This window comes from Vulpes lagopus, chromosome 9, assembly GCF_018345385.1.
Source record: "Vulpes lagopus strain Blue_001 chromosome 9, ASM1834538v1, whole genome shotgun sequence".
Taxonomy (NCBI): Eukaryota; Metazoa; Chordata; class Mammalia; order Carnivora; family Canidae; genus Vulpes; species Vulpes lagopus.
Window position 1 is genome coordinate 35667574 of NC_054832.1, and position 72089 is coordinate 35739662.

The window sequence follows — 72089 nt, forward strand, 5'->3', positions numbered from 1 at the left end:
CACTTTTGAAACTGTGAGCTCCCAGCAGCCTTTACGTTCCTTAAGCCATTGTCAACTAGTGACAAGCTCCACTGGATGAACAAACATGATAGGACCTGTATTTTTTTCATTTTTCTTTGTACATATGAGTGCCTCTCATATTAAATGACTCCTGAATTCAGACAAAATTCCTGGTACGTATTCTAAGCAAGCATCTTCATTTTTTGCACCACTAATCTCAGTGGTAACTTCCAAAAGCTCTTCTAATACATAACACCAAATTAAAATCTTTACCTTTGTTTTTACAAAATGTGACTCTATGATACATTAAAATACTTAACAGGTCAAGAGAATGAGAAGACAAGCTAGATACAAGAGAAAATATTTACAAAATACATATCTGATAAAGGACTGTTATCCAAAAATACACAAAGAACTCTTAAAACTTAACAGTCAGAAAACAACCAACCAGATTAAAAAGTGGACCAAAGACTTTAAAAGACACCACATCAAAGAAGATATACAGATGGCAAATAAGCATATAAGATGCTCCACATCATATCTCATCAGGGAAATGCAAATTCAAAAAGCAGTGAGAAAAACAACAACAACCAAGCCGAAGACCAAGATACCACTATGGCCAAAATTAGAATGGCCATAATTGGGAAGCCTGAGTGGCTCCTGAGTCTGCCTTTTGCTCAGGTCTTGATCCCGGGGTACTGGGATTGAGTTCCACATTAGGCTCCCTATGGGGAACCTGCTTCTCCCTCTGCCTCTCTCTCTGCATCTCTCATGCATAAATAAATAAAATCTTAAAAAAAAAAAATAGAATGACCAAAATCCAGAACAATGACTACATGAAATGCTGACAAGGATGTGGAGCAACAGGACCTCTCATTCATTGTTGGTGGGAATGCAAAATAGTATAGTCTCTGTGAAAGACAGTTTGGCAGTTTCTTATAGAACTAAACACACTTTTATTATATGATACAGCAATGGTGTTCCTTGGTATTTCTCCAGAGTAGATGAGTTTTATTCATAATTGGCAAAACCTGGAAACAAATGTAAATAAACTGTGGTACATCCAGATAATGGAATATTATTTAGCACTAAGAAGAAATAAAAAGCTATGAAGGAAAGCCATGAGAAGACTTGGAGGAATCTGTATTATTTTTTTTTTCCCTGAGAGACACAGAGAGAGAGAGAGAGAGGTAGAGACACAGGCAGAGGGAGAAGCAGGCTTCTCAAAGGGAGCCCGATGCGAGACTCTATCCTGGGTCTCCAGGATCACACCCTGAGCCGAAGGCAGATGCTCAACCACTGAACCACTCAGGTGTCCTGACATAGAGGAATCTTAAATGCATATTACTAAGGAAAGAAGCCAATGTGAAAAGGCTACATACCCTATTATTGCAACTCTATGACACTCTGGAAAACAAAACTATGGAAACAATATAAAGATCAGTGGTTGCCATTGGATAAGAAGGAGAGATGAACAGGCAGGGCATAGGTTTCTGTGTGATGCTGTATGGTGTGCATATATGCTATGACATTATTTGTATGTTACTGTAAGTGCACATGTCATCATACGTTTGTCAAAACCCATAGGATGTATAACACCAAGAGTGAACCGTAATGTAAACTTTGGAGTTTGGCTGATAATGATTTGTGAATATATTTTGACAAAAATATACCATTCAATTTTAACAAAGCAATTTTATGAATTTTAACAGATATACTACTCTGGTATGAGATGCTGAAAACAGAGGAGGCTGTGCATGAATTGGAGCTATGCATGAGTATATGGGAAATCTCTGTACTTTCCTCTCCATTGTGCTGTGAATGTAAAACTGCAATTAAAAAAAATTCTACTAACTATATGTAAAAAAAAAAACCTATACATGTATATTTAAAAACACAATTTGGGGCAGGCCGGGTGGCTCAGCGGTTTAGCACCGCCTTCAGCCCAGGGCCTGGTCCTGAAGACCCGGGATCGAGTCCAACATCGGGTCCCCTGCATGGAGCCTGCTTCTCCCTCTGCCTGTGTCTCTGCATCTCTCTCTCTCTCTCTCATAAATAAATAAATAAAATATTTTTAAAAAATAAAAAATAAATCAAAACACAATTTAATTGAGTAAATTTTAAAGATCCAATTGACTTTATTCAACAATTCATGAATTGGGTAGCACCCTATCTAGCATATAGAAAGAAGCTCCAGGGGCTCCTGGGTGGCTCACTCAGTTGAGCATCTGCCTTTGGCTCAGGTCATGGTTCCAGAGTCCTGGGATTGAGCTCCCATATCTCATAGTGTTCTCTGCTCAGCGGGGAGCCTGCTTCTGCCTATAATTCCCTGCTTGTGCTCTCTCTGTCAAATAAATAAAATCTTTATAAAAAATTAAAGAAAAAAAAAGAAAGAAAGAAGCTCCACTGAACTCTACAAAATGAAAGACTTTCCTAGGCAGAGAGGAAGGGATAAAACAAAAGGGGGTTAGAAGCAAAGAGTCTGCTGTTTCAGACAAGGTCACCTTCCTTTTGGGGATAGGGCAGGGGTCTATCAGGTGGATTCCCTCAGTAGTACTGACCAGGAAATTCTAGACTGACTGGTAAGATTACATTCTCGGGAAAAGTTGAATATGCAACTACAGGGATGCCTGGGTGGCTCAGCAGTTGAGCTTCTGCCTTTGGCCCAGGGCCTGATCCTGGAATCCCAGGATCAAGTCCTGCATTGGGCTTCCTGTATGGAGCCTGCTTCTCCCTCTGTTTATGTCTCTGCCTCTCTCTCTCTCTCTGTCTCTCATGATTAAGTAAATAAATTCTTAAAAAAAAAAAAAGAGAGAGAGAGAAAATGCAATTACATTAGGGATTGAGTCTTGGTTTAGTGACCTGGGCTTAGTACAATTGACTCTATTTGGGGCCTGTTGGCTCTTTTTAAAATAAAATTATGTGTGTGTGTGTGTGTGTGTGTGTGTGTGTGTGTATACACAATTGACTGGAGACTTACAGATGTTAAAAATCGTGTCAAGCTAAGATTCAACTTCCCATTAAAATGCCATGAAAGAGTTTGTGAAAAATAGGAGTCAACCATTAACAAGAGGAATTTTCACTTACAGTACGGAAAGCTAAACCTAGAAACTTTATCATGGATCATCTATCCTCTGAAAAAGAAGAACAGGGGTTTCTAGCTGGCTCAGTAGGTAGAGCACGTGACTCTTTTTTTTTTTTAAGATTTTATTTATTTATTCATGAGAGACACAGAGAGAGAAAGGGGGGCAGAGACATAGGCAGAGAGAGAGAAACAGGCTCCATGCAGGGAGCCCGATGTGGGATTTGATCTGGGATTCCAGGATCATGCCCTGGGCTGAAGGCAGGCACTCAACCGCTGAGCCACCCAGGCGTCCCAAGCATGTGACTCTTAATCTCAGGGGTTGTGAGTGCAAACCCCATGTTAAGTGTAAAGCCTACTTAAAATAAAAATTCAAAAAAATGTTTGAAAAAAGAAGAGCAGAGTTGCTAGGTAGAAGTTAAGCCTTCAAACTGTTATTCAGTCAGAATCTACAAGTCCCCAAAGAAGGCACAACAAAAGTACAGAGGGCTAGGGAGGCAGAGGTGGCTGGTCCTAAAATGTGATGGATTGGCCCCAGGAATAAGGAGTTGCAGACAAAGGAACATATGGAATCACAGTAAGAGCCCATAGTATCCATGCTTGTAGTTTTTACATTTATCACAGCTCATTAAAAAACAACCACAGGAAAAACAAAACAAAACAACCACAGATAGCCTCTGATTCTTGACAACATAAGTTTTGCTCATTGCAATCAACTGGACAGTGAGTCAGGATAAGATCTTGCCATGGTGGCTACTCAACAGGTGGTAAATGTAAACATCTCCTGGATTCTAGGTTTTCACCAAAGGGGCATGTCTTTGCACCTTCCTACAACTTAAGACCTAACAGTTCTCAAGAGGATGGTAAAGAGAAGCAGAGGAAATTTCATCTATCAGTTGGCCAACTCAGACTGGAAGGAACTTCCCTCATTGACATGTAATAGGAAAACAATCATCACCACAACATAAAAGTAACCAAAAATTCTACAGTTCAAGGAAACAGAGCACTAACTGAAGATTCCAATGAAGAGCATATATCTAAAGTAACTTACTATAGGAAAAGAATACTCTAGAAAAAGTCTGTGTCCTTAATAGAATGCAAGGAGACATGATGTTTATCATATAGTGACCTACCAATTAAGAATTCAAGGAAACGAAAAATTTCACTGGGGAATTAAACGTCTCATTGGAGACAAGAAAGCATTAAAATAGACTCTGTTGATAATCAAATCAGTAATTTATAGCTTGAGTATGAGTTTTTTTTCAGGGAAACTTCCTCACCTTTCTATGGATAGTGCTTACAGCTCAGATTCAAACACAACTAGCTGTTACTTCACTGTGCTTCACTGTTACTGCATTTGGTGTCGATGTCTGTCCTGATACTATGGGCTCTTTCAGGGAGGGACCATGATCTACACATTTTTATCCCTAGTGAGCAACTTAACCCCTAACCTGTGAGTCCTCATTAAGTGCTTGATGAATGTATGAAATGAGAGCTCAAATTAGTTTGGTTCTGTTAACATTTTTGTTTTTTTTAAATCATTGCACAGAAAACCCCATCTATGACTAAAATATCATGGAACATAGGGCTAGAGTGTGGGATGTGAGGCTAGAGTTAAAAGGTATGGGCTGAAAAAAATTAGTTTCAGGTGTACAATATAGTGATTGAACAATTCTAAAATGTGCTCAGTTCTCATTAAGATAAGTGTACTTTTGGGGCACCTGGCTGGCTCAGTCAGTAGGGCATGTGACTCTTAATCTTGGGGTCATAAGTTTGATTCCCACACTAGGCATAAATATTACTTTAAAAAAATTAATTAAAAAATCAAGGTAAGTGTACTCTTAATCCTCTTAACCTATTTTACCCATCCCCCCATCCATCTCCCTTCTGGGAACCCTCTGTTCTATACAGTTAAGAGTCTGGTTGTTTTTTTTTTTTTTTTAGTTTGTCACTTTTCCCCTCTCTTTGTTTGTTTGTTTCTTATAAAGATTTTATTTATTTATTCATGAGAGATACAGAGAGGGGCAGAGACACAGGCAGAAGGAAAAGCAGGCCCCATGCAGTGAGCCAGACGTGGGACCTGATTCTGGGACTCCAGGATCATGCCTCAGGCCAGCAGAAGGCAGGCACTAAACTCACTGAGCCACTCAGGGATCCCTCTTTTTTTTTCCTTAAAGATTTTATTTATTGAGCAGCCCGGATGGCTCAGGGGTTTAGGGCCGCCATCAGCCCAGGGTGTGATCCTGGAGTCTTGGGATCAAGTCCCGAATGGGGCTCCCTGCCGGGAGCCTGCTTCTCCCTCTGCCTGTGTCTCTGACTCTCTGGTCTCTCATGAATAAATAAAATAAAATCTTAAAAAAAAAGTAAAATTAATTTTAAAAATGTATGTTATCCAAGTAGATATACCTTAAACTAATTTAATACCATATGTTAATTATACTGGAATGAAAATAAAACTTGAACTAAATAAATTAATTAATTTACTCTTGATGTCATCCTCATTCCTTTGCCTATTACTTTAGCTTTGTTTTTCTTAAAAAAAATTATTTTTTCAACCCATACTTTTAACTCTAGCCTCACATCCCACACTCTAGCCCTATGTTCCATGATATTTTAGTCATAGATGGGGTTTTCTGCGCAATGATTTAAAAAAAACAAAAATGTTAACAGAACCAAACTAATTTTGAGCTCTCATTTCATACATTCATCAAGCACTTAATGAGGACTCACAGGTTAGGGGTTATGTTGCTCACTAGGGATAAAAATGTGTAGATCATGGTCCCTCCCTGAAAGAGCTCATAGTATCAGGACAGACATTGACACCAAATGCAGTAACAGTGAAGCACAGTGAAGTAACAGCTAGTTGTGTTTGAATCTGAGCTGTAAGCACTATCCATAGAAAGGTGAGGAAGTTTCCCTGAAAAAAAACTCATACTCAAGCTATAAATTACTGATTTGATTATCAACAGAGTCTATTTTTTTTAATTTATTTTATTTTATTTATTTATGATAGGCACACAGTGAGAGAGAGAGAGAGGCAGAGACATAGGCAGAGGGAGAAGGAGGCTCCATGCACCGGGAGCCCGACGTTGAATTCGATCTGGGTCTCCAGGATCGCGCCCTGGGCCAAAGGCAGGCGCTAAACCGCTGCACCACCCAGGGATCCCCAACAGAGTCTATTTTAATGCTTTCTTGTCTCCAGTGAGATTTTACTTAAAAAAAAAAAAGATTTTTATTTATTCATGAGAGACACAGAGAGGCAGAGACACAGGCAGAGGGAGAAGCAGGCTCCGTGCAGGGAGCCCGATGCGAGACTTGATCCCGGAACTCTGGGATCACGCTCTGAGCCAAAGGCAGAAGCTCAACCACTGAGCCACCCAGGTGTCCCTCCTGTTGTGTTTCTTAAATTCCACGAGTGAAATCATATGGTATTTGTTTTTCTCTGATTTATTTTGCTTAGCATTACACACTCTAGATTCATCTATGTTGCTGTAAATGGGAGGATTTTATTCTCCTTTATGGCTAAGTAACATCCTTTCTTGAATCCACTTCTTTTTCCTCCATTCATTTATCTATGGCTACTTGGGTTGGTTCCATATCTTGGTTATTGTAAATAATGCTGCAATTAACATAGGGGTGCATATATGATTTCAAATTAGTGTTTTTGTATTCTTTGGGTAAATATCCAGTGGTGTGATTACTGGATCGTATGGTAGCTTTATTTTTCATTTTTTTGTATGTAAATAGTAAATTTTTAAAAAAAAGAGTAGTGAGATTATCAGTTTGATTTAGAATTGAGAGGAAATGCTACTTTTACTTACTCCCTTAACTTCATTTCTTTTTCCTCCCCTTTTTTTTTCCTTTCCTTTTCTTTTTTAATGTTTCCCATGCTTTGGACTGCCAATGGCATTTACAGGTATTATAGTGATAGCTGTTACAAGAGATAAACCTAAATCTCAATGGCTTAAAAATTAGAAGTTATCCCTCAATAAAGTCTAAAATGATCAGGGAATAGGTTTTCAGAGATTCAGCTCCTTTCATTTCATGTTCCCACTCTCCTCTAAAGCCTTGAGATCCTCTCGATTCACTTGGCAGAGACAGTTCTTTTCAGGGACTGAACAGAGGTTCAAATCAGAAGATTTTATGGCACAGGCTTACAAGTGGACCATATCACTTTGGTCATATAACATTAGTTAGTGCTTACTCACATGGCCACACAGAACAGCAAGGGAGACCCATGCCATGGAATCCAGCGTGGCTCTGATAGAGCAGAATGGGTTTGGTGAAGAACTAACTAGTTTGTCTCTGCCACAAACTCCAGATTATTCCAACAATAGGTAATTGTGATCTAGAGCACTATGTGGAGCTCTCTCCTTACTTTCTACTTAATGCTTGCAATAATCTGATGGAATTGGGTATTAGTATGTCCAATGTAGCCTAAGGTCACATAGCTCTTATAGACAAACCAAGATTTGTACCCAATTCTGATTCCAAAGCCCGCTGCACTATGCTGCATTTCTCCAATTAAATCATAAAGTTAGAGATTATAACCTGACCAAATTTTTTTTTAACCTGACCAAATTGTAATTAAACTTAAAAGATCATGTAACTGCTGTTTCATCAGTAGAGTACATCTTTTGAGTTTTTTCCAATTTGAATAATGCACCTTTGCAAATTCCCCTGAACTCTTATTTCAATGTATAGCATAGATCTGAAGAGGTCATGACTTGTCCCTTGTAGGTGAGTGGAGCCTATTTATTGTCTCATCCCTTAAGTCTCATTAGTGCTAACAAACTAACACAAGCTTGTGTTTCCAGAGGGAACATCTTTATATCCCACTTTTTTTAAAAAAGATTTTTATTTATTTATTTGAGAGAGAAAGCACAACTGGTAGGGGCATTGGGAGAGGGAGAATCTCAAGCAGGGTGTACCTTGAGCAGAGTCCGACAAGGGGCTCAATCTCACGATCTTAAGATCACGACCTGTGCAGAAACCAAGAGTCAGACACTTAACTGATTGTACCACCCAGGTGCCCTCACTTTTTAAGGACATTTCAAATATATCATTCATTTTATCTTCACAACTCTTTGAACAGTAGAGACATCAGATATGTCCACTTATAAATGAATAATCATAGTTCAATTATTTTGTGCAAGGAATGTTGCTAAGCTATATATATATGATTATAATTACTTGTATATCTCTTATAATTATGTAATAAGATAGGTCCTACATAATTATAATTACTTATATAAGATACCTATATCTTATATATTACATATATAGAAAATTGCATTTAATCCTCAACACCACTTGACAAGTTAAGTGTTTTTATTACCAGTATTTTATTGATGTGGCAATTAAGGCATAGAAGGTTGAGCAAGTTGGCTGAAGCAACAAAGTTGAGCAGGGAAGAAAATAAAACAGGTGAGGCTACATGAAATTCTCTGAGTAGTTTTCCTTAGTTCAAGTTCATAGGGCCTCTTTATTGTTTTGCCATTATCCTTGCCATTATGTTCCTATTCCTCAAAATATCACGTGGGGCCTTCATGACTTTCTCTATTCTTGTTTCCCTGCAACCTTATTACACCTTTATTTCATGAGCTCAAATTCCTTGAGTATGTAAAATCCAGTAATTCCTATTGTTTCACACACACATGCCTTGTTAGTTAAAACAAGAAGCAAACACCTAATTTAACTGTTTCCTAAAGCAAATCCACAATTTATTGGTGCAGAGAGATCCCTAAATGTCCTCTAAAACAAAAAGGCATATATTCTATCTAGACACAATTGAGATTAGAGAAACAACTTCCATTTTAAGTAAGATTTAATATCTTTTTTTATTTTTTATTATTTAATATCTTCTTTTTTTAAAAAGTTTTATTTATTTAAGTAATCACTGTACCCCACATGGGGCTTGAGCTCATTACCTGGAGATCAAGAGTTATATGCTCTTCAGACTGAGCCAGCCAGGCACCCCTAATTTCTGTCAAATTTCTGGTGCCGCGTCTAGCAGAAAACCAAAGACAAATTTTTAAAAGGGAAGGGTGTTGAAATATTATTTTAAGTGAGTCACTCTCTGAAAAAATTTACTTGGAAGTCAAAGTACCATGACTCTAATGTCTCAGAAAAAATAACCCTGATCAATTTGTTCATCCATTAAGTCTAGTATGAATCTGCTCTGATGCAGAAAATTGGGAGAAAATAAAACACCCTGAACTGAACCGGCCACTGGAAAACTCTCTTCTGGGTTTATACTTTACTATCTAAATGCCAGCTGGAACCTCAGGCAAAACTAATTTGTAAAATGGTCTGTGGCAGAAACAGTGTGTCCAACAACATACAGAACAGACAAGGAGCTGGAAGAGTGAGGAAAGATTTTATGTGTCTGCTGGTGATAAATTCAATCCTCTGCACAACTTGAGGCTGAACTGTTTTGTGAGTCTTCTTTGTCAGTTGTGCCTTAAGGCAGGTCCCCTACTAGATGCTCAATAAAGATATGTTGGGGGGGCGGGGAAGAGACCAACCAAGAAACCCACTCTTGACTACAGAGAACAACAAACTGAGAGTTACCATGGGGGAGGTAGATGGGAGACGGGGGAAATAAAAGGATGGGCATTAAAGAGTACACTTATTAGGATGAAAGGATTTTTTATTTTTTTATTTTATTTTTTTTTTTTGAAAGGATTTTTTAAAAGGATATGTTGGAAAAATCAGTAAGACCAAAATGGAGTTTGCCAAGGATAGTCGGCAGAGTTCTGAGCTCTCATTGCTAACCATAAACTCTAGGTGAGATTTGCAACTGGTTTTGCAGGTCATCCCAGCCCATCTTAGCTCCAACATTTAAAGGGAGGAGAGGCAGAGGCATTTTACACTGTGCATGTCTCTTTGAACTTCCTTAAGTTGACTGGGTGGAGGCCCTACCGGTTTAGGTTGGCCCGTTGGTATGGCACCTGCAATATCCGCTCTCCTCTTTCCCCCTCTTCTTGGCTCCGGGTCCCTGCTCCTTGCCCTGCCTGCAGCCCTCTTCCATTGCCCGCTGAGTTAACCGGGGCGCCGGGAACTACCACGTCCCTCACCCCCTGCTCCAGGAGGAAACAGGCAATAATCTGTATGTTTAAATCACTGCAACACGAGGTCTTCAAGCGGACGCTTTATTTGGATAGAAAACATCGAGTCTCCAAGAAACGAGTCGGTACCGTCCGACCTCTGCTCTCTGCCTCTCTTCGTGCCGAGGCCTCCACGATCACCCGAACCCTCGACCCAAGAAGCAAGCCGCTTCCCCGCGGGGGCTGCAGGCTTCTCCGAGCAGCGGCCTCTCCTTCCAGGCCTCACCTCCCGCCAGCCCCGCCCCACCCGCCCCACCTCGCGCCTCCATTGTCCCCCCGCAGCTGTCACTGCGCACAGATCCCGAGTCTCGGATTGGGAACCTTTCCCGTCACTCAACCCATCCGCGGGGCCGGACTCCTCACTTTCTATTCCGAGCCTTAAAAGGTCTAAGGCCGCTCTCGGCGAGCCAGCAGGTAAAGCGGCGGCGGCAGAGGAGGGAGGGGCCGCGCGCTCAGGTTGGCCCCGCCCGGCGACGGGGTGCGGCGGGCTGCGGGGGCGCGGGGGCGGCGCGCCACACCGCCCCTCCCCGGCCGCCTGACCGCGCCCTCCCCCGCCGCCCCCGAGTCTTGATCACAATGCCAGGGCTGCGGAGCCACCCGCGTAACCCAGCCCCGGGCCGGCCCAGGAGGCAGTCACCACCGCGAAGCACGGAGGGCGGGGCGGGCCTGGGCGCGGGGAGGGGTGGGGGATGTGAAAGGTCCCGGATGTTGCTGAACCGGAGCCCCTTCTAGAGGGAGTGACTGGCGCAGGCGCAGAAGGGCCGCACGGAAAGCTAAGGTGGGGGTGGGGGTGGGGGTGGGGAGGAAGCTCCTTGCTGCTTCAGAGGAAGAGCGAGCCTGTGGAGGTTGCGGGGGATTCGAGAAGGGGAGGTGGGAAGGTAGTGGTGGAGAGGAGGGAAAAAAAGGAAGGCGCTTCCCGGCCAGGCTCACTCTCCCAAGAGCAGAGCAGCTGGGAGCTGAGCGGGGCGGGGAGGAGCGCTGGTGGCAGGAGAGGCGGCGCGCTCCCCCGCTCGCCCTCTAGCGCGGGCGGGCAGGACGCGCGCGCTGGGGAGCGGCGGTTGCACTGGGCCCCCAGAGCTGTGGGCACCAATCAACGGTTGCCATAGCAGCGTTTGACGTCATCGTGCGTGTGGTGCCCCTGCTGTCGGGGCTGGTGATTGGAGGAAACCCCGTGTCTGCGGAGCCGCTGTAGCCTGTGAGCAGCCAGATCCACGGACAGAGTCTCAGCCTCGCCGCTGCCGCCCAGAGACTGCTGAGCGCCCGTCCGTCCGCCGCCACCCACTCCGGACACAGGTAAGAGACCGGGCCGCCGCCGCCTCGTCCCACCTCTTCCTTTCCCGACCTGCCTTCGGAAAGCGCGGGGGCCGTCCCAGCTCCGCAGCCCCTCAGCCCCGCTCGCCCGGCGGTAGCGGCGATGGGCTGAGGCGGAGTCTCCTCAGGCGGAGACGGGCGGCGGCTTCTTTTCCGCTGGGTTCGGGCAGGCGGCTCGGGCTGCCTCGGGCTCCTTGCTTCCGGATCGACGCCTTGGCCCCGATAAGCGCCGGCCCCCGGTCCTCGTCCCCGGGGATGGAAAGGGCACCCGCACGCGAGATCCCCAGGGACCCGCCCGGCCGCCGGCTCCCGGCGGTGACCGAGGCCCCGCGGGGCGCGATCCGTCCCCCCGGCGCCCCCAGAGCCCCCTTCCGTGTGGCCGCCCGGCTCGCCGCTTCCGCCCGAGATAATGGCTCGGCGGCTGCGGGCATTGCAGTGGCGCAGGTGAGGCCGCCCCCTCCCCTCGCCGCCCTCCCCTCCCCTCGCCGCCCTCCCCTCCCCTCGCCGCCCTCCCCTCCCCTCGCCGCCCTCCCCTCCCCCTGCCTCTCCCGCCCGCTCCTCGGCGCAGCCTCCGCGCCCCGCGTTGCGGCGGCGGTTCCCAGCCCTCCCCCACCCGGGCGGCGGCGCGACGGCAGGGCAGGGCCTGGGGACCCGGCCGCGAGCCGAGGCCCGCCAGGTACTCGAGGCGAGGCCTCGTTCTGGCCCGATGGGGAGCCGGCTCCGGGGTGGGGCTGGCTTGGGACCTAGGGCCGAATTTCCTGGGTTCCTCGGTGGGGTGGGGGGATGGGGCTGAGTGGCTTTTTGTTTTTTGTTTTTTTTTCTCCTCAGGGTGAGTGGGGGGCTCCGAGCCCCTGGGGGTAGAGAAGAGGAGGGGGCGGGGAAGGCGGTGGGCTGGCGCCTCGCTCGCCGGCCGGGCGGGCTCGAACGTGAGGGTCCCTGTGCTCGCTCCTGAGCCCGTGGCCCCTTTGGGGGCGGGCGAGGCCGAGCCGAACAGCCGGCGGCGGCCCAGCCCGCCTGGGTGTGGCTCTCGCCCCCTCCCCCACCTGCTGCAGCTGTCCGTCCTTCTGGACAAAATGAGCAGCAGCGGTGTCCGGTGGCGGCGGAGACGCGGGTGGGAGAGTGGGGTGTGTCCGCCGCCCGGCCGGCCGCGGTTCCGCTTCTGCGGGCGGCGCTGGCGTCTCTGCCCCCGGGGCGGGCGGCTCCCCCCCGTTCCCCCCCGTTCCCCCTCGTTCCCCCTCGTTCCCCCTGCTTGGGCGGGGGCGCGCTGCTCCTCCCTCTCGCTCTGGTGGGGGGAATTAACGCTCAGCAGTAGGTTGGGCTCCTTGACACAGATCCGCCATGACAAAGAGGGAGAATCGGGGACTTGGGCGGAGCCAAGGAAGGGTGGCTGCGGATAGCGCGCACAGAAGGGTTTGCACTTGAAAGTCAAGGTCTGTCCGCATTGGTTTCACCTCGTTCGATGTCTCACGTCGGTGAAGGGTTAAATGGGTGCGGTGAGTGCTCGCCGCAAGACAGAGGCGAGGCCTTGGAGCCCTAGTTACTCTGAGAAGCCTGCTGCACTTCCCCTCGTACTCGAGGGGCTGGGGAGACAAACCTTTGTGCTTGTGTTTGATAATTTTTCGTTAGAAGCACCATTAATCTGAAAGCATTTTGAGTTCCTGAGGGGAAATTAGTAATTTCAGGGTGTGTGTGTGGGTGGCGGGTATGTATGTGATCTTATATTTTAAATAGGTTTGCATTGATACGGTATATCTCGCAAGTAAGCAAGCTGTTCGGGTTTGACTTTAAAAGAAAAGTATTATGGGATTTTCCTGGGAGGGTAAAGGTTGTGATACTGGGTTGTCAGTTCTCAGAGGGGGCACTGGCTCTTCTGTTCACCTTTTAATAGAGCACTTCAGGCTGTATATTTATCTTTAAAATAATTTATTTTGTGGGATCAGTCATGGGTTAGTATCTTTCTGTGCTATTTTAGCACCTTTCAAAAGGATATCTTTCAGGAAAAGTATAGGGTAAATGAAAAGGTCTAGGGAGCTTTAAAATGAGAGCTAGGTGAGAAGTTATGGTAAAGGTAGCTTAAGTTATAAATTTTGACTACTAGAAACAATGCAGTAATTCTACATGTAGACTGGAAACAGTTACATGGAAAACAGTATTCACACTAGAAGCTCTTACTTAATATACACAGTTTAGTGCTCCTATATATACGATGGTAAAGAAGTTGCACAACTCATAGATGTAATTTTTAAGCATCCATGCATGTGATAAGGTACAGGTAAATGAGACTTTAGGGTCTGCTACGATTGTGGGTGCTTGTTTTATGTTCACAGTGCCTTAAATCAAGCAATTTGGCCCATTCTCCCAGAAAATTGTCATGCTGTGATCAGCTGGCAAGTGTTGCAGAGATCAGTGGGTTTGGCGTGGGGGTAATACCGATAACATTTAAACTTAAACACTTCTGACAACAATAGTAGGTATTATTAAAGTAAAAAGCCATGAATTACATTAAACTGACCTGAATCATGATTCTGGAAGTACGGTTGAGGTTGTAATGTTCGTCAGCAATGCTTTCACTAAAAAAACAACTGCTTAATATGGGATTACTTACGATATTGGAATTGAGATTTTGGCCAGGTAAGGTAAGGGTTGGATTTTGAGCCAATATACATTGGCTTTATGTGAAATTAGAATCTTCTGAACAAAGGTGATTTCGTGCAATTATAGTTTTGCTTCTCTTTCGCTTTATGTTAATGGCTTTAAATTTGTCCCCTGAATGCTGAGTATGCCCCGCTCCCCCATTCTAGTCAGTCATACTTTTGTGAGGTATTAAATTCCTTGTGTGAAGACTCTACTATAGGCAGTGAGGTTTGAGGTATTAATAGTTATTTACAAAAGGTATAATTTTGAGCCTTTCATTTTGATGGAAAAAAATGTCTAAATGCTACTTTTTTCCCCCCCTACAGAGCATCCAGTCATGGATAAAAATGAGCTGGTGCAGAAGGCCAAACTGGCCGAGCAGGCTGAGCGATATGATGACATGGCAGCCTGCATGAAGTCCGTAACTGAGCAAGGAGCTGAATTATCCAATGAGGAGAGGAATCTTCTCTCAGTTGCTTATAAAAATGTTGTAGGAGCCCGTAGGTCATCTTGGAGGGTCGTCTCAAGTATTGAGCAAAAGACGGAAGGTGCTGAGAAAAAACAGCAGATGGCTCGAGAATACAGAGAGAAAATTGAGACCGAGCTAAGAGATATCTGCAATGATGTACTGGTGAGAAACATTCAGTCCAGCTTCATTATAAGATAGGGTTCCTATAATGATTATCAGATGTTACTCTCAACTTTTTTCTTTTGGTTTTTCCTTTCTTTAAAAAAAATTGAGTGTTCTAAATTTTGAAGTCTTCTAGGAGTCCTTACTAAAAGATATTAAAAACAGTTGTAGTTAAATTTGTATAAAATAAATACAGTACTGATTATCAGTTAAGGTAGACTGAAAAAGAGTGATAGTGTATTTTCTATTAAATGAAATAAATAAAACTTATTTCAGTTGTGGTTAAAACATTTGCAGTAGTTTTAGAGCTCATTTTCTTAACTATGTCAGTAGATGCAGGAGTTTTACACATCTTGTCGTAAGAGAGAGGTAATGGGAGACTCATTGTAGATATAATACCCTTCCCTGGTTTAGCCACTATAGTGTAAAGTATCAGCTATGCAGAAAATTGTGGCTTCAGAGTTGCTTTTTGCCTCTTCCTGCATTTAAGTGTTAAAGTCAACTTTGAACACTGACAACCACAATAAAAGAGTAAATCAAATGACTTTTCTAGTTTCAATCAGATATTTGAAGAATTTAGTAAATACTGTGTTGAAGCACTGCTTCTCTAAAAAACTTTAAAAAAATTGAACATTGCATTTTAATTCATATTAATCTACTTTCTTAAAATGATAGATTTCTCACTCAGAAAAGTTTAAATCTTAGGATAAATGGTAGAAGATCCAATCATTTAATATATAACATATATACATTAATAGTTTTTCTTTTTTAATGAACCAGGAGTGATTTTACTAAATTACCTGCAGGACTTCACATTACACATTGGGTCTCAGTATTGTAGGGCTCTTGTATTGACTATCCCATTTTCTCTGGACAGGTTATTGATTCTGGGACTCAGAAATCCAGATGCACATTTACTTTGAAACTTCTTCGTGGAAAGACTAATGAGCAATATAGGATTATTTATGATGGGGTTTTAGGTTTGGGGCTTTGTAAAGCTGGTGTTGGTATTAAGATTCTTTTATACAAGTTTTTAATTACTAATGGGATAGCTTTAAGTCCTAAATTAAAATATTTTTCTCAAATGATATTTTCTTCAGGGTGTCTTTTAAAGAGTGATTATTTTTTATCTTAACATGGGCTCCCAGAGCCTTACGTAATGTCTCTTGGTTTTTTGTTTTCGATTTTTAAATTTTTACATTTATACGTATCATTTATTTAAGATGGGAAAGGAATTCCATGTTTTTATTGAGGCTAAATAACAAATGTTTCTCCTGTGGTTTGCTAAGGTAATAAGAATATTTAAAACTCAAAAATATATCTTTCTATAATAAAAAAAGTGCTGTTTTTTTTCTCCTTTGCTCTCTTTAGTGACTAATAGCTGTGTATATGTTACTGAATTTTGTTTGCTCTGGTGTTTTTCCTCCAATTATCGCACCTGATCAGATAATACAAGAGTTTGTTGTAAGTTATAATTTAAGACAAAAGCCAATCTTAGGAATAAAAGGGGATATAGTAATAACATTTACTCTTTACTAACAAGTTTCTTTGCTATCCCAGGTAGGTATTTGCATGTTTTCCCCAGACAAGGTTAAAAAAATTCCTGTCATTGCAAGGATTTTCCTAGGAAAAGACTGTAGCAGTTTTAACTTTGTTTCCCTTTGGTTTCCTTATCCAAAAAACAAAAATACTGCATAGGGTCAGTGGATGGGAATACTTAGATTGATCTGTAAATAGCTTCTTTGTTGATATGATTATTAAGGGGATTTGATATTGGTGACTACCCATGTTCTCCTTCAGAATAATACATTCATTTTACCAAGTCTAAATGAAGTTTCCACCTTAAGACTATAGATACATGAAAGTTTAATTCCTTTGCCATACAAAAGCTAAACAAATTTTTGCTTCCAGCCTTGGTCTTTTTAGTGATCTAAAAGCAAATCTTTTAGCTCTGCTCTAGTGATATTTGCATAGTTTATACTTCCTAACATATAGTATCTACTCAAGTATTTGCTGGGTAAATGAAGAAAAAGGCTTCTTACGAAAAAGAGGGTAATACAACTAGGTCAGCAGCACTGCTGATTTTCCAAGGCCTTTTCTGTTTCATCTTGGAAAATTCAGTTATTTACAGATGTTGTTCTTTTTCATGTAGGCCTATCTTTTTTCATACAGGTCATGTTGGCTCTGGAAACATCTTGCATAGAATTCCTTTTCCCCTTTTTGAGTAAAATGTAAGAATAAAATATAGCAGAACTGACCTTTCTCCTAGAGAAAAAAATTTTTTGATGTACTTGATGATTAGTGAAAGTTTATATTTTAAGATCTTATATGGTAAAAACCATAATCATATTTTTCTAGGTTTTTTTTTTTTTTTGAACTTTGATTTTTTTTTTCCATTTGAGAAAAATAAGTGGGTAATCCCTTTTCAGAATTAAACTTACTGGTCTGTTGTGTTAGTGATAGACTAGACTGCATTGTTCTGTTGAGCACCTATATCATACTAGCCAAGACCTCTTCCCATAAAAAGGAGCTAAGTTTTTCTGAAGAACTCTTTAGTCTGTTCTCAAATGGTTACTGCCGTTCTGGTTATGTGGATTTATCAAGTGTTTATATCATTTACTAAGCGGAGAAAGGGTAGTCTTGTACTTTGTACAAGAGTTTTAGAGCATTACTGTGGAAAATGGTCACAAGTGTATTCTTCACAACATGGACTCTTCTTTTTGCAAGAGAACTTGGGGCTCTTCCCTGTGTTGTTATTAATTGAAGTTTGCAGTATGTGAACTAATGCTATCTGCCTTTCCTGCCAGATCTTAGACCAAAAGCTCTCTTGGTAGTGGGGCAAGGACTCCACATTAGTGATCTCTACTACCCTCCTCTGTATAAACCCACAAGAAGAAGCCAAAAACTGGATAGTTTTTGTCTTGAGCATGAGATGACAAAATACATACTAGAAAACCTAATTCCAGCTCAAAAATAATGTAGTGGTGTAAGAAGAACACCACCTTTTTGAGTCAGTAGCTTTTTACCATCTAATCGTTGCAAGGCCTAAGGAAATCATTTAGTCCCTTTGAGAGAAAACTGAGTCCAATTAAATGACAGTAATGTCTACCCCATAGGATTGTTATGGAGAATGAAAATCAGGAGTCTCCTAACTCCGGAGTCCAGAAATAGGATTTAAAAGATCCAAGAAACCATAAAAACTGTGTTTTTGTGGGGTTGAGATTCCATACTGACCAGTATATTTTCCAGAGTTTACTTAAAAAATCTGAAAACACTGCTTATAGGAGGTGAAGCAGTAAAATCTTGATTCTATCATTTCAAGCACCTGTGGCAATGGTAGTTGAGTAATAGTAAATTATTCAGTTAACTTGAGTTCCATTTTTTATGCTTCTCTACATTTTTATTTGTCCAAGACAGTTTTAAGGTGTGGTTGCTGGGCATTGGTTTTTATCTATAGCCTACAGAACTGCCATTAAGCAGGAACAAGCCAGGAAACCAGGTAACTTTTGGGCCTCTGCTGCTCTGAATATATTAATAAGTGCCTTGGGCTTTAAAAACCGCTACGTGGAATTGTAAGCTGAAAATCACTAGGCAGCTCTTTTATTGGAATAAGGGCTTCTCGGGCAGCCCTGGTGGCCCAGCAGTTTAGTGCTGTCTTCAGCCCAGGGTGTGATCCTGGAGACCCGGGATCGAGTCCTGGAGACTGGATCCCATGTCGAGCTCCCTGCATGGAGCCTGCTTCTTCTGCCTGTGTCTCTGACCCCCCCCCCCCCCCCCCCCGCCGCCATGTCTCTCATGAATAAATAAATAAAATCTTAAAAGAAAAAAGAAAGGAATAAGGGCTTCTCAAAAGAATTCTAGTGTTACACTCGTCTTTACTACTTAATATATTTACATGTTTTTGTCAAATGGCTTTGGTATGTTTGAAAATATGAAGACCTTCTGTGGCATATAGATATCTACAGTCTCTTCCAGGGAGGAATATATTGGACAGAACCTTTTTGGTAATAAAATTCAGTATTTTTTGAAGAGTTACTATGATAAGCAGTAAGTATTTTACCTGGTGAGGTGTTTTATATAGTTGGAAAGTCTGAGGTATATGATGTGGAAATTGAAGAAAATAAAAGAATGGAAATAGAAAGGCAAGTGTTTGCTTTTTGGTGGCAAGGGGAAGAATAACCAACAATTTGCTTAAGAGCAGCAGGCTTCTTATCCTTCAGTATAGCAGTACTTCACTAAGAATCTTTTCACCTGTGCTAGTAAGATAGATAACTTGGAGATGTTTAGTTTTAGTGATGAGCTATGAAGATTATTATTATTAGCGTGTTAAAAGTGAGCTAAGGAAAAGATAAAAGGGTTCAAAAGTGGAATTAGAGTGTGTTAAAATCTCAAGTATAGGTAGTACAGGCACCCTTAGGAAATAATGATTCAATTCTTAATCTATTCAAGAAAAAGGAAGAAATTGTATGCAGCCCCCACAGAGGCATTTTGAACTAGAAAGGTGAAAAATAAGCTATAAGCTACCTTAGAGTTTTAATAGCTCACCAAGAGTAATTTTTGCTCTTCACTTTTTCTCTTTTAAGAACACTCAACTTTGGGCAGCCTGGGTGGCTCAGTGGTTTAGGGCCGCCTTCAGCCCAGAGGATGATCCTGGAGACCCAGGATCAAGTCCCAGGTTGGGCTCCCTGCATGGAGTGGAGCCTGCTTCTCCCTCTGCCTGTGTCTCTGCCTCTCTCTCTGTGTGTATCTCATGAATAAATAAATAAAATAAAATAAAAAGAAAACACTCAACTTTATCAGTAAAGAAATCCTAGCGGTATACCTCAATAGTGGTACAGTGGAAGCATCCTAATTAATTGGTTAAATGAAAAATAGTTTATGGTCATACTTGCTTTAAATATTTGTTTTAAATTAAAACATATGTTCTTTTGTCCATTTTTAATGTGAGGCCAAAGTGTTTTCACATGATTTGCTAACTACCCCTAAAAGTGTGTCCTTTATAAAATACAGTTTGAGTTTGCATAGTAGAGTGAGAACCTAATGTTTGCTAAGCAGTTGGTTAGTTAAGATTTCCTCTAGAAATGTGTAATTTTTCTAAACTTATAGTTTTCAACTCAAGTGATTTTTCTGTATATAACTCTCCTTTGAAAACTAGTTGTTACCAAAAAAAAAAAAAAACTCACCTTAGTTATCCAAAGCACTTATTTTTGTTTTCATAGTAATGTATTTTTTTCACACTTGTATTTCCTATCATGTAAATAATATTTTAAGTAATTACAGCCAGTATAGTTGCATGGTTTTGGAAACAAATACTGGACTATTAATCAGGTATCTTAAGAAATAGTAACTGCTGATAGAAACTGAGGGGGGAGATTCCAGAGAGTAGCTGAAAAATCTGTCCTCAAGCATTTAGGCCTAAATCATGAGTGTTTATCATGTTTGCTTACCTAGGAGTGAAGAGCATAGTATAATCCAGGTTATCAATTAAGTGAAATTGGTTAATCTAGCACATTAAGCTTTTATAGAAGAGTTGTTGCATTCTAGATTTTTTATTAGAACATTAAACGGGAACATTGCTTCCTTTATTTAAAAGCCTTTTTCGGGTATCCCTGGGTGGCTCAGCGGTTTGGCGCCTGCCTTTGGCCCAGGGCGTGGTCCTGGAGTCCCGGGATCAAGTCCCGCGTCAGGCTCCTAGCACGGAGCCTGCTTCTCCCTCTGCTTCTCTCTCTCTATGTCTATCATGAATAAATAAATAAATATTTTTTAAAAAGAAGCCTTTTTCGAAAATTTTGCAAGAGGTGAGACTAGGAGGGATGGGTACTGGTTAGATCGTGCTGTACTAATATGTATGCCTAGTATAATGCCTAGTTAATGTTACAAACTAAGGAGTGAGGGACTTGAAAGCCCATGGAAAGTGACAGCAAATTTTGCCTCTTAAAAGGTGGGTTGGTAGACATGCAAAAATCCTTGTTTTTAATAAGGAAAATCCACTTTTATAATTTTACAGATTTTTTGAAGATTTGATCTTTTATAGTCTGGTTCTTTTTTTTTTTTTTTTTTTTTTTAAGATTTTATTTATTTATTCATGAGAGAGAGAAAGGCAGAGAGACACAGGCAGAGGGAGAAGCAGGCTCTACATGGGAGCCCGATGTGGGACTTGATCCCAGGACTCCACGATCACGCCCTGAGCCAAAGGCAGACACTCAACCTGCCAAGTCACCCAGATGTCCCATATAGTCTGGTTTTTTGGACTCATTTTCTTTTACTATTATCAGAAGATTCTCATTGTCCTCCATTATATAGTTTGTTAATCATTGTTTATATTTTAATCTTGTTTTTGTAATTGAGGCTTTAACCTATGAAAGATTTAGGGTTTTTCTTCCCATGAATATAGTGTTTTTTCATAGCTGATAAGTATTTCTAGCATATAAGGGGAACCCAATATATGAAATAGTTTTGCCTTTATAGTGTTACTGGGCTATTGAGATTAATTTGACTACACATTTTTGATCCCAAAGTAGGTGATCCTTGGTATATTCATAGTGAAGAATATATGTGTGTATGAGAAATTTTCTTTTAAAAAGTTAAAGTTGTAGATGTTCTGATGTGAAACACTTAAAAACTTATTATCATCCATTGAAATTATAATAGGTTTTAGGAATTTCAACCTGGTTCTTATAGTTCTTTAGTATGATAGTTTTACATTGAGAACACTGCTTTTTAGGGGATTTAAAATTGCTGTAAGTTTCAGTATGCTAAAGGCCACAGTTCTCTTTTTCTTTTTTTTTTTTTGAAGTTACCTGTCCTTTCTATCGACTTAATTTAATTTTAGCAGTTCTGTTCTGCATACAGCTCTGATTATTTCTGTGAAACACTGATTTCTTTCTGTTCCGCTTGATTTTGCCAAAATCCAATAGAGCCTTTGGCTCTAGTTTGTTCTTACTATGTCCTAAGGCAAGCCACTGTAATTCTCATCTTTATGGCCTGAGGGTTTCTGCTTCATTACTCTGATTTAGAATTTAATCTTGTTCATTTTTTTTAAAGAATTTATTTATTTATTCATGAGAAACACACACACAGAGGCAGAGACACAGGTAGAGGGAGAAGCAGGCTCCATGCAGGGAGCCTGATGTGGGACTCAGTCCCAGGACTGGGGGATCACGCCCTGAGCTGAAGGCAGATGCTCAACCGCTGAGCCACCCCAGGCATCCCAGTCTTATTCTTTTTTTTTTTTTTTTTTTTCAACTTCAGAGGATTAGCTTCATTCTCCTTGAAAACAGGACAGACCACTGAAATTTGTGGTATTTAATTTGATATTAAGCATATCCATATTTTTTAGCACAAATTTGAATTTGGCTTGGGAGGAATGGCATGTTTAGCCACAGCATCTCACATTTTTGTGCAGTAGGTCATTCATTTATCTTTCTGAATGAAAAACTTCTATCAGAAAAATGTGGTACCACTTGTCATTGATTTAGTTGTGCATTTTCTGGTAAGATAATGTGACATAAGTAGTAATGTTATAGAATAGTCTTTTTTTTCTTAAGATTTTATTTATTTATTTGACAGTGCAAGCATGCACGCACACACAAGCAAGGGGAGTTGCAGGCAGAGGGAGAAGGAGAAGCAGGCTCCCTGCTGAGCTTAATGGGATCCTAAAATGATGACCTGAGCTGAAGGCAGAACTTAACCAACTGAGCCATTCAGGAGCCCTATGGAATAGACTTGTATCTTGCCAGAGTTTTCTTTTGTGTTCTCTTGGCTTATTTATTGCTGCAGTGTGACTCTTGAGGCAACAAAGTATGGATGTATAGCTGATTTGGTATCAGTATGATTCTGTGATATGCACATTTGTTTATATTGGAATAGATCACTAAAAGGTTTTAGCATATTAACTTTTTGTGACTTCTTTTCATAGAATTTTTTTTTAAGATTTTATTTATTCATTCATGAGAGAGACAGAGAAAGGGGGGCAGAGACACAGGCAAAGGGAGAAGCAGGCCCCATGCAGGGAGCCTGACGTGGGACTCAATCTTGTGTCTCCAGGATCAGGCCCTGGGCTGAAGTTAGCGCCAAACCGCTGAGTCATCCGGGCTGCCCCTTCTTTTCACAGAATTTATTGTGAGCATTCTTCCTTTCTCCCCCAAATAAAAACAATGGCTTACGGTGGTGTTAACTGTAGAGAATGTAAGGACCATCTCTCAAATGTTAGTGTGTAGAGTTAAGTAGACCAAAATAAAAATAAGACTTTGCTTGGGATGTCTGGGTGCCTCAGCAGTTGAGCGCGTCTGCCTTAGGCTTAGGGTGTGATCCTGGAGTACCAGGATGCAGTCCCATATCGGGCTCCCTGCATGGAATTTGCTTCTCCTTCTGCCTGTTTCTCTGCCTCTCTCTTTCTGTATCTCTCATCAATCAATAAATAAAGTCTTTAAACAAAATAAAAGAAGACTTTGCTCACTGGGTTGACCTGTAGGTAGATATGCTTGTTGATTTTTTTATTTTATTTTATTTTTTTTTAAGATTTTTTATTTTATTTATTCATAGAGACACAGAGAGAGGCAGAGACACAGGCAGAGGGAGAAGCAGGCTCCATGCAGGGAGCCTGACATGGGACGATCCCGGGTCTCCAGGATCACGCCCTGGGCTGAGGGCGGCGCTAAACCACTGTGCCATCCGGGCTGCCCTACAAATGCTTTTCTGAAAAACTCCTGCATGCTCATCCAAGACTGATGAACTTGTCTGCTCATATTTTTTTTGCTTCTAAAAACATAATAAACACCATTGCCCAGAGTTTAGAACGTAGACCTGCTTGGACCACATTTAACCCAGGGACATTAAATCTTACCCCCAAATGCATTACTTTTAAAATGCAGTTCTATGGAATTGACAGTTGAGGGCAGTATTATATATAGGAAGGCTCTAATATGCTTAACAAGTTCTCACTTCAGTAATTTGAGTACTTTACTAAGGTATTTGGAAGATGTTTAGAAATAGTGATATATTGAGGACTGACTTTTCAGTTTTCCCTTTGGTTGTTTTTATTTGATAGAGGGGCTTATCAGACAATGTAATTGGATCAAAGGGATAAGACCTGAAGAATAATCGTGTAATTTTTCTAAAAATAAAGGAAACTGGGGCAGCCCCGGTGGTGCAGCGGTTTGGCGCCGCCTGCAGCCTGGGGTGTGATCCTGGAGACCCGGGATGGAGTCCCACATCGGGCTCCCTGCGTGCAGCCTGCTTCTCCCTCTGCCTGTGTCTCTGCGCCCCTCTCTCTCTCTCTCTCTCTCTCTCTCTCTCTCTCTATGAATGAATAAATAAAATCTTTAAAAAAAATAAAAATAAAGGAAACTAAAATATGTACTACCTTTTAAAGGTATGGTAGAATCTAGCACAGGCTGTGCAAACTTAGAGTTTGAAATTTTTATTCATTTTATGACTTTGAGCTAGTTATTCCATCTCTAGCTTTATTTCCCCATCTTCAAAATGGCAGTGAGGATCTACCTTGAGGATGTTTTGAGAATTACTGACTTAATACACACCCATGGTGATATTAAATAACAAATATACTGCTTAACCTTTTTTTGTACCACTGATGGTCACTTCAGTGTGGTTTAATTAATTTTGAGGTTAAATATAAGAATTTTGATTAACTGCTTAAACTTCTTATATTTAATGTTTATTTTATAAGCCCCCTGTGCTATTAAAAAGTATAATAAATATTAAAAGCCCCCCCCCCTTAAAGATTTTATTTATTCATTAGAGACAGAGAGAAAGGCAGAGGCGCAAAGGCAGAGGGAGAAGCAGGCTCCATGCAGGGAGCCCGACCTGGGACTCACATCCTGGGCTGAAGGTGGCACTAAACCACTGAGCCACCTGGGCTGCCCAAAAGCCCCTTTTCTTAAAAAATCTTGACAACTTAGGAAAATGAACACAACCACAAATAACAAAGACTTCATGTTGGTTGAATGTGAAAGACTTCACCTTTTTTTAAAAAGCAGCGGATAATATCTAGTACCACTAGGAAGTTCATAATAATATAGAGTGTGCATGTGCAAATTAAAAAACTATGAAAAATGAGGCATTTTAAACAAGTGTTTTGTGGTGGAAATACTTGGTTAGCGACCAGCCCAGGTCACGGTTGATGCCAACTCTAAAAAGGGTTCTGCGTCAGAGGAGGAAGAGGAAAGCCCCTAAGCATGTCAGAACAATTTTAGCAGTTAGCAACACCTAGTGCTCTATAAATTCTCTTTGGTACTTCCTACCATTTACTTTTTTTTTTTTTTTTAATTTTATTTATTCATGAGACACACAGAGACACAGGCATAGGGAGAAGCAGGCTCCATGCAGGAAGCCCGATATGGCACTCGGTCCTGGGACTCCAGATTACAGGACTCCGGGATCACACCCTGAGCCAAAGGATAGACGCTCAACCACTGAGCCACCCAGATGTTCCTCTGAACCTGATTTAACTTAGCAATTCCTCCTGCCACTTAACTGTGAGTCCTTTCAACCAGCTGATTTTTCGGAAATGCACACAAAATGTTCTAGAACACCGGGCTGTCAGCATTTTCTGCAGATGTTTTTTGATTCATTTAGGGAGAAAACTTCAGGGAGCAACTACTATAGCTGTCAGCAGGAATTAGGATTACGTTTTTGATTTTTAATATTCCTTAAACACCAAGGTTAATATATCGTGGTTTTCTCTAATTCAGTTGTTGACTTTATAGAAGTTAAATGGTGAGGATTTGCCATTTATTTATTAATAGAAAATGTATTCAGTTAAGTGATTGATTAGAATTCTCTCTGATCCCATCCTTGAAAGTTAAGTAGCTCTGTTTTTTCATACTAAATGACCTTATTCATAGGACACCTAAAATTTTATTCTTGTAGATCAATAAAGCATAGGAAGGTGAGTTTAAGTCAAAATGTCTGCAAATTAGTTCTTGAAACAGCCCGATTCATTAGCATTTTTGGTGAAGCATTTTTCTAATTGGTTGGTTGGAAGCAACTAAGTTGCAGTTCAAAGAAATAAGTCCATTCCAGCCACAAGGGGGAGCAAGAGACTAATTTTCAAGTTGATGGGCTCCTATTGGCAACAAAAAAGCCTGCTTTTTTAGATCTAGGAATGATAAAAGGCTCCGTGGCTCTGCAGAGTAAAGTGAAAGTTCTGGGAATATTCTCTGCACAGAATTATTCTTGCTTAATTCGCAAGACTAGAAACTTGACTTTACACAATATGCTGTAATATTGGAATTAAATTTCCTGTTGAGGTTATTGCTAAAAATGACTTCAGAGTGTTACAAGTGTTATAATTAAATAATAAATTGGGAGTTGAACTTTATAGAATCATTGAACTTCAGGCTTGAAGAAGCTTCCACCCTAGATTTTTTATTTTCACAGGTAATAAACTGAAGCTCAGAGGTTCAGTAACTTCTATTAGGTCATACCTTAAACATAATATATTTTCTATCTCTTACTGTATCACCTTAGTTGTAGACTGAGACATGATGCTTACTCTCCTACAAGTGTGAGTTATTGGGGATTGTTGGAATAACTGGAAAAATTACCTCTTTAATTCCATTAAAAACAATGGCTTCAAATTTAGACTATATTTTAGGATTCTAATACTTAAATGGAAATAATGAGAATCTCATTTGAAAGCCTTTGTGCCTCAGCTTCCTGCCCCCTTTTCTCTTTTAACCACTGGAATTTTTCATGCATGATTTGTATGAAAGCCGTATATCTCTGTGTTAACCTCTCTTCATTTCTTTTCATGGAAGAGGGCCATGGTAGTACAGTCTAAAACAGAGGAATGGGTTATGAGAGCTTGATCTTTCCCATTCACATATTTGGTGAGGTCAAGTCAAAGGAGACATACTCCAGGCATATTTTCAAATTGCAGTCCATAAAAGTCTCATTAGGGGTTCATTTGCTTTGATTATTCTGGGGGCTATTTACTGTTTGCTAATGACATTTTATGTATATTTTTCTTAATGGAAATTAAATTTGGCTAATGCTCTAAGAAAAAGTAAGAACCTCCTTTCTAACCCTTGTATTTTTGTTTATAAATGCATCAGCACTTACCAATCCAGTAAGGAAATTTGAAAAACACAATTGAGCACAAAAAGGGTATGAGGATGGAGAGCAAAATCACTGGTATTGTCATTGTTCTAGAAATACTCACTATTAAAAAATATTTTTATTTTTTTAAAGATTTTTCTTTAAAACATATATATGTGTTTTTTTAAAGATTTTGTTTATTGATTGATGAGAGACAGAGAGAGCAAGAGGCAGAGACACAGGCAGAGGGAGAAGCAGACTCCATGCAGGTAGCCCAATGTAGGACTCGATCTCAGGTCTCCAGGATCACGCCCCTGGCTGAAGGTGGTGCTAAACCTCTGAGCCACCGGGGCTGCCCAAAACATATTTTATATAACATATTAACCCAAGTGGAAAATAACCTTTTTTTAACATATGGTAATTAAATTCTAACTAGTTGTCTTTTTTAACTTCTCATTTTGAAATAATTTCAAACTTGGGAAAAAATTGGAAAAATAGTATGAGTATTTCCTTTTTTTTTTTTTTTTGAGTATTTCCTATATATCCTTTACCTGATTCCCTAAATGTTAACATCTTCTATATAACCACAGTATAATTATCAATTTTTTGTGAAATAATTGTTGAAATAAAACTGTATAACCTGTAGAATTTATTCATAGATAGTACCACTATATCCTAATTCTGGTCCAGAATTCAACCCAGGATCACACTTTTCATTGTCCTGTCTCCTTATTCTCCTTTATTCTGGATCAATTTTTAACTGCTTTCCCTTTTGTGATTTTGCCACTTTTTTCAAGAGCACTAGCCTATTATTCTGTTGACTATCCTTCAATTTGATTTTCTCTGAGTTCTCGTAATTCAGATTGTGCATTTTGGGGGAAGAATTCCATTTCCTGGAAGTGATATTGTGCTCTCTAGGAGACACATGATATTATCCTGCTACTTTACCAATTAATATTTAGATGGGACATTAATCTAAATTGCTGAGGACTTCTAGAAACCCCCTGTGATACAAAAGAAAGTATCGGTTGAATTTTTTTTAAAAGATAGACAGCCCATAGTATGATTGTTTTGTCAAAGGTTATGAACAGAATGTATTTTGCCACAGTACTTTCTAAATGGGTTATGTCATTTTCTGATGAATGAATTACTCTTTGAAAGGGGGAAGAAGGCAGCGCCCCCCCTCCCCCCTCCCGTGGCACAGCGGTTTAGCGCCGCCTGCAGCCTGAACTGTGATCCTGGAGACTCAGGATCAGGTCCCACGCCGGGTTCCCTGCATGGAGCCTGCTTCTCCCTCTGCCTGTGTCTCTGCCTTTCTCTCTCTCTCTGTGTCTCTGAATAAATAAAATCTTTTTAAAAAGGGAGGGGGGGAGATATCCCAATTCTATAACTTATTTCCTTTGAAATACATTGTTCATTAGCTGGCTTCATGTATAGTAATTGGCAAGCCCAAGTCACAGCACATAGACCAGTGAATTAACTTAAGTGCATAGTGACTATTCTTTAGGGCTGAAATAAATATATATATAAGCACTTTATAGTAGGTATTTGTTAATTTTTAAGAAAGTAAGGAAGAGGGAGGGACACTTCCCTGGGTGACTCAGTGGTTGAGCATCTGCCTTAGGCTTAGGGCGTGATCCTAGAGTCCCATACCCCGGGATTGTGGACTCCCTGCAGGGAGCCTGCTTCTCCCTCTGCCTGTGTCTCTGCCTCTCTCTTTCTCTCTGTCTCTCTCATGAATAAATAAATACGATCTTCAAAAAAGGAAAAGAAAGAAAAAGTGACCTTGAATTTAAAGAGAATCTAAGGAATAGTGGTGGGGTAGGAAGTGTTCATGCATTAGAGACATTTTCCTGGGATAAAATTGGAAGGAGGGCTTTGAAATTAATGCTGTGATGAAACACAAGAAGACCCTATCTCTGTTGGATTTTTATCTCCCTAAGCCTCCTTTAGGGTCATTAATTACATAAGAAACCTGGAGCTTTTCCAGGAGTCCTGCAACCATGTTAGGATATATATGTACCTAGCCTGCCCCTTGGCTGCTGTTTCTGAATATAGTTGACCCTTGTGCTATGTGAGGGATGGGGTGCAGTTGAAAATTGATAGACTCCCCCAAAACTTAACAGCCTACTGTTGACTGGAAGCCTTACCAGTAACAAATCTGTTAACATATTTTGTATGTTATATGTCTTGTACACTGCATTCTTAAAATTAGAAAAAAATGTTATTAAGAAAATACATTTACAGTACTCTAAAAACCACTTATAGGTGGACTTGTGTAGTTCAAACGTGTTATTCAAGGGTTATTTGTATATGTGTTTACAGAAACCAAACACATGTCATTTTTAGCAGTTTCTTAGGTATTTAGAGAAGCAATACATTGTTTTTACTCTTTGCAGGATAGTCATTATCTAACATACAGTACCAACCTTAAGAGTTCCTATCACGTTTTGTCTCAACTAGAAATTGGGTAAGATGATAAACTCTTGGGCAGCCCTGGTGGCCCAGTGGTTTAGCGCCTCCTTCAGCCCGGGATGTGATCCACGTTAGGCTCCCTGCATGGAGCCTGCTTCTCCCTCTGCCTGTGTCTCTGCCTCTCTCTCTCTCTCTGTGTCTGTCATGAATAAATAAATAAAATCTTAAAAAAAATGATAAACTCTTGATAGTCTTCAGGTGGCTGAGCTAAGATTATTTCCTTTACTCTCAAGATTATTCTAGTTTTCTTATATTAAAATGAAGCTGTTCTAACTATGCATATGTAATTCAGCCTGGGGATTTAATGTTTAAGGACCTAATATGTTAATATGTATAAAACATGTGTCTTTAAAGAGCCTATAAGAAGGTTAAGAAAAGATTACGTATGTGACAAGTTAAAGGTATAAACTTAGAATTTTTAATTTTAAATTATAATTACTCTGGATAATTTAGGTGTTATAGAGCATAGGATATGAAGTAAAAAAATAAGAATAAAAATTTTCTGATTTTTGTCTTATCTGCTCAGAGGTAATCTGTATCAGTCCTAGTCCTTTTTGTTGTATCCTGGGAATTTATGGTTCCCATGCAAACAATTCTGTCCTTGAAGAAGATACATGAATTAGGATCATAAAGTATTTTGGGAGCCCCTGGTTGACTCAGTCAGTAGATACAGGACTCTTGATTTCAGGGTTGTAAGTTAGAGCCCTATGTTGGGTGTAGAGATAAATATAAAATCTTTTTAAAAACCCCCCCAAACCCCAAGGTATGCTGTAAAGTGTGGACACAGCAGTGCACACACATATATATACATGGTGCATGTCTTATGCTTCATTCCATATCGACACACATTTTAAAAAATGTTTTCTAGTGTTATGTATGGGTGTAATATAATTTATTTAGCTAGTCCATTATTGACATTAGGATATTTCCTTTTTTTCTTCTTTAATTAAAAGCTCTTGGGGATGTCTGGGTGGCTCAGTTGATTAACCCCCCGTTTCTTGATTTCAGCACAGGTCATGATCTTAGGATTGTGGGATTGAGCCCCGTGTTGGGCTCTTGCTTATTAGTACAGTCTGCTTGTCCGTCTCCCTCTGCTCTTCCCTTGCTTGTGCTCCCTCATTTGTTTGCTCACTCCCTTGCTGTATCTCTAAAATAAAATCTTTTTTAAAGAAGTTCTTTACTAATTACTAGAGATACAGAAAACATAGGCCTAAACTGAGTAGTTTTGAGAATTAGCTTTAGGGAGAGCATAGAATTAGAGCTGGATATTGAAAGATGGGTGGTATTTAGCACAGATTACTTTAAATCAACAGTTGTTTTTTTTTTTTTAAGATTTATTTATTTTTCAGAGAGAAGGCACACAGGCAGGGGGAGTGGCAGGCAGAGGGAGAGGGATAAGCTCACTGCCAAGCAGGGAGCCAGATGGGCCAGATGCAGGGCTCTATCCTAGGGCCCCAGGATCATGACCTGAGCCAAAGGTAGATGGTTAACCAGCTGAGCCACCCAGGCACCCCTAAATCAGTAGTTTTTAAGAGTGATCTGTGGACGCCTTTTAGGGGATGAGGGGGTGGTCCATGAGGTCACAACTGTTTTCATGATAATATTAAGTCACTGTTGACTCTTCACTGTGTGGACATTAGCACTCAAGCAAAAACTGCTGGTCTTGATACTAATAAAGATAGTAGTGGCACCATTACTGTATTAGTAATTTATATAGTTCTCACCACCACACATCCAGTTTTTTTGGGGGGTGGGGAAGTGGAGACTGGCTTTACTGTCCTTGAAACTATAAAATCATCAGTAGCCCTTAATGTAGGTAATCTCTTTCTCTCTCTTTTAAGGTTTTATTTAATTGAGAAAGAGTGTACACAAGCGGAGGGAGAGAGAGACAAGGTGAAGCAGGCTCCCCGCTGAGCAGGGATCCCAATATGAGTTTTGATCCCAAGACCCAGAGAGCCTGACCTGAGCCAAAGACAGACACTTAACCAGCTGAGCCACTCAGGCGCCCCTATAGATATCTTTTAATATTTTGTGAGGCATAATGAGAAGTATAGCAGTTATTTCCAGGGAAAGTTCTATGATTATTTGAATGGTAAACTGAAAAAGCTGTCCCCTTGTCTTCTCCCACAGAAGACTCCCAACAAATGACAGGCAAGCTATGATTATTTAGGCTTGAGTATTTGGCAGACATCTTGAAAATGAAGGAAGTGAACTTGTCAATTTAAGGAAAGAAAACAAATGGTATGATGTCTGGGCTGCCCCGCAGGATTATCAAGGAAACCCAGTGTTTGCAGGCAGAACCAGAACCTGGCATTAAAGCCAGATGAGAGCAACACCTGTTATTTTCATGTGGTCACTGCTGGCCCCCAGGATTCCCCCTTTGAGGGAGGGACTTTTAAACTTGAAGTATTCCTTCCAGAGGAATACCCGGTGGCAGCCCCTAAAGTACGTTTCATGACCAAAATTTATCATCCTAATGTAGGCAAGTTGGGAAAAATATGTCTAGATATTTTGAAAGATAAGTGGTCCCCAGCACTGCAGGTCCACACCGCACAGTTCTGCTATCGATCCAGGCTTTGTTAAGTGTTCCCAATCCAGATGATCCATTAGCAAATGATGTAGCGGAACAGTGGAAGACCAACGAAGCCCAAGCCATAGAAACAGCTAGAGCACGGATGAGGCTATATGCCGTGAATGATAATTTAAAATCGAGGGCAGCCTGGGTGGCTTAGTGGTTTAGTGCCGCCTTCCGCCCAGGGCCTGATCCTGGAGACCCGGGATCAGGTCCCATGTCGGGCTCCCTGCATGGAGCCTGCTTCTCCCTCTGCCTGTCCCTCCCTCTCTCTCTCTCTCTCTCTCTCATATAAATAAATAAAATCTTTTTAAAAAAAAATGTAAAAAATCGATCTGATCATCAAGTGTGCTCCTGTTCTGCCAAGACTTCTTCCTTTTTTGTTTGCATTTAATGGACACAGTCTTAGAAACATTACAGAATAAAAGCCCAGGCATCTTCAGTCCTTTGGTGATTAAATGCACATTAGCAAATCTATATCTTGTCCTGATTCAGTGTTGTAAAGCATCAGCAGAGGCTAGAAGTACCATCTGGATTGTTGTCAAACATTTAAAAGCAGTGGCCCCTCTGCTTTTATTCATTTCCCCCATCATGGTTTAGTATAAAGCACTGTGAATGAAGGTAGTTGTCAGGGTTAGCTGCAGGGGTGTAGGTGTTTTTCTTTATTGTTATTATTTTTTTAATTTTTTTGAGGGGGATTGGTAGTTTTATTTTTATGGGCTCCCCCCCCCCCCATTTTTAATGATTTTATTTATTCATGAGAGAGAGAGAGAGAGGCAGAGACACAGGTAGAGGGAGAGAAGCAGGCTCCATGTAGGGAGCCGGACATGGGACTCTAGGGTCCCTGGGTCTCTAGGATCAGGCCCTGGGCTGAAGGTGGTGCTAAACCTCTGAGCCACCTGGGCTGCCCCTCCTTTCCCCCTTTTTATGGTGATCTAATTGCATTGGTTAAAAGCAGCTAGCCAGTTCTTTAGAATATGCTCTCTAGCCAAGTCTAACTTGATTTAGATGCTTTAGATGGACAAACTTGATTGAACCAAAATGGGAACATTAAACAAACATTACAGCCCTCACTAATAACATTGTGACTTTGCTGTCAAGTGTAGAATCCTTCCTTCAAGAAAAAGCTTGTGACCATTTTGTATGGGTTGTCTGGAAACTTCTTTAAATCTTATGTTTTAATCAAATATTTTTTGTTATTCTAAAAAAAAAAGTACTATGGTCAGAGGAATAAGTTGGCATTTTTTAAACCTAAGGAAATTTTTTTTTTTAATTTTTTTATTTTTATTTTTTATTTTTTTTAAACCTAAGGAAATTAGATCACATAAGAGGGGAGTCTGGAACTAAGGTGGGTTTCTGGAACGGTGGTGGGTTGGTTGGTTAAGGTGTCATTTTAAAGTTAGTGTTCTAGGGCACCTGTGGCTCAGTGGTGAAGCATCTGCTTTTGGCTCAGGGCGTGATCCTGAGGTCCTGGGATCTAGCTCCACATCGGGCTCCCCACAGGGAGCCCGCTTCTCCCTCTCCGTAGATCTCTGCCTCTCTTTGTGTATCTGTCATGAGTAAATAAATAGTCTAAAAAAAAATAAAGTTAGTATCTATAGTGCAAATGTTTCCTATGTAACTTCTTGATTAGTGTACACAGTACTTGAAAGAAAATAGTTGGTTAGAGAATGCTGGTTCAGATTAGACTGTTTTATTCTCCAAAGGTAACTACCTCCTCTGTCAGGAACTGATTGGTGCTTTCTTTTATTTTATTTTATTTTTTTAATTTTATTTATTTATTCATGAGAGACACAGAGAGCAAGAGGCAGAGACATAGGAAGAGAGAGGAGGAGAAGCAGGCTCCATGCAGGAAGCCCGATGTGGAACTCTATCCAGGGACCCTGGGACCACGCCCTGAGCCAAAAGCAGATGCTCAGCCCTTGAGCCACCCAGGCGTCCCTATGTGCTTTCCTATTTATACTCTCATTTAGACCTCATAGCCTTTTGAAGTAGATACTCATTTTGATCTTTTTATGTAAGTAGATTTTCATCTAATTTTATAGTTAGCTCTGAGAAATTAATTTGCCTGATATTTCAAAATTAATGATGAGGGCAGCCCTGGTGGCTCAGTGGTTTAGCGCCACCTTTGGCCCAGGGCCTGATCCTGGAGACCCAGGATCAAGTCCCATGTCAGGCTCCCTGCATGGAGCCTCTTCTCCCTCTGCCTGTGTTTCTCTCTCTCTCTCTCTCTCTCTGTCTCTCATGAATAAGTAAATAAAATCTAAAAAAAAAAAAAAAAAATGAGAGGGATGTTCAGAGTCTGTCTGATTTTAGTTTATGCTTTATTTAAACCAAGCTGTTGCTCCAAAGAAGTACTTGGATACCTAGAGATTAGGGTCTGGTTCTACCAATTCAGGTAGTAGTTTTGGTGTTTTAGTTGGTTTCTAGTCTAATTGTAATCTAACGTTTTGCTTTTTTCCTCTTTTTTTTTTTTTTTGCTTTTTTCCTCTTAATTTCAGTCTATAATCCTACTAAAGCACCAGTGATCTAGTATATCAGAGACAGATTTTTCAGTTTATAACCTTTTATTAGAATTATTTGACCATAGTCAGGATTGAATGTTTAAGTTCTTGTTAGTAGAGGCAGGTTGAGCCTACCCCAGAAAGGGCAGTCAGAACTAGATAACATGTGAGTTTATATGGTTCCTTATTTTGAATACATGCCAAAGTCAAAGCATTGATGATATGATACATAGATCATCATTTGATCAAAGCATGAGTTAGAAACTTGCTAATGTGTTCTGCCCTGGTAAATTGACTGATTTGGGGGGAAAGGTCATTACTTGATGCCATATATCGTAAGTGTTTTCACAACCTAAGAAGTTAATTGTGCCTGTAGAGAAAAATTTTTATCTCTTAAGATCTCAAGGATCATACAATTTATCCATTGATTAGATTAAGGTTTTTTTTTTTTTTTTCTTTTTTAAGATTTTATTTATTTATTCATGAGAGACAGAGAGAGAGACAGAGAGAGAGAGGCAGAGACACAGGCAAAGAGAAGCAGGTTCCATGCAGGGAGCCCAACATGGGACTCGATCCCGGAACTCCGGGATCACGCCCTGGGCGGAAGGCAGGCGCTAAACTGCTGAGCCACCCAGGCATCCCTCGGCACCTTCTCTTAACCATATCATTTAGCACTGGATTATGAACCATTTACACAAAGATGTTGGATACAGGCTCCTAGTAGCATCTTGCTGCTTCCTATCCTACTTAACACTATTAGGATGACTACTGTATAAAGTCAGAATATGCGTTAACTCTGATTCCACAGATTAATCGTAGATATTTTTGAAAATATTGGCCATGATATTTTTAAAAGACAATGATTGTGGGATCCCTGGGTGGTGCAGCGGTTTAGCGCCTGCCTTTGGCCCAGGGTGCGATCCTGGAGACCGGGGATCGAATCCCACGTCTGGCTCCCGGTGCATGGAGCCTGCTTCTCCCTCTACCTGTGTCTCTGCCTCTCTCTCTCTGTGTGTGTGTGACTATCATAAATAAATAAAAATTAAAAAAGAAAGACAATGATTGTCATTAAAAACAGATTTTTAAATTGCTGAGGCAATACTCTGAATTTTTAAATTTTAGCAAGATTACATAGATTATGTAGCCTCAATGCAGAGTGTAAGATGTTCTTTAATTTGTGTTAAACTTAAATATCCTTTTCCATTTTAATTAGATTTAGATTAGAAAAGTTAATGTACTACCTTATACAAAGGATTTTGTAAGTGGAGGTACATTAGTCATCCTAACCTTTGTTTCATGGTTAGAAGTTGTAATGTCTCATACTATGTCCTTCTTTGAAATTAGATTCTCAGAGTATCCCAGAGTAATCCTCGCTTTCGTTGTACTGTAGTAGATGAATGAAATTTAGAAGGTTTCATTGTATATTTAGTTTTTGTATGTTTTGATAATAGCTTTTTGTATGTTTTGATAATAGCTATTAGTTTCTTCTATTTGACTTTTAAATTTGCTCACCTCCAATTTTTTCCTTGTCATTACTGCTTTCTGATAAGTGCTGCTTCCTTTTTTTTCCTTTTGTTTGTATTTTTTTCCATCTTGGTCTTCTCCCTTACATTTGCCTCTTTTCTTGTAATTTCTAAATCTGGAAAATGTAGATTTTTTTCTCTTTGGTCAATTTGACAAATTAACATACTTAATTGCATAATTGAATAAACTGTATCTCCCATATCTTACATTAGAGTTGAATGAAACCACATCTGATTTATGAATCTCTATAAAATACCCAAGGATCACCTTATTTTTCCTTAAAATCTCTGTAAGAGTAGGTGGAGCTGACTTTTTGACTGACTAGCTGGCTTATTCCAAGTTTGGATCACTCATAAATGTATTGAGCAGAAGTCAGCCTCTTGTGAAACTTAACTAGTCTTGTATAGAGCCATTCTTGTCATAATTCTTTCCATCTACACGATATTTTCTAGTTTCTTTACCATTCTTGCTTTCCTGGATATTCCCGTTTGTCAGTCCTTGTCTTGATACATTTTTTTTTAAAGAAGCAGTATACTGTAGATTTTATCTCATCAGTACATTATAGAACTGAATAGTTTTCCTTAATTTTGATTCCTAATTGTATTAAGATCTTGGAATGACATTATCCTTTTTAGTAGGCATAGCACACCCTATTGAGACAAAAAAAAAATGTATCATGATTTTAGTAGTATAGGTGAGATTGCCTAGTTGGAGTTGTACCTTCACAAGTTAATTGTGGCTTTGAGTACATTACATAATGTAGCTGGGCCCCATTGTCTTTTGTAGGGTAATTTAGTTTGGATCTCATGGTTAGGGTTATGGAAGGATCAAATTAAATAATTTATGTGTCAGAAGAGTCATCTTTATTATTGAAATAACCTTATAAACTTTTTTTTCCTGCCTTGTTTTGCATAACTGTTCAAAACAGTAAACAGTATTTTTATAGTTACTTAAAACAATGGTTTATTCTTGGGATCCTGTAATTTGCCTTCACTGCAGCTCTTCATATGGTATTGGCTGGAGTCACTCATTGCTGCATTTGGGTTCTGAAATATTCAAATGGCTTTACCTAACATTCCATTCTTGGGGCCATCTTGGCCTTTTTCTTCAGTAGGGTAGTTTGACTTTTTTATATGCTGACATAGGGTTCCAACAGCAAAAAAGGGAAGCTGGCAGTCCTCTTAAGGATTTTAGGCTCAGAAATGGAACTCAGTCACTTATGCATTCTCTTGGTCAAAGCAAGTCATCAGAGTTAGCTCAGATTCGGGAGAAAGGAAATAAATTCCACATGTTGATAGAAGGCATGGCATACGCGAACAGGGACAGCAAGGGAATTTTAGTGGATGCTGTCTTTGGAGATTGTCTACCACAATTCTGTTTTTTCCTAGTCTGCTTTTTTAAATTTTTTTAAAGATTTTATTTACTTACTCATGAGAGACAGGCAGAGACAGGAGAAACAGGCTCCATGCAAGGAACCCGATACAGGACTAGATCCTGGGACTCACACTGGGGATTACACCCGGAGCCCAAAGGCAGATGCTCAACCCCTGAGACACCCAGGCGTCCCTTTTCCTAGTCTGTTGAAACAAGTGTTAACCTCTTTATTTAATCTTTAATATCCAGTCTACTTGTTTCTTAAGGTTTTTTTTTTTTTTTTTTAAGATTTTATTTATTTATTCATGAGAGTCATAGAGTCAGAGACACAGGCAGAGGGAGAAACAGGCTCCAAGCAGGGAGCCAGACGTGGTACTCGATACCCAGTCTCCAGGATCAGGCCCTGGGCTTAAGGTGGAGCTAAACCGCTGAGCCACCCAGGCTGCCCCTTGTTTTTTAAGTTTTAATGGTTCTTAGTGAATGTCATCAAAAGATACAGACAAAAGTATGCCATTTATCTCATTCTCTGCTTTTTATTGTAACAGCTTTATTGAGGTATAACTGACATAGAATTGCTCATAGTCTGTAGTGTACAGTTTAATGAGCTTGCTTTCTCTTTATTTATTTATTTTTTATTTATTTATGATAGTCACAGAGAGAGAGAGAGAGAGGCAGAGACACAGGCAGAGGGAGAAGCAGGCTCCATGCACCGGGAGCCCGATGTGGGATTCGATCCCGGGTCTCCAGGATCGCGCCCTGGGCCAAAGGCAGGCGCCAAACCGCTGCGCCACCCAGGGATCCCTGAGCTTGCTTTCTCAACCTGTAGTCCGCATTTCACTAGAAACATTCGCCACTGTTGATACTTAACTGTTGGTCCTTTTGGTCTTTCATTAGGCCAATAAGCTGTTTGACTATTATTGTCTTGCTATTATTGACTAAGCTGTCTTGCCTTCTTATTACTTGTGGTTTTTGGTTAATATCTTTTAAAGTTTTTTTTTTAATATTTTATTTATTTATTCATGAGAAACAGAGAGGTAGAGACACAGGCCAGAGGGAGAAGCAGGCTCCATGCAGGGAACCTGATGTGGGACTCGATCCCGGATTTCCACGGATTTCCAGGATCATGCCCTGGGCCAAAGCCTGCTCTAAACTACTGAGCCACCCAGGCTGCCCTTAAAGTTGTTTTTGTTACAGTTTTTGATATTAATGGCCAATACAGTGCTTACTTTGGGGGAAGAAGTGCTTAACTACAGTTTAAAATTTTTTCCTTGTGAGATATTCTAGTGTAAGACAATGTTTTTAGGGATACAGAAGTTAGTTATTCATAAAAGGTGGATAGCTAAAGATGGGTTGTAACATTTCTTGACACACTGCCTAAGTAACTTCTGTAAGTTGGTGTACCTTAAAGTTTTACATCGTAAGGAATTCACTCTTAATTGCATGTGTTTGTGGCCTTAATCGTGACATAGAATGGGTTAAAGTCCTTGAAAAGTGAAGGATGTGATTAGGTAATATTATTCTTAGTTCGTTTGTCTTCCTTGCTAGACTAGACCACTTATCCACAAAGTTAAAGACAATCTTGCCCACCATTACAATCTCAGTGCTTAGCACAGGGGCGTTTAAGTGAAGAATCAAGTGAATATGAAAAATACGTTGAAGTAGTGAAATATGAAATAGAAGTGCATACGTGAAAAATAACTTCCATGGTTGGGCTCAGTTATTGTCACTTGTTTTATTTGAAAATATTTTAGTATAATCTTATATATGTAAATGAGCCAAAGACTTGTTTATGGAGCCTTCTTTATTTTTTTTAAAAGATTTTATTTATTTATTCATGAGACACACACACACACAGGCAGAGACACAGGCTGAGGGAGAAGCAGGCTCCATGCAAGGAGCCTGATGTGGGACCTGATCCCGGGTCGCCAGGATCACACTCTGGGCTGCAGGCGGCACTAAACCGCTGCGCCACCAGGGCTGCCCTGGAGCCTTCTTTAAATTTATGTATTTTTGATTTAGTGTTGATTTGAAGTTACTTGTGAATTCTGGTTAGTCATATTATACTTTTTCTTTAGTTAGACTTCATTGTCTAACCTTTAACCAGTCAGAAATAGGATTTACCCTTTTGAACTGTGGAGTGCCACTATTTAAACCTAGACTGACTCCAAAACTGTTATGCTATACTATTTTCCAGAGTTGGATGAATGATGTATTTTGTGTTAAGATAAAAATTTTGAAAAGGCCTGGTCATTTGTTTCTTAAATGAAAAATTGATATTAAGTTAAAAATCCACTTATTATATTAAATTGAACTATCTTCTGTTTTTGAGGCATATCCCAAAAGAGCTGCCATAGTCAGTGGTGTAATAAAGTTTTTGTTATCCTAACGAAAGTGTTCATCTGATTTTTAGGCCAATAGTTTCAAATATTGGTTAATTAACCACAGGAAATAATGGTAAGTTGACTTCCATCTTGAACCCCTTCCTATAATGCAGTGCAATTTGGCCCTACTGCCATGTTATTCCTACCCACATCTGGGTATCTGTAACTTCAAACTATTTTGGATATAAGTAGATGCTATACAGACTAAACTGACTGCCAGAAGGATAGAAACCAAGAATTAGATAACTCTTCTTTGTTAAAAGGGACTAGTTTGGGGCTAAGCTAGATTAAAAATTGACTCACCTTGATTCCTGGGGTATTTTTAGTTAGGAGGAAAATTGGGCATGGGGAAAATGGTTTTGTTTCTTGAATATTTTTATTAACATTTACCTAATTGTACTACTGGAATTAATCTTTTTTCCCCTTAAAAGAAAAAAAAATCACCAGTGTATTGGGCCATCTCCCCTTAATAAAATGATCTGAATATTTTTTCAGATTGTTCATAGTTTTAAAATTATATAGGATGAAATTTTATCTTGTGTGATCTGTAAATATGTATTTTATTAATTCAAAATCACTTTAAGGAAATTAAAGGTTTATTCTTCAGATCTGTAAATCTCATAAACCTACCACTATCTTTATTTTTTTTTAAAGATTTATTTATTTGAGAGAGAACAAGTGGGAGAGGAAGAGAAAATCTCCAGCAGGCCCTGGCTGAGCTAGGGAAGCCTGGTGCAGGGTTTGATCTCACAACCCTGAGATTATGACCTGTGTCAAAAACAGGAGTGCTATGCTTAACTGATTGTGCCACCCAGGTGCTCCATACCACTCTCTTACTTAGGAACAATATAACTTTGACTTTGAACAACTTTTTACCTGTTGTGAGGTTTTGCTTGAATTGTGTTCTTCTAAATGAAGTGAATTTTGTTCTGCTTTCTCTGTTAGGGACTCTGGTAGTGTCTATTAACATTGTTGGTTTTTGCTTGAGTCATAATCCCAGAAGTTTACTCTCTTGTGTTCCTTCCATTCTAATGACTACCTTGAAAATAGAAAATTTGTCAACTTGTTAGAAAAAGCTTGTTGTGAGCTCCCATGGCTTCACATTCAGTGAAGCATGTGGTCTTTATCAGCATGTAAATAGCAAGCAGTATGTGGGGAAGGTTTATGTTGGTTAATAAACTCAACACTAACTTCACATTTCAAGTATCGCTATACAAAGTATTCAGCTTTTATTTTTTTTTTTTTTTTTTTTTTTTTTTTTTTAGTATTCAGCTTTTAAACCACAAGTTTATGAGCCTATTGCATTCAGCAGTTGTATTACTGGCAATAATTGGGTATTAAAATTTTATAACAGGTACATGCAGTATGCAATTGAGAAATTAAGTTTTTTCCAGTCTTGTAAATAATTTAGACTTATCGTGACTTTCTTTTCTTGCAAAGTCTCTTTTGGAAAAGTTTTTGATCCCCAATGCTTCACAAGCAGAGAGCAAAGTCTTCTATTTGAAAATGAAAGGAGACTACTACCGTTACTTGGCTGAAGTTGCTGCTGGTGATGACAAGAAAGGTATACTGTGTTTTTCAACGTGTTTGTTGAACTTGTATCAAATAACAGTATGGAAGTAGTGTCACTGAAATGCAAACAGTTGTGGGTTTTTTGTTTAATTGCTTAGAGCACTAAATGAAGAATAGTAATTTTTCACTGTTTTAGAGAGGTAAGAGGGGCAGAAAGAGGGAGAGAGAAAATCTTAGATCATTACTTGAGCTGAAATCGAGTCAGATACTTAACCAACTGAGCCACCTGTGCACCCCAGTAATTAACTTTTTATAAAGTCCTAAGAATGTACAGCTACTGTTTAATATTGGTATTTTAAAGTGCATGCTTGCTGAAAAGCCAATTTTGGGCATAGGAATGTTTACTCAAATTTTAAGAGATAGTGATCACAGCATAACTGTAGAGTAGTGCACACTAGTTACTTTTTTTTTTAAAGATTTTATTTATTCATGAGAGAGAGAGAGGCAGAGACATAAGCAGAGGGAGAAGTAGACTCCCCGTAAGGAGCCCAGTGTCATGAGAGAGAGAGAGGCAGAGACATAAGCAGAGGGAGAAGTAGACTCCCCGTAAGGAGCCCAGTGTGGGACTTGATCCCAGACCCTGGGATGACGCCCTAAGCTGAAGTCAGAAGCTTAACCACTGAGCCACTCAGGCGTCCTGTGCACACAAGTTATTAAAAAACAATAATTCTGAGATGCTCTCAAGAGTTATTTTTGTGTTGACATTGACCAATGGCTAGTGTAGTGTTCCTGGAGAAGTTTTTTGGTTTTGTTTTTTTTTTTTTTTTTTTTAAGATTCTCATTTAATTAAGGTTGTTATAGCTTAATATTTCAGAGGATATTGTTGGATGGTAAAGGGCATTGTTGGTGTGAGAGGTGAAGATGAAGTACAAAGTTTGTCAGTATGTTTTGGAATGTTTTATTTTCCAGGGATTGTGGATCAGTCACAACAAGCATACCAAGAAGCTTTTGAAATCAGCAAAAAGGAAATGCAACCAACACATCCTATCAGATTGGGTCTGGCCCTTAACTTCTCTGTGTTCTATTACGAAATTCTGAACTCCCCGGAGAAAGCCTGCTCTCTTGCAAAGACAGTATGTATTTTACTTGTTTTGTGAAAATTTAGTGATCCTTATTATTTGAGCACTGAAATGTACTTTTTTTTTTTGATCATAGGCTTTTGATGAAGCCATTGCTGAACTTGATACATTAAGTGAAGAGTCATACAAAGACAGCACACTAATAATGCAATTACTGAGAGACAACTTGACAGTAAGTACATTACAGCATCGTGAATGGCCACTGTGGTTGAAATTATGTTTTATAGATTATTATAAGGCATATTTCTGGTTTCTTTATTGAATGTAAAATTGTATCTGCTATTAAAGCTATGAAGAAAAACCACCTTATAGAAACAAATCTAAAAAAAATAAAATAAAATAAATAAAAATAATAAAAAAAAAAAAGAAACAAATCTTATTAGATCAAGGACCAAAAATGTGTATTTTCATTAGTTACATATCTATTGTTAAAGATTTTATGTATGTATTCATGAGGCACACAGACAGGCAGAGATATAGGCAGAGGGAGAAGTAGGCTCCCTGTGGGGAAACCTGATAGAGGACTCGATCCCAGGACCCTGGGATCACAACATGAGCCAAAGATAGATGCTCAACCACTGAGCCACCCAGGTGCCCTTGACACTAATTTTAAAATGACACCTTAACCAACCAACCCACCACTGTCCCAAAAACCCACCTTAGTTCCAGACTCCCCTCATATGTGATAGGGTGTTTTTATTTTCCATTTCAATTTGGGTGTTCTCATTTCTTCCATTTTAGCCATAAATAGTTTCATTATCAAAAATATACAGGTTTACATTGTTTAAATTCCATTAAAAATGGTATTCTTGACCATAAGGTTGCTTCCATATTGATACAGCTATGGTACTCTGTCAGTAACCTCAGTTAACAAAATTTCACATATTCTATGTGAAATTCAAATAGAACTCTATTTTGCCTAGCTAGCCTCTTAGTAAAAAATAATGACTTGTTATGGGATGTCATGCTTATCTTTCTTAGCATACTACAGACTGAAAAAAAAAAACAACCACAGCCATTATTACATTGAAAAAATCGACAGTAATTCCTTAATATTGTTTAATATCTAAATAGTATTCAAATTCCAGTTGTTTCTTTTCTAAAAATTTTTTTATTTGAATTGGGATCCAAATAAAGTCTACACCTTGCAAAGTGGTTGATATGTCTCTTTAGTCCCACAGGTTTCTCCATGCTCCTTCAGATAAATATTAACTTTGAAGTTTTGAGGCTTAGGTGAAAAAATTATGAAGTATCTGCAGTGCCCAGGTAGTGAGAGCTAGGAGTGAAGACTGCAGTGTAGAGCTTGAAAACTGTGTATCATTTCATACATGTCACTTTCAGCTTTATTCTAGTTTATTGCGTTTTCCAAACCAGGTCTATATTCTAGTGTTGAGAATTCTCAGCGAAGAGTTTTTTGGAACCACATTGTGTAAGAACTATGGGACATTTCAGTTTTTACCTCTTAGAAGATTGGGTTCTGACCATATTGTTTGCTGTTTGGCTATTTATTTTGAATCTTACAGATACACAAAAGTGTGTTTTCCTAAGCTAAAAACATTAGAAAAATTAAATTAGGAATTTAATTTAGACTTGATATTTTCATTCTTGGATTTCATGGAATGTGAAATTCTCTTTGAAGTGGTAATCTTAAATTTTACTGAGGGAAAGTAGTCAGTCTGAGCTTGAACATGGGTTGAGTTAAGATGATTATAGTTATGTACATTAAATTTAAACATTAATTTAAACATCCATTGCTCATATTGGGGCTCTTCAGAGCAGTCTGATATTCTTGTAGCTATTAATACTTAGTATTTTAATGCATTTTTGTGTTTTTTATTTTCTCTCTTCTATGTATAATCCAAGAATTTCTCATATCTGACTTTGTTATTTGAAGACAACTTGCTTTGTACTTAACGATGTTTATACAGTGGTTAGGGAGAAAATGAGGGTGTTTTTGTATCTTTGAAGTTACCTTCATTGCTATGATCTTTTAAAGAAAGCTTTCAGCAAAAGCTGTGGTTACGTTCTGATACCATAACAAATCTATTAAGATTTTTTTCAAAATGAAACATGCTGAAAAATCTTTCCTTCTTTTACCAGTTGTGGACATCGGACACCCAAGGAGACGAAGCTGAAGCAGGAGAAGGAGGGGAAAATTAACCGGCCTCCCAACTTTTGTCTGCCTCATTCTAAAATTTACACAGTAGACCATTTGTCATTCATGCTGTCCCACAAATAGTTTTTTTTGTTTACGATTTATGACAGGTTTATGTTACTTCTATTTGAATTTCTATATTTCCCATGTGGTTTTTATGTTGAATATTAGGGGAGTAGAGCCAGTTAACATTTAGGGAGTTATCTGTTTTCATCTTGAGGTGGCCAATATGGGGATGTGGAATTTTTATACTAGTTATAAATGTTTGGCATAGTACTTTTGGTACATTGTGGCTTCACAAGGGCCAGTGTTAAAACTGCTTCCATGTCTAAGCAAAGAAAACTGCCTACATATTGGTTTGTCCTGGTGGGGAGTAAAAGGGATAATTGGATTGGTTCCAGATACAGGTGTAGTTATTGTGGATACTTTAAGGTTTAGAGCACTTACAAGGCTGTAGTAGAAATGGGTATCCCATAGATACTACATGTGAACCACAAGTATCTGTGGAATACTCATTCTCAATGTGCACACCTTTGACTACAGTTGCAGAAGTGTTCCTTTAGTTGTGACCCAATTTACTCTGGATAAGGGCAGAAACGGTTCACATTCCATTATTTGTAAAGTTACCTGCTGTTTGCTTTCATTATTTTTGCTACACTCCTTTTATTTGTATTTAAATGTTTTAGACAACCTAAGAACAAATGTACAAGTAAAGATGCAGTAAAAATGAATTGCTTGATATCCATTACTTTATGTATATCAAGCATAGCAGCAAAACAAAAATCCCATGTATTTAACTTTTTTTTTTTTTAGGGTTTTTTTTTTTGTTTGTTTTGTTTTGTTTTTTTGCTTTTGTGATTCTTTTTTTTTTTTTTTTTTTTTTTGATACTTGCCTAACATGCATGTGCTGTAAAAATAGTTAACAGGGAAATAACTTGAGATGATGGCTAGCTTTGTTTAATGTCTTATGAAATTTTCATGAACAATCCAAGCATAATTGTTAAGAACACATGTATTAAGTTCATGTAAGTGGAATAAAAGTTTTATGAATGGACTTTTCAACTACTTTCTCTACAGCTTTTCATGTAAATTAGTTTCTTGGTTCTGAAACTTCTTTAAAGGAAATTGTACATTTTTGGAAATTTATTCCTTATTCCCTCTTGGCAGCTAATGGGCTTTTACCAAGTTTAAATACAAAGTTTATCATAACAAAATACTACTAATATAACTACTACTGTTCCCAACCATGTCCCATATTCCTCCCCTACCCTGGGGGGGAAAAAAAGCTTTTTTTCAGAGACGGGATTAATGGGAAAAAAGTAATGTGTTCCATTTAAAATTTTGGTATATGGTATTTTCTAACTTAGGAAGCCACAATGTTCTTGGCCCATCATGACATTGGGTAGCATTAACTAAGTTTTGTGCTTCCAAATCACTTTTGTTTTTAAGAATTTCTTGATATTGTTATAGCCTGCCTTCAATTTTGATCCTTTATTCTTTCTGTCAGGTGCACAGGATTACCTTTTTTAGCCTTCTGTCTTGTCACCAACCATTCCTACTTGGTGGCCATGTACTTGGATAAAAGGCCGCATGATCTTTCTGGCTCCACTCAATGTCTAAGGATACCTTGCTTCCTTTGCTTGCATCCCACAAACTATTTCCCTCATCCTATTTACTGCAGCAAATCTCTCCTTAGTTGATGAGATTGTGTTTATCTCCTTGTAAGCCCTACCTATCTTGAATGGTCTGTCATTGTCTGCCTTTAAAATCCTTCCTCTTCCTCTCTTTAAATAATGATGGGGCTAAGTTATACCCAAAGCTCACCCTACAGACTATTTCCTCAGTACCTTGCAGAAAACACCAAACAAAAATACCATTTTAAAAGAGGTGTATTTTTTTTTCTTTTAGAATGTAAGCTCCACAAGAGCAGGGACAATGTTTTCTGTATGTTCTATTGTGCCTAGTACACTGTAAATGCTCAATAAATATTGATGATGGGAGGCAGTGAGTCTTGATGATAAGGTTGAGAAACTGAAATCCCAAACACTGTTTTGTTGCTTGTTTTATTATGACCTCAGATTAAATTGGGAAATATCAGCCCTTTGGCACAGTTGTCCCACTACATTCAAATAAAAGTGCAATTGTGGCCTTGGGGTCTTTCAGGGAGAAAAAAAGTCTCTTATGCATTGGGGCAAAATAATCATCTTAATGGCTTTTTTTACTGATTTCTCCTGACCCCCAGGCCAAGGACACGAAGTAATCATTTACAGCTGAGGAGCATTAAACTAGACTTGAGGAGATGGATCTCATTCAAGTATAAATTATAAATAAAATCTAAAGCTTGTCACATTTGCCTATTTATGTGCATTAGTCTTCTAAACTAGTTTTATTCTGAAATAAATTGTGATAATACTTAATAAAAAATAGCTGTTAATGTTTCTACGTACTAGTGCCCAATAGATGAAGGAGGATTCCAACCTGAGATTTTTTTGCCTTGGGATTTGAATAATAAATTTTTATAACATTTTTTTAATTGTCCCAAATCCAGGCTTCATGTCTGTTTTTGTCAATATAATGGTGATATTTCCAGGAATTTGGAGAATCCAGCAATGTATTTTCTGTGTGTGTAGTACTGGAGTTGTTAAAAAAGAAAAAAGGTACATGTCCACTTCACATTTCTCCTTTGAGACAGGAGCCAGCATTGAGAGCAGGACCACTGAGGTTGGACTTGGCTGTAGCTCTGGCCTATGGTCCTTTTAGCTTTTTTGTTTAATAGCTCTGCTATTCATGCTTTAAAGATCATAGAAATGGTGTGTAGGGATTGGGGGAGGGTAGTATAAGAGAATTTAGAGGAACGTTTGTCTAGCTTAACTGTAGGGTGTCAATATTTTTTCCTTCCTGTCTTCCCTACAAAATAGTAACAATCCTGCCATACCCAAAGCATATTTAAAGCTAATAATGGCCAATTTGGAATCTGCAATCTTAGATTATTTATGATTAGACCTCAGTTTGCAAGTGAAACCTTGATTAATTGAACTCTTAACATGTTGAAAAGTCTTAACATAGCCTTTGGGTATAAATCCAAGAATTTTGGAGACTTTCCAGTAGTGGCCGCATCATTGAAACAGTTTCATATCTATATTAGGGGAGAATGGCACTTCATTTGGATGGAAGTACATCATAGTCCCTGCATGAGACCCTACAATATGTTAGGAACTTTCTAAATAGTGCTATGTGCTCAGAGATAGTCTGACACATTCCTGTAGGGAAAGATCAAGGAAGCATAAATTGCTTCATTTTGTTGTGTGTAGGAAACTAAGTGGTGGAATTGAAACATCTACGTTTTTTTTTTTCTTATGAGATTTTATTCATGAGAGACACAGAGGCAGCTCTCCCTGCAGAGGGAGAAGCAGGCTCCATGCAGGGAGCCCGATGCAGGACTCAATTGTGGGACTCCAGGATCACGCCCTGGGCTGAAGGTGGCACTAAACCGCTGAGCCACCTGGGCTGCCCACATCTACAGTTTTAAAGTGGTGGCTGAAACTGGGGGTGGAAGGTCTTCTCCCAAATGTGAAATTAATATCAATAAAATATTCTTCTGTTCTCTATAGTACAACTTAAAGCAGCTGCAGTCCTACTGGTTAATTCTAGCTCTCCTTAAGAGACTAAATGTCTAAAAATAAGGTACTGCTAGGTCTGTGTAGATATTTTAAGAAACTTCACAACAGGCCTCTTAGGAAAACGGTACTCAAATGACAAACATTGAACGTCTCATCATGATAGATCTGCTTTAAAAACTTGAAAACCGAAAAATTTGTAGAGTTCATCATAATCTGATCATGCTATTCAACCTCAATTTTTTAGTCTTTTATTTATGACTGTCAACCCCCAAGTATTTCAGAACTTGAAAGTTACCAAAACATCAAGGCTCGGCATGCTAACTTTTTGGAAGACCTCTGTGCCTGGCCTGTATCATTACCATAGTTACTTCCATAGTTACTCAGTTTATAAGAATGTCTAACCATCATCCTGGACAAGCAAGCCTATGTGTCTTTTGGATATATAAAACAAATTGAAGGTGGATAGATTTAGGCAAAGCTGTTAATGATCCCATGATGCCAGAAACTGAGTTGATAATGATTATTTTTTTCCATATTTAAGCGCATTCTGTCAAATTTCTTAAAGCCCAAGCTTAACCAGTCAAGTGTTCCAATTCCAGACGTTAGAACCTATCAGTATTTTAAGGAAGATGCTTGAGATTTTTTTTTTTTCATGCCTGAGATTTTTTGTCACTGGATGTTGGTTTGGGCCAGTCACTCTTCTGATTTATGTTTGAGTCAAGGCTTTTGCAGAATGAATGGGGTCCAGACAAAGGTTATAGCATGTACGAAGGCATCAAGTCATGAGAACTTCAAAGACCACTTGCACCCACAAGTGAGGGACTGTAGAAAGAATAGGCTCCCGTGTGCTGTAGTGATTGTGCATACTACTGAAGTCTGTGGGAATGGGGAACACTATTTGGCAAAAGAAAGGTGTGTGAGACTACATTTTGAGTCAAGGCTATTTCTAAAACTACAGTCTGGAAAACAAGTTTGTGGATCTGCTCAGCAGATGAATCCCAAAGCAAGGCGATTAAGGATAAAGTTAACCTATTTTTTAACAGGTTCTCTACATTAATGACTGGTTTAGTTTGGAAGCAGGTACTATTGGGCAGTGTGGGTGGCTCAGTGGTGTAGCACCACCTTCGGCCCAGGGCATGATCCCGGAGTCCCACTTTGGGCTCCCTGCATGGAGCCTGCCTGTGTCTCTGCCTCTGTTTCTCATGAATAAAAATAAAGTCTTAAAAAGAAAAACAACCAGGTACTATTTCAGTATTTTATATCAAGACGAGAAAAATAATTTAGGATTTTGTGTATTTTTTAAAAATGCCATTTGCACTTGTAAATCATGGCATGTACAAAATCAAATCCCAGAAAAATGAGTTAAACTTAAGAATATTCTAAGACATAGGTGATAACTTCGTGAGGAAGTTCGTGAGGAAACCTCTCAAAATGGATGCAGAGAACTCAACTAGGAAAATTATATGTAAACTCAGACTCAGATGAACCTTAATATAAATTTAACTGTATAAAAATTTACTAGATAGCTGCAAGTAAAAAGTAACCTATATGCCTATATAAAGTGGGCAAAGATTTTGAACAGGCATTTTTGTGGAAGAGGAAATACATGACTAGGAAATATATGACTAGGAAATACATGAGAGGTTTAACCAGGAAAATGCAAACAGGACCACAGCACCATTTTCCCCCCAATTAGTATAATTTGGAAGTCTGGTCATACCAAATTTTTGAGATGTAGTTTGAGACCGGAGTTTGTTTGTTTGTTTGTTTGTTTTTGAGACGGGAGTTTAATTAGTATATCCTTTTGGAAGGGATGGGAGTTTAGAAAATAATTTGGCATTATCTCATAAAGTTGACATACACATCCTTATAGTTCAGCAATTCTCTCCTGGGTGTATCTCCTAGAACACTTTGGTATGTACATTGGGAAATTCACAGCTGCACTATTTGAATAAGCCAAACAATGAAAATCCAAGTCTCCATTGAACAAAGTTATTTTACCCAATGATACAATCTTCATTAGTGAAAAATCAACAGGGGGCACCTGGGTGGCTCAGTGGTTTAGCATCTGCCTTCTGCTCAAGTCGTGAGCCTGGGGATCCTGGGATCGAGTTCTGCATCAGGCTTCTCAGTGAGCCTGTTTCTCCCTCTGCCTATGTCTCTGCCTCTTTCTGTCTCATTAATAAATAAAGTTTTAAAAAATCAATTATGGCCGAGTTAACATTTTAATAACTAGTTAGCATACAGTATGGTATCCTTATAAAGCTCAAAAATGAGCAGATCCTTTGCTTAGGCATACATATATGTGATGAAACTTTACCATAGATAAGAGTGAGACAGTTTAGAATAGAGGTTACTAATGGAGAAGCAGGGAGACAGGCTAGGGCAGGACCTTGGTAAATGTAAGATATTAGGTAATGTTAGCATGGGAATGGTGTGGTGAGTTCACAAATACTCATTAGAAAGCAATCCGTTGAAGAACGGATAAAACAAGGATTATGTTAATCCAGCTCTGGGCACTAGAGGTCACAAAGGAACTAAAGGGAAACCATGGGCCAGTAAATTCAGGAGTCAAAGGGTTGATGGCAATGAGATTAGCAGAGAATATATGAAAAATAGTCACCAAGTTTGTTTAATTGAAATAGCACACAAGATGGTCAATTGCTGTCCTGTTCATTACACATTAAAATTGTCCTACCGTCCTTTCCATTTGATTCTCGAGTTGCTGGGAGCAAGAACTGGAGATTTGGTTAGAGGAAGGACAGCTGGGAAGGCTTCATCAGGAAACACTGAAAAAAGTGAAAAGTACAGCTCTCCAGAATGAAAGGCCGGAAAGCCTGTAAGAAGTTTTAGTAGCACATGGCCTATCCTTGTGGGGCCTGAAGAATTTTTTATCCTACAAGCCAAACCACTTCAGCGAATTCAGACTATCTGAAGGTTCCGCACTTTTTAACCTCACTTTTTAACCTTTAGTGGAAATGCGCTGCATTCAGTCCTGGATCCCTGAGACATCCATCACACCTCATGTATAGCCAAGTCTTAAGATTTTCATTATTTGTTTCTTACATTCCTCTGGGATTATTCAGGAATATAACTGAATTTAATCTAATTTTTCTGTAAGAAAAATCTGACCATGAGAGTTTAAAAGTACAGAATTTATAATCCTTAAATAGTACTAGGTAAAATATAATATGGTTGTTATTTTTTTTCTTTCCCAGGATTTGCAAGGGAGCTGTCCAGAAAGTAATTTTTAGAGACCTTATTTCATTCTTAGAGAACTTTGTAAGGGGTCAAAGTTGAAAAGCCAAAAAATTTGGAAATGAAAAAATTTGGAGAAAGCTTTGGCGTGCTAGGCATTCCTCTGCATCATCACCTGACTGCTCAGTGAAGGAGGGGAGGGTGTTCCAATGGGGCCACTTCACAGAATATTCTGAAATCTAATCTGTGACACAGTGACACTACCTCGGCTCATCAGACATTCTCCAGTCAAAAGATTGTGTCTAGCTGGCTTTGCTGACTACAGAGGGGAGAAGTAACTGTTAGAAATGGCCTGCTCTCTCCAGGTTTGTGGAGGCAAAGGTGGACGGACATGTTTCTAGTGAGCAAGGGGCAGGACCAGAAACTTCTAAAAAGGGATGCCTGGATGGAATCCTCATGCTGGAGTCTGAGGGACAGTCCAGCAGCAGCTGTCAGATGACTGGTGAGTGGCCTCCAAAGGATCAGTGAGTGACTGAGAAAGTAGGCTTTAATATCTGTCCCGGGCAGAGAACAATGGCCAGTTCCCTTCCAGTCAAGTCAGGCCTTTCTGGTCCCCACAGAATACAACTCGGGTGGAACCATGCACCAGCCGCTGCAGGAGGAAGAGGCCGTGGAGAAGGAAGCTGACCACAGGCCCCCAGCCACCGGACCACAGGGAGGAGATGTTGCACCGGAAGGGCACCTAGGTTTCCATCCTCGCTTGTCAACAAGCTCAGCTCTCGGTGGAAAGTGACAATGGCCAGTCTGTAAATGATAAACCGAAGGATTAGTACACTGAGAACTGAGTGGAAGAGCCCTCTGAAAGAAACCGTAACACAAATGTGTCTGATATGAAGAGGATGAAAGAAAGAATGGAAGCCAAAATGAAAAAAAATAGGACACTGAAAAAAAACAAAATGACACCAGGTAATTGAATAATATGGCAGGTAGTCCGATTTAGAACTGAAATCCAGCTCTATAAACTAAGACATATTCCTACTCCCTACTTGTTGGTTGATTGGCTTGTTTTTCAAAGAACCCTAACCATTAGGAATTATATATATTCGAAGAATGAAATCTTTTCATTCTCTTGCCAAGAAACAAATTCATATTTTAAGATCTTAATATAGTCTGTGCATCTTATTTTAAGTAACTTGATTGGATCATATAATGGATTGAGAGTGGCTCCTCTTCAAAGGAAGTTATATTCAAAATTGTGGAATTTTAGGTAATTAGCAGTTAAAGGCTTTCTTTGGTTGTGTATTCTAAACTATCATAGGAAATATTAATATTCTTTTTTATTTAAAAACATTTTAGACCTACAGAAAAGTTGCAGAAATAGTACAAAGAAGTGTACATACCCCTTTACCCAGATTTTCCACATCAAAACCTATTACTGTTTATATACAAGTATCTTTTCCTGAATCATTTGAGAGTAAATTGTAGATATGAGGCCTCTTTACTTCTATATACTTCAGTGTTTATTTCTTTAAAACAAGATAGTTTCCTATAAAACCATATAATTATCAAAACCAGAAAGTTTACACTGATGCGATACTAGTATCTAATCTACAGACCAGGAACGCCTGGGTGGCTCAGTGGTTGAGCATCTGCCTTCGGCCCAGGGCATGATCCTGGAGACCAGGATCGAATCCCACATCAGGCTCCTGCAGGGAGCCTGCTTCTCCCTCTGCCTGTGTCCCTGCCTCTCTCTCTGTCTCTCATGAGTAAGTAAATAAAATCTTAAAAAAAAAAAAATCTACAGACCTTATTCAAACCTGGGATTGTCTTATTGGTGTCCTTCGTGGCTGAAGAAAGAAAACTTCCCCTGGGTCTAAGGTCCAGTCTAGGATCTTTAGCTGCATATAATTGCTTATGTCTCCTTATCTCCATTAATATGGAACAATTCCTCAGTTTTGTCTTTCATGACCAATTAATTTATAGAATGTCCCGTTGTTTTGTCCTGTTTTGTTTTATCCTGATGTTTCCCCGACCAGTTTCAGGTTATGCACTTTTCCCAGGAATGCTACTGAAGTGATGTCCTTAGAGCATTGCAAAATGAGGCACATGATATCTCTTTGTTCCATTATTGATGCTACTAAAGAAAAATAGCTTCTCAAGAAAATAGAGGACACATTATCTATTCAACATTTTCATTGGCTTAAAATTATACACGTAAAACTGCTAGACCACCGCACTCCCCTTGTTAACAGCAGACCACTTGTGCCAGCAGGAACTCCTGATGGCAAAAACTGCCCTCAGCTAGAGCCTGCATGTAGGAGAGGATCCCACGATGAAGTGCACCCTGCCCCCGCAGGGGAGGCATTCTGCAGACCCTCCAGCCAGGTCCTGTCTCTAGTCCAGACTGCAATCAAAGCTTCTAGAGGCAGCAACTATGTCCTTTTTGATCCTGTTTTGTTGATCATTCTGCTCTCAGCACTCAGCATAGAACCTGGCACAGAATAGACACTTAGTGTAAACAAACCACAACCCCCCTGTGTGCTAACAGAAAAGATTTCCCTTTTTAAAAAATTTGTAAATATGGGACGCCTGGGTGGCTCAGCGGTTGAGCATCTGCCTTTGGCTAAAGGCGTGATCCCGGGATCTGGGATGGAGTCTTGCATCGGGTTCCCTGCAGGCAGCCTGCTTCTCCCTCTGCCTGTGACTCTACCTCCCTCTCTGTGTCTCTTATGAATAAATAAATAAAATATTTAAAAAAAATAAAAATAAATATTTGTAAATAGCTGACATAGGACTTAGAATAGGTGCTAACAAAATGTTGAGTTGGACAGAGTGAATCTCATGTGGTAATCTGCTCCCAAGGCCCTATTTCCAGAATAATTTTGTATTTTAACAGCTATTTGGTTCTTAATATTTAAAAATGTTTTTTAGGGATATTGAAGGGATAGCCCTTCAAGTTATTTTTTTTTCCTTCAAGTTATTAATTTGGAAGGGACTTTAAAGATAAATGCACTTGGCTTCTAGTCCATGGTCAGTTTTATTGTAAATGTCCATCTTCTAGTTGGTGGGGCCTGTTCTTGTTCACCAGGGGGCATGGAATTGTGGCCTCGTCTGCTCCCTGATGTCCACGAGGAGCTGTTTTGCTCATTTAACCTACAACCATCATGCGGTATCTACCTTCACATGCTTGCAATAGTTCTGATGCTTGTTTGTGTCTCAGGATTCTGTTGCGACTTAGTCTTCTTTGAGAATGTAGAGCTCATCTCTAAGTATGACCTGATCAGCCTGGGACTAGAGCCACTTTTACCTGGTGAAATGCACTGATGCAAATGAAACTTCTAGGGCCGGTGTCTGTGTGCATAAAAGAGAGAGACTGAGACGGAGACAGAGGAAAGGAGATACTAGACCCAGTGGAAGTTTGCCAGCTCTGATTTGGAAAAAGCAGTTTCAGGTGGGGGGAGAAGCAATCCCCAGCTGTTCCCACACTGACAATGAGTCTTCGAATCTTAAGAAATAAAAACTCCGGAAAGGGGGCTCCTGAACTTGGCTGCCCATTAGAATCCCCCAGCAGCGCTGGAGCGCTATGACATGTTAGCGTCTGGGGTAGGACCCTGGTGTCAGTCTTTTAAGCTCCCATGTGTTTAAATTACAAGTGAATAAAACAGCCTTTGAAAAGAATCTAGTACGTGGTGTTCAGCGTTCCTCCGAGGCCACTGGGGCGATCAGGCCTCAGTCCCACCTTCCACGGCTGGCTTCTGAGTTTGCACAAGTGACGACTCTCTTGCTTGTGAGCCCAGTTTCCTCATCTGTTAAAAGGATTCTAACAGGGTAGCCCCAGTGGCTCAGCGGTTTAGCGCTGCCTGCAGCCCAGGGTGTGATCCTGGGGACCTGGGATAGAGTCCCTCGTCGGGGTCCCTGCTTGGAGCCTGCTTCTCCCTCTGCCTGTCTCTCTCTCTCTCTCTCTCTCTCTCTCTCTCTCTCTCTCTCATGAATAAATAAATAAAATCCTTAAAAAAAAAAAAAAGGATTCTAACAATGGGCTTTGGGATCAGACATCCTTCCAGAAGCGGAACGGGATTTGTAAGAAGCTGGGATCCCCACAGACAGGACTGGGGGTTCTCAAGCAACTAATGGCTTTTGCTCTCACTGCTTTGGGCCTCTTGTCCTTCAGGTGTACAAGCTGGAGACAGAAACACAGGGAGGAAAAAGTCATTGCTTATTCATATCATCTTTCTAGAACTTCAGATACAATGTTTTCCATGTCAAAGACTCTTGGCCTGGAAGAAAGAAAAACTCCACTGTGGGTTTATCCAGCAAAGTCCAGAGGAACTATTATTAGATTTTCATGATAAAAATGGAACAAGGTAAAAGTACCAAAGGCTCTTCTCCCCTTCTCACATTTAACATATCTGCTTTGTGGGGAAGTGATGGGACACCTTTCACACAGGCACAATTTTACAGAATTAGCAATCCCACGAATCAAATTCCTTCTAAGACATCACAACAGACTTTAAATATTCAAGATTACCTTATGTGCCTGTGTTTGCTCATCCTTTAACACCAGTATTATGGTAATCCTTTACGTTTGTGTGGCACTTGGACATTTTAAACCAGTTTTACAATTGGGAACTTCTCACTACGACCTTATGAGGTTAATGCGGCTGATAAATTCTTCATCTTGACAGAGAAAATTGTTTAGATTAATTAATTGGCTTGCTCCACATCAGACATCCCAGCTGGCCAAATGGAGCCGGAGCCTGAATTTGCAAAGGGAGAGCAGGCCTGGTGAAAGGGAAAGCACGAACAGACAGGGAGGAGAAGATGGAAAGCATGTCTGGAGAAATCAAGGTTTCAGCATGGAAGCAGAGGGCAAGCAATGGGCATGGAGAAGCAGACTGAGAAGGGACCCCAGAAGACACGAAGTGACCCCAGAAAATGCAGAGGGCATTGGATGTTCCCCTGGAGAGTCACAAATATCCTCCAGCACCAGGGAGCTGGTTCTGGAGCATCAGGGGAGAAAGAGCTGTTTATTTCAGGCACTGGGGCCCTGAGGCGTGAGCTGCTTCTGCTGCCCTCTGCTTCCATCCATGAACTGAAGAGCCTGAGGCTGCTGGTGCCCCCAGATTTATATGCACTGTGACAGAGAACTCCTAAAATTAGACAATCCTTCAGGACACGAAGGAATGCTTAATGCACCCCTAACGATGGGATTTCAGGCAGTGGTGGGGGAGATAGTTTGTGACTGCTCTAGCATCTCACAAGGCATGCCACTGATTTTCTACCGCTCTTGTTGTTGTGAGGGGTCTTGGAGAGGAGAGGCCTCTGGTTGACCCGAGAGCTGGACCCCAATCATCAGAAGCTCCTCACTCCCTCCTGTGTCCTTGCAGTGTCGGCTCCTCTTGCCTTCCCCACTCCCAGAGGCTGCTCCAAGGACACAGCCTTAAGATAGTGCTGTGATGTGGAGAACCCTTACAGGTCTACGTGACTGAGCCCAGTTAAGGCCATTGTATACATTTTCAAGATTTGGCTGGCCGGGGATGCCTGGGTGGCTCAGCGGTTGAGCGTCTGCCTTTGGCTCAGGGAGTGATCCTGGGGTCCTGGGATGGAGTCCCACGTCGGGCTTCCTGCATGGAGCCCGTTTCTCCCTCTGCCTCCCTCTCTCTGTGTCTCTCATGAATAAATAAAATCTTAAAAAAAAAAAAAGATTTAGCTGGCCAGTGTGGAGCTCTACTCATTTTTTTTTAAAGATTTTATTTATTTATTCATGAGAGACACACAGAAAGAGAGGCAGAGACACAGGCAGAGGGAGAAGCAGGCTCCATGCAGGGAGCCCGACGTGGGGCTCGATCCCAGGACCCCAGGATCACGCCATGAGCTGAAGGCAGAAGCTCAACCGCTGAGCCACCCAGGCGTCCCAATATCTACACCTCTTGCAGCCACCCAAGACAAGCCTTGTAGGTAAGTTCCCCTGCTTATTAGAGCTGCTGCCCACCAATCTGGCATAGCTGGGCTCTGTCTTCTGTGTCTCTCTACCATTCATTTGTGTGCTGGGGCCAGTTTCACATTACATCGAGGAAGCTCTCTTTGCTCTTTAGTTGTGGGTCCCAACGTGACATACATTTTGTTAGGTTGGGGAAAGCATATCCAGTTTGGTTTCCCCTCATTGATTTATTTACAAGGAACATCCACAGATTAATCCCTTGTCTTAATCTAAGGCTCCAGTGACTTTTACCTACAGAAGTCAAGACTTAGTTACAGCTCCTTTTTTTTTTAGTTACAGCTCCTTAAATGAGCAATCAGTATGCAGTTTATCTTTGGTCTTTGTCATACCCTCGCTTCTAATTTCCTTCACACTCCCTTGGGGATCCTCAGAAGAGAATTACTTCCTTTATCTTCTATTGCTTTAGATTAACTATAGAACTCCACGAAGCAAGCGACCCCCCCTGCCCTCGCTCCACAAAATACATTCTTTGGCCACAGAGGAAGATAACTGGAAGCCTCCGGGCCTGAAACCTTTCATGTCTTAACTCATATCTCTTAGCTTGCCCAAAGCAGCAGCCACTTCTTGGTTGTGCAGGCAGCTCTAGATCTGGTTTCCAGCCTCCTCATACCATGCATTGTACAGATCGTGGAATGTAAACCCAAGGGTAGGAAGAAGACTCTCGAAAGTACCTGGAAACTTCCAAGAGCTTCCTTCCCCAGAATGTACTACCTAAGTACATTCAGAGAATATTCACATCAATGCCGTAAGTGTTCCAAGGGATCTTCAACCCCTTCATCTTACAAATGAGGGAACAGAACCAAAGAATGGGAGTGACTGGCTCACGGCCATGCAGCTGGTGGGCAGAGTGCAAGGTGAGTCAAGGATTTCCTGAGGACTGGACTAGAGTACCAGGTACATCCCTGCTCCCCCTGGACCTGTGCTGTCTTTGCAGAGCCTTCCAGCTCACATACGAACCCTGGATGTCTCAAGCTGCCTTTATTTGTTGGCCATATTCTGTTACTTCTAAGGAGAGAGTCACTGCCCTGTTTAGTATGGTAGCAGCCACCACCACGTGTAACTATTAAGAACTTGTAGCTAGTCCAAACTGAGATGTACTATATTTTTGAAGGCTGGGAAAAGAATATAAAATATTTCATTGATGATGTTTTAATCTTGGTGTCATGTAGAAACGATCATCTTTGAGGTATATCGAGTTGGATAACATACACTTTTAAAATTAATTTTACTTTTTTAAAAAAATATTTTATTTATTCATGAAAGATACACAGAGAGAGGCAGAGACACAGGCAGAAGGAGAAGCAGGCTCCCTGTGGGGAGCCTGATGCAAGACTCGATCCCAGAACCCCAGGATCACGACCTGAGCCAAAGGCAGACGTTCAACCACTGAGCCACCCAGGCTTAAAATTAATTATGACTTTCAACTTTAATTTTAACTTTTTAATGTGACTGCTAGAAAATTCTAAATTACACATGTAGCTTACATTCTGTTTCTATTAGTGCTATTTTAAAAGATAACAACCACAAATCTTAGACAAATATAAAATGAAGATGGATTGAGAATTTTTGAAGACTCATTCATTAATGAAGGAACCAATAAGGACCAGTACAAAGGACATATGAAAAGCTAAGCTATTTGTAGGCAAATTAACAATAAAATATCAAGATACATTTGCTTGGTTAGATATAAAACTAGTTAATGTTTCACAGGCCATAAATCTAAGGGGTTTTCTGTTCTAGTTAACAGAAATTACCTGCATCTCTACTGGACAAAAATATACAAATTAGCAAGTGACCTCACTCTAAGCCTGGAACTGCTGATCAATTGGAAAAAAAAATGAGATGCACCACAGTGTACTGGACCGATGTTTCCAATAGAGATATGATGCAAACCACATTATAGCTTTACATTTTCTAGTTGCTGCATTTTAAAAAAGAAATTGAAAGAAACAGGTGAAATTAATTTTAGTAATGTATCTTATTCCACCCAGAATATTCAAAATATTATCACTTCAACGTGTAATCAACGTAAGTTATCATATAGGTTACATTTTTTTTTTTCCATACTAAGTCTTTGAAATCCAATGTAGATTTTTCACCAACAGCACATCTCAATTCAGACCATCCACATTTTGGAGCTCAACTGCCACAGCTGGCTAATGGCGATGGTACTGGACAGCACCATTCTGGACAATCCTTGGAGGGTCTTTGCCTGCTCTGATACTGAAAGGATTGAAAGGCAGCCATCCACCTCAGCTGCCTTATTTCCAAGTGTTGGATGTTTTTATGACTGTACCCAGATCTTCCTATGAATTAGGTGGGCTCTGAGGATGTTAGGAATGGGAAGTCCATGGAGTGGATCCGCATGTGGGCTGTGGAACCAGAGCATTGGGACAGAATCCTCACCGGGTATATGGGATGATTGAAGAAGATGATGTCCCTGGCAGCTCGCCACAGTGGCTGGGACATAGGAAACGCTCTGCAAGTACCAGTTGCCACTCCCCTCGCCACCCCCCCCCCCCCCCCCCCCCCCCGCCCTCCTCGCACAGCTGCAGATAGGCTGGCTCCCCCGAGGAGGCAGACAGGAGCTCCGATGAGTCATCTGTACGAACAACCAGGGCCAGAGGCTGAGAAGCTTTGTCAGAAACTTCCCACGCTTGGGTTACTGACTCACGCAGAACTCGCTGTGGCCTCCAATGGGGCCCCGACACTCAGCTCCCTCCTTCTCTTAATTCTCAGAAAGCCTGAGAAAGGGAAGAGCAGCTTCTAAACATCCTCAGCCAGACCAAGTCCCCTGGACACAGGAAGCAACCGGACGGGTTTCATAATAAAGGCAGGCCTGACCTTCGGGCATTTCTGACACGCAGCTGTGCACAGCCACTGCTTGTTCTGATTGGCTGGTGCCCTGGTGCTTGTCAGGTACGTAGTTAGTTCAGGCAGTGCCTCGGGAAGAAGGCGGAAGGCGGCCCTCGCTGAGCCCTCCGGAGCCGAGCAGCCCCAGCTTTCCACCTGCAGGCTTCCCCGTGTGCTGCTTCCTGCTAGGTAAGCCTCCTTCCGTCCATCTCTCCCTTGTCCCTTCCCTACCGGATCAAACAACTCCACCCACTCCTGGGTGACTTGCCTGGCCCATAGCCCTTGGAAGAGGGACTAGAGGTGGGTCACCTGAGCCCCAAATAGCTAACTGCCGGCTGGCTAGTGACTTTGGTGCCCTGAATTGAAGAATTCGGCTGGATCAATCAGATCGCTCTTTCCTTCTAGCATTTGAACTAATTCTGTCAATTGTGGCTAGGTACTGACCAAACAAAGACAAAGCAAAACAAAACAAAAACATGGAACTAGAAGTTTATCTGGATTCTAGGCTTGAAGCCTATGGCAGCCGTATTGGGACTATTTACAAGCTGATGAACAAGCAGAAGAAGCTGATCTACAGGGAAAAAGGAAGAGACATAGAGGGAATGAGAAATGAGAAAGAGAGAGAGAGAGAGAGAGAGAGAGAGAGAGAGAGAGAGGAGGGGAGAAGAGGAGGGGAAGAGGGGGTTGGGGAGGTACCGGGCTTCTAGTCTTTTCAGGGTCTTGTTCTAATTCAACAACCCAGGGCTGCGTGACTCATTTCCTGAGCTTGGGTTCGGTGAGATTCCTCAATTAACACTACAAAAGCTTCTTTTTCACTTTAACTAGTTTGAGGAGACTCTACTGCTTGAAGCCACAAGAGCCTTGGCTGGAATCTATCCTTTGAGACTCAGACCGAATGAGTGCCCCAGGCTCTGCACAAGCGCAACACCAACGTGGCCCCCAGCTGTCATGGCATGTGCTGCTCTCCCTCTCCCAGTTCCAGGCTGTCCAAGGAAGGGCTTATCCTAGTTTCTCTGTATCCTCAGCACCCAGCACAGAGCTCACTGAAGATCTGTTGCCTCATTCATGATTGTTTACCAAGAGAATTAAATGGGCCTGCGTTTTCAAGCTCCCGTAAAAATTCCTTACCTTTGCATACTCTCTATAGTTTATAAAACATGCTCATCCCCAGGCTTCTAGCTTATAGATGACCCTATCGGCTTAACTGTGTGTTTCTTAGAACGATGCAAATGTGACATTGGTTGCTGGTGAAGATGTTTGGGGCTGCCCCTCGCTTGACAGAGGTGGGCAGCGGAGAAATTCAGTGACTTGCCTGACACTGCCCAGTTGGTCACATAACTAGGACTGTAAGTCAGGTCCCCTGATCCTGAATCGGAGTATTCCTGTATCCTTGCATTTACCTCCACCTTTATGAAATAAGTTGTGTGATCCCCAAAATACTAAGGCAATCCTCGAAGAAAGCTTTTAGTGCCACCCTTGAGAGCCCTCATCTCACTCTATAGGGACGGATCAGCAAATCTAGTGCAAGGTTTTAAAGGACATTGGCTCTCAGCACTTGTTTCCCTGGTACTCTCCTGGGTCCATGACCCCTCACAAAACCATGAGCTTCAGGCCTCAGAACTCTGTGGTGTCCCCATTCCCTGAACTCCCCCTCAACTCCCCAAGCTCATTGCCAAAGCATTCCCAGTGACTCCCACCTACCTCAACCTTCCTCAGCACCACGGAGAATGCTGAATGCAACAGAAGCAAACTTCATTCCTTCCCTGCTCCTATTAGCCGCTTCCCACCCCCCCTCCAAAGTATTAACATGTGGGATGTCTTTTCTTCAAAGTGTTTTCCTCTAATCAACACGCTCCTAACGAGAAAACAGTTCTCTGCAGAATCCTAAGAGGAATCTCCAAATTTTAAGTGTTCACATTTAGTGGAGACAGAATATATATACATATGGCCAATATTCTGGGTATATACCAATAATTAATATGATAAAAATCATTTTAGCATTTTGCTCAAAGAAAATGGCTTATTCTCATATTCTGCACTCTCATATTCTGCACCAGCCTCTTGACAGGCCAGCATGTGTCATTTTTGACAAATGTAAAATGTTTCTGGAAGCCCTGTGTGAGCGGGGAAGAAAAGATCTCCAAACTATGATTAGTACTCTTTATGCTCCACAAAAGCAACTACATTTACTCTTTCTATTGATGTGAAATTCGCATAACATAAAATTAATCATTTTTAAGTGAATAGTTTGGTGTTTATTTATTTTTTTAAAAAAGATTTTATTTATTTACGAGAAACACAGAGAGAGAGGCAGAGACACAGGCAGAGGGAGGAGCAGGCTCCTTGCAGGGAGCCTGATGTGGGACTTGATCCCAGGGCTCCAGGATCACAGCCTGGGCTGAAGGCAGCGCTAAACCACTGCGCCACCGGGGCTGGCCCTAGTTTGGTGTTTAAAGCAAACAATTCAACGGCACTTAGGATATTTATAATGATATGTAACTGCTACATATGTAGTTCCACATTGTTATCACCCCCAAAGGAAATCCCAGTCCCATCAAGCAGTTTTCTCCATTCCTCTCTCCCTCCAGCCCCTGGCGGCCACCAACCTGCTTTTCATCTTTGTGGATTTGCCTAAGGAATCGGCACGTCCACAGAATCATAGATGATGTGACCATTTGAGTCTGGCTTCTTTCACTTACCAATGGGATTTTCAAGGTTCATCCATGTGTAGTATGTATCAGTGCTTCACTCCATAGGCTAAATACTATTCCTTTGTGTGGATATTCAGAGCCTGCCCAAGATCAGGGGACACAGAACCCACCTACCTATGGAAGGAGTGTCAAAGAGTTTGTGGCCATCCATAATTCACCAAAATAAGTAAAATAAAATCATTTTTTCCTCTTCACTTTTTTCTTGGAGGGGGGATGGTGATCAGAGATAATTGAATTAGCACAATCTCAGTATGACTAAGTAGGTCTCTGCTATACAGCTACTCATGGCTTCTGTGCACAGAGAGGCCTCCTCTAAGCCAAGCACCTGCATGATTTCTCATAACCACAATGCCTTGAAGTGCAGATTCTGTTATACCCATTTCACAGGAGAGACCCAGAGAGATTCGGGAACTTGTCCAGTGGCCAGGTACTGCCAAGTCCCTGACTGCCACCTCATCATGCTATTTCTACAGCTGCATTCTCTTCTTGGCTCCTATCTTAGTCCACCTGGGTTGCTATGGTGAAATACCATCTGGCAGGTAGCTTATAAACAGCATAAATTTATTTCTCATGGTTCTGGAAGCTGGAAGTCCTAGATCAGGGTGCCAGCATGATCAGGTGGGGGCCCTCTTCCAGGTTGTATACTTCTCCATTGAGCTTTACTTGGTGGAAGGGGCAAGAGAGCTCTGAGGGTCTCTTTTGCACCAATCCCACTCATGAGCGCTCCACACTCATGCCCTATGGACCTCCACATACCATCACATTGGGCATGAGGGTGCAACATGTGAATCTGGGGGTGAAGAAGGGGGAGACACAAACATTTAGACTCAAGCGACTCCTTGTCTTTCCACTTGCATCATTTTGAGTAGTGCTCCACCTGGATTACAAACCTCACCGAGTCCTCCTCAAGTAACAGTCCAAAGCTCTCAGCCTGACCTCATTGCCTGCTCCTTCCCACCTTGAGCTGTGCAGCACAGCCACACTGAACTGCTTCTGGTTGATAGAATGTTCAGGGCTCCTTGGCACGTACTGTCCTTTGGCGGGAGGTCCTCCTTGTTTTTCTACTTGGAGAACACCTATTTATTCTCCAAGTCTCAGCTTCTTTGTGAAAGCTTCCTGATGCTCCCATGTAGGCCCATATCTGTGGGTCCCAGAGTGGCCGTGGAGTCTCTGTGACAGCCTCGCCGGCAGGTGGAGACCCTGCCTTCCCATCTTCGCCTCCCCAATACCAGCACTGCACTGCCCCTTGGCTTCCAATGCCTGCTCCCCCAGTGAAGCTGTACCCCATCCCCTGCCAGCCCCGAGGCACTTATCGAGATAAGGAGGGAGGTCTTGGGACCCAGGGCCGGGTGAAGCAATTCTGAAAGGCGGAGCATCTGAAGGGTAGTTGTGCAAGGGTTTGGCCGGGCAGGGAAAGGCTAGAGTGTTCCAGTTCTCTTTTGTAGAGATGCCAGTTGTACATAATTTTCTCCCTTTCCTGGTAAATGGGGAAAACTCTCCAGAACTCTGTTAATCATTCTCCAGTCCATTCCTTTCCTCGGCCTCTATCTCTCCCATACTTGTCCCACCTTCTCATTTTTCTCTCCCTGGGCAGCAGAAGGGGGGCTGCTTCTAGAAGCTGGGAGAGGCACAACAAAGAGAAGTTGTAGAGGGAGAAAGAAAATCTCAGGGTTTTTTTTTTTTTTAATCATTGGGGGATGTTTTTGTTCTTTTGAATTCTGCCCCTTACACACAAGTACACTGATGCCATGCCCCAGTGTTTCCCTCACTTCCAGTGTTTTTCCCCTTTCTTGGGAAATTTTCCTGGGATGGGGCCATGGTTAAATGCTAGAGTTTCCCATGCTTTAGCCATTGAGTCAATGCCAGAGAGAGCGGGTGTGTCTACACAAAAACAAGTGAGCAGTAGCTGGGAAAAGAGTAGCAGAGGAACGGGAAGACAAAATTTGTTTCAGAAAAGCCTTCGGTGGAGATCTCCTGGCCAGGATCCCTAACCTCGGGTTCCCCAGTGCTGCAGCTGTGTCTGTCTATTTGGGTGGTCAACACGACTGTAGGAAATCCTTCTCCTCAGACTTGTCATTGACCAGGTAAAAACTTTGGAACTTATGAAAAACATTATCAAACATCTATGACTTTCATTAATTCATTGATCCTTCTAGTTAGTCAACAAATATCAGTTGGGTATCTTTTCACACTCTAGGCAGTGTGCTGGACCTGCCCCTTGGGAAAACATATCACTAGGCATCACACATACTTCCTGCTTGATTTCTGCCTGCCTGTCCTAATTCTTAGTGCTGAAGAGCTTAGAGATACCAAGTTCAGTGCACATGTTTTATAGATGAGGGAAGGAAGTTACGGAGAGGTTATGTGATTTGCTCAAAGTCACTCAGATGATTATCAGTGGGAGGTGGGATCAGTACACAAGTCCTTTGAGGGCTAGCTCTGTGCTCTGGTGATGACCTCAGGGGCTGAGAAAATCCAGGATTTTTTGCTAGCCTGTGAGACAGCATGCATATCGTAGCAAATACACTTCCATGATGTTGACTGTTACCCTTTAGACCTTCTGTGAGGTCCAGCATTTTGACTGGGCTGGTTCCTACACATGGTGCGTATCCAGTAGTGGTCTGAGTCCTTGAGAGCCTGGCAAGATTGATGACAATGACACGGTGTTCCATATTGTCAAGGATCCCGGGCCTTCAGGGTTGAAGCACTCACTTGAGTGGGCATTCTGAAGCCAGGGCCAGAGAACAGATGAGGCATGGAGCTCCAGGAGTGACCAGGATGCCCCTGGTTTGGGGCCAAGAAATAGGTAGAATGTAGAGTCTTCTACATTGATGGGGACCAGGAGTCAGTGCAGAGAAAGGAAAGCCAGGTCGGGTATAAAGGGCTTGGTTACAGATTGAATTGTATCCCCACAAAAGATGTTGAAGCCCTAACCACCCCCAGTACCCGCAAATGTGATTGTCCTTGGTAATGGGTCTTTATTTTTTCCTGCCTCTTTTCCCCCAGCTTTGTTGAGGTATAATTGACATATAACATTGTGTAAAATTAAGGTGTACAATGTGTTGATTTGATATCTATTGCAAAATGAATAGAATCTTTTGGACTCTTATTTGGACAATTATTTGAAAACAGAATCATCAAACACTTGACCAAGTTAAGGTGAGGTCATGGAGTGGACCCTAATGCAACATGACTGTGTTCTTATGAGAAGGGGAAAGGCATGTACGCATCTAGAAATATCAAAGATTGCCAACAAACCATTAGTGTCGAAGAAAAAGCCTTGGAACAGAACCTCCCTCAGAGGGAACCAACCCTACTGACACCTCGATCTCAGATTTCCAGCCTCCTGAATTGAGCCAATAGAGCTCTGTTGTTTGAGCCATCCAGGTTGTGGTTCTTTGTTATGGAAGCCCCAGCTCCAACCAGAAGTCAGCCAGACCCAGCAGACCCCAGTGGGGCATGGAGCTGTAGAGAAATGCTCAAATACGTGGAGGAACTAACAGGAGTCCCCAGGGACTCACACATAAGTAAGAAATGGCACTGGGTAAGCCCAGGCTCTGGCCAGTGTCTCCTCAGGGAGAGTTATGGACCCTTGGAAAACCAGGACCCCCTCACCATCTCTGCCCGGGGGCTTGAGCATCTCTGAAAATGAGAAAGTGGCCTCCACTTTATTTGGGCCAGAATCAATTTAAATTGCTGTCGGCTTGTCTTCCAGCTGTCAGCTCAGGCCACAACATCGCATGTTTTCCATCAATAATTCAACTATCTCAGGAATAGAGGTTTCAGGGATTCCTCGGGGAGCTGACTGGTTCCATTCATTATTGAGCAGGCACTTACAGCCTGGCCCCTGAGTGCTGGAGAATCCTGCTCCGGGCTGGATGCCTTCCCCTTCACTCCTTCTCCTTGTGCCCCTGCCTTCGGTGTTCATTTACTTTTTCTACTCTTTCTCTGAGGCTGCTTCCTGGTTATGGTTGATAACACCTGTTATCTGGTGTGGATACCTTCTAGCTTTTGCAGTTTCCCGCATCTGTATCTTGCTGGCCAGCATGGACATAGATGCAAAAGTCTAAGACGAAAGATGTATTTAAGAATTCTTTTAGTTCTCCACCATGCGCAAAAGGTTTTGTGTGTAGGAACACATATAGGTTTTTGTTTGTTGCTTTTTTTGGTAAGATGCTTGTGAATTGTTCAAACAGGGCATCTTGGCTAGGCAGCTGGGAGAAGGATCATGGCATTCCTCTGACGGCTCCTTTGCACCCCCGGGTTGCCCTGGCGCTGCTGGTTTGTACATGGTACAGAGAGAAGCAGTAGGGTGGCTGCATATTGTGTAGCAGCCCCTAGCAACAGTACCCAGAGACGGCCCCTGTGACAAGACCAGTGAGGCTGTGGTGGTGAGCAGTTTTTGATGGTATCTCAGGCAGAAGACGGGAATGAGTGGTACTTAGAGCACAAGAGAAGTAACATCGAACACCTCATGGTGACTGATACTAACACACTGGTTTGAGGGCTCCTTGAAGTAACTTGGGAGAACTGATCGGAGTAAGGATGATGACAGGGTCTACAGAGTTGCAATCAAGGGGCTGGGGGCTCAGAGCTACTGTATTTCGACATTGATGTTGGTCTGATTTGGAACTAATAGGCTATAGAAGCCTGAGCTGTGACTTATATCCCAAATACAGGGCAATTTAAACAATAATTGTTGTCCACTGTGAAATATTTGTTATTCAGTACTCTGGTGATCTACAGCTGGGAGACAAAATGCCTGACACGGAATGGTTTAAAACAACCATTTATTTTGCAGGTCAGGATTTCATGGATGGTGTGGCTGAATGGTTTATCTCTGTTCTATATGGTGTCATGTGGTGCCACTGGAGGATTCACTACCAAAAGGACTTTTTACTCAAATGTGTGGCCCACTTTGGTTTCTCTCTTCCCAGGTAGTGTCTCGTCCTTTAGGGCCTGTGCATGTAGCTGACTTCCCACAGTGGTCTCAGCAAGGCTGCATTTCTTACATGGTGGCTAGCTTCCAAAGGGGCAGGAGGTGGAAAAAGCCAGACCATCCGAGGCACTGGAACAAGAACTGGCATTTGGATCATTTCCACCATGTAATACTGAACAAAGCTTATTATACCCTACAGTAACAAGGCCCCCCGAAATCTCAGTTGCTTAATATCACTAGAGTCCATTTCTTTTTTTTTTTTTTTTAAGATTTTATTTATTATGAGAGACACACACAGAGAGAAGAGAGAGAGAGAGAGAGGCAGAGACATGGGCAGAGAGAGAAGCAGGCTCCATGCAGGGAGCCCTGTGTGGGACTCGATCCCGGGACTCCAAGATCACACCCTGGGCTGAAGGCAGGCGCCAAACCACTGAGCCACCCAGGGATCCCCCTAGAGTCCATTTCTTACTCATGCAAAGAAGTCTACTGTGGAGATATCTTCCAGGGAAGCTGTTCTCTATGGGTTGGTTCATTTTTCCAAGGTGCCTTGGTCTTAAGGCACTGCTTCCAAGATCTCTGTAGGAAGAAAAGACAGAGCTCGCATGGGAGTAAATGTGTCCCTTTCACTCACATATCATTGGCCAAAGCAAGTTAAGTGGCCAAACCTTCTTTCAAGGGGGCAACGAAGCATAATCCTCCTTGCCAGCAAGACAGGAGAACCTGGCATACTGGAGGAACAGTGATGTCACTCTGTTCCTCCAGAGGGTGATGTGGGGATTGAATAAGATCAAGTCAGAATTGGGAACGCCAGAGCCACACTGAGAAGGGCCTTCTAGGGGGCCAGTCAGCGCCACATAGCACTAAGCGTCTAACTCGCGCCCTCCAGCCTCAGGGAGATGACTTTAACTGAGGAGTCATCAGTCACGCACATTTTGGGATTTCCATGTTATCTTAGTCCATTCTGGCTGCTATAACAAAATGCCATAGACTAGGTGGTGAATAAGCAATGGAAATTTATCTCTCACTGTTCTGGAAGCTGCACATCCAGATCAAGGCACTAACAGATTCAGCGTCTATTGAGGGTTTGTTTCCTCAGAGAGGGTGGTCTTGTCACTGTAACCTCTCAGGGCAGAAGGAGCAAGCAAGCTCTCTGTTCTCTTTCTCAAGGTCCCTGATCCCACCCATGAGGGCTCCACCTTCACCCACCAGGTACTTCCCCGGGTTCTGCCTCCTAACACCATCACTTTGGGGGTTAAGATTTCAACATAGGAAATTTGCAGTGACACAAACATTCAGACCATTGCGCATGTTTATTTTTAAGGAGTCTGGACTCTTAAGTATTAAGTTTAAAAACAAAAATTCAATTTGTGTGAAATGAATAGACATAATGATTTCAAACAACTCACAAGGTCTATTCCAATGTTTGTTTTGCTTCCCTGTGTTTTCACCCCTTCCCCGGAACAATAACCCAGAGCACGGTTCTCTAACCTGTAAGGCCAGAGACTCGTAAAAACCAGCCCTCTCTGGGTGTTTGGCGCCTGCGCGGTGGCTCCCCACCTAGCTCCGACCTTCCTAGGAAGGATGTCCGTGATCTACAGGGTCATCAAACTCTTTGGGCGCAAGAGGGGTTATTTTGGTTTAAATTGTACATTTTTGGGGATCCCTGGGTGGCGCAGCGGTTTGGCGCCTGCTTTTGGCCCGGGGCGCGATCCTGGAGACCCGGGATCGAATCCCACATCGGGCTCCCGGTGCATGGAGCCTGCTTCTCCCTCTGCCTGTGTCTCTGCCTCTCTCTCTCTCTCTGTGACTATCATAAATAAATAAATAAATTTAAAAAAAAAATTTAAAAAAAAGTCAAAATAAATAAATAAATAAATTGTACATTTTCCACTCTCGTTCCCTTTGGAGAGATTTAAAACCCCTCAGTAGTTTCCAGGCCTGCGTGACCTAATGGGGAGAGAGCTACGCACAATTTTAAATGTCTTCAGTGTTCTTGGGAAAGGCTACTTATTTTCTCAGCCACTTATTTTCTCTTAATCTCTGTAATGATCTCTTTGTAAGAAGAGGCAGGAGGAGGGCTGGCGGCTGAACAAACCCTACAGGTGAAAGCGACCTTACGAAGAGAAGGGAACGTTAACCAATGAGAGCGCGGCGGGGAGGCAGACCCAGCGCCTAAGCACTGCCCTGGCCTCGGGGCTCCAGGGGCGGGGCCAGACGGGGGCGGGGCCAGACGGGGCGGGGCCATATGGGGGCGGGGCCAGATGGGGAGGGGCCAGACGGGGAGGGACCAGACGGGGCGGGGCCAGACGGGAGCGCAGATATTCGGAGTGGTTGGGTTTTCTGGGTGAGATTTAAAAAGGAATTTAACCTTTTAGCAAAAAGTTCTCCAGAAAATGTCTACGTTCTTGCTTTCATACAGGGAATATGCCCGCAATAATGCAATCGGAGATAGCTGACTCGCCCTTAGATTACCTCCATCAGCCTGCAACTGTGCTCTCCTTTGTAGGCTCACTGGGCTGGGGGCTCCCTGAGACAAGGCCCCCGCCCAGGCAAGCTCTGAGTTCATCTCAGCTGACCGAACGAATCCACAAGTTTCTTACGAACAAACGGGTGGGACGGTGCCCAAGGTTGCTTGTTCGGAACACACATTCTTATTGCTCAGTCCTTGGGTGTGGATGGTATAGGAGGCAGAGTATGGCAGGCAGTTCCTCTGCCTTTCTTTGTTTTTCATGGGATTGACACGTTCAAAGAATACATACTGGCCAGTTCGTTTGTAGAATGTCTTTCAATTTGAGTTTATGTGGTGTTTCCTCATTACCTTCAGACTATACATTTTTGGCAGGAATATGAGAGAAGGGATCAGGTGATGTTAAATTTGAACGTGGCTGTGATGGTGTTCTGATGGTTTTGTCCATATAAATTTACTATAGTTTTCTTTCTAATTAATAATGGTATGTTTTGTTTTGTGGGTTTTGTTTGTTGTTTTTTAAAATATTTTATTTATTTGAGAGAAATAGACGGCACAGCAGGTGTGAGGGGCAGAGGAGGAGGGAGACGTCTGGCTGAGCAGGGAGCCTGATGCGGGGCTCTATCCCAGGACCTGGGGATCATGACCTGAGCCCAAGGCAGATGCTTAACCAACTGAGCTACCCAGGTGGCCCTCACAGAGTGGTATGTTGAGACCACGTGAATATCCTGTTTCTCATGACACTGATCCACTAGCTTTAGTATCTATTGATGATTCAGTTGACGAACCAGTTATTGCCATGATGACTGCCAAATGTTGACATTCTAATTTTCATCATTCCTTCTGCATTTATAATATTCTACTGTAAGAGTTTTCCTTTTACCCCATTTAACCAGTTTTAACAAATTAATTTTATTTGAATCAATAATCTATTACTGTCATGAATTATTCTGATGCTTAAATTGTCCCAGATTTGGCCTTTGGGGGCTCTTATGTTTGATTGCTCCTGCCCCACCAAGCCTTGGAATCAACCATTTTCCTAAGCTGCCCTGTTTATTTTTTAAAAAGATTTTCTTTATTTATTCATGAGACACACACAGAGAGAGAGAGAGAGAGAGAGAGAGAGGCAGAGACACAGACAGAGGGAGAAGCAGGCTCCATACAGGGAGCCTGGCGTGGGACTGGATTCCAGGTCTCCAGGATCACGCCCTGGACTGAAGGTGGCGCTAAACCACTGAACCCCCCGGGGCTGCCCTGCCCTGTTTGTTTTTAGTGGGGAAAGTATTTAGAAACCAAGATCTGGGTGCCAGGGAAGCCTATTGCTTATTGGAGTGTCATTGCTTTTTGGCTGTACAGACCTAGGAAGTATCTGTCTGTATACACAGGTACATACACACATACACACTTTATTTTTTAACTGTCTCTCTGTATTAAAAACCATTAATTCAAACCATAAGTTTATATTGATATCTCTAATTCCAATCCAACATCACAGAGCTTCATTTTAACTCTCTCCTTTTCCATATTTATGACTTCCTTTTCCAATAGTGAAAAACCTGGCTCCTATCATACATGATATATTGTCTTCTTTTCATCTTTTTTTTTTAAAGATTTTATTTATTTATTGATGAGACACACAAAGAGAGGCACATAGGCAGAGAGACTTCTTGCAGGGAGCCCGATGCAGGACTCGATCCCAGGACTCCAGTATCACGCCCTGAGCCAAAGGCAGACGCCCATGAGCCACCCAGGTGCCCCTGTCTTATTTTCTTAATCCTAGAATATAGAGAGTAGTTTCAAAATTGCTAACCCATACGTCTGCAGAAAAAAACTACTT

At 41.2% G+C, this 72089-nt stretch overlaps 1 protein-coding gene and 1 long non-coding RNA gene across 2 annotated transcripts; both read left to right on the forward strand.

Moving 5' to 3' along the window:
- The first annotated feature begins 11347 nt into the window (after positions 1 to 11347).
- On the forward strand, positions 11348 to 46507 carry YWHAZ (tyrosine 3-monooxygenase/tryptophan 5-monooxygenase activation protein zeta). Its single transcript, XM_041769008.1, has 6 exons — positions 11348 to 11484; positions 14463 to 14767; positions 41098 to 41221; positions 42139 to 42302; positions 42385 to 42480; positions 44409 to 46507. The coding sequence occupies exons 2-6, from the start codon at positions 14474 to 14476 to the stop codon at positions 44466 to 44468; spliced, it is 738 nt and encodes a 245-aa protein (XP_041624942.1). The 5' UTR covers positions 11348 to 11484; positions 14463 to 14473; the 3' UTR covers positions 44469 to 46507.
- Positions 46508 to 59864: 13357 nt separating this feature from the next.
- On the forward strand, positions 59865 to 61323 carry LOC121498924. The gene is made up of 2 exons (XR_005989945.1): positions 59865 to 60324; positions 60961 to 61323. It is a non-coding gene; the product is annotated as an uncharacterized LOC121498924 (long non-coding RNA).
- The last annotated feature ends 10766 nt before the right edge of the window (positions 61324 to 72089 follow it).

Bases quoted from the DNA above. Each gene is read 5' to 3' on its own strand.
- YWHAZ (XM_041769008.1), top strand. From the start codon at position 14,474: ATGGATAAAAATGAGCTGGTGCAGAAGGCCAAACTGGCCGAGCAGGCT. The intron at 41,222-42,138 runs GTATACTGTGTT...TTTATTTTCCAG, and splicing joins TGCTGGTGATGACAAGAAAG to GGATTGTGGATCAGTCACAA. The intron at 42,303-42,384 runs GTATGTATTTTA...TTTTGATCATAG, and splicing joins CCTGCTCTCTTGCAAAGACA to GCTTTTGATGAAGCCATTGC.